At 46.3% G+C, this 70,454-nt stretch overlaps 3 protein-coding genes across 9 annotated transcripts; all 3 read right to left on the reverse strand.

The window, feature by feature from the left end:
* Window positions 1-1,307: 1,307 nt before the first annotated feature.
* Window positions 1,308-10,694, reverse strand: GOT1L1 (glutamic-oxaloacetic transaminase 1 like 1). Its single transcript, XM_077305397.1, has 9 exons — window positions 10,520-10,694; window positions 9,692-9,873; window positions 8,871-8,991; window positions 8,089-8,201; window positions 6,974-7,066; window positions 5,555-5,705; window positions 4,468-4,633; window positions 3,353-3,495; window positions 1,308-1,521 (listed from the first exon to the last, which is right to left on the reverse strand). The coding sequence occupies exons 1-9, from the start codon at window positions 10,629-10,631 to the stop codon at window positions 1,367-1,369; spliced, it is 1,236 nt and encodes a 411-aa protein (XP_077161512.1). The 5' UTR covers window positions 10,632-10,694; the 3' UTR covers window positions 1,308-1,366.
* A 2,183-nt stretch (window positions 10,695-12,877) lies between these two features.
* On the reverse strand, window positions 12,878-26,265 carry LOC143821526 (nucleoplasmin-like). Of its 5 annotated transcripts, none has more exons than XM_077305610.1 (7): window positions 26,237-26,265; window positions 21,539-21,633; window positions 19,909-19,991; window positions 18,823-18,942; window positions 18,492-18,585; window positions 16,921-17,147; window positions 12,878-12,998 (listed from the first exon to the last, which is right to left on the reverse strand). In XM_077305610.1, the coding sequence occupies exons 1-7, from the start codon at window positions 26,248-26,250 to the stop codon at window positions 12,981-12,983; spliced, it is 651 nt and encodes a 216-aa protein (XP_077161725.1). In that variant the 5' UTR covers window positions 26,251-26,265; the 3' UTR covers window positions 12,878-12,980. The 5 variants fall into 5 exon arrangements, with proteins under 5 accessions (XP_077161725.1, XP_077161730.1, XP_077161728.1 ...); XM_077305615.1 differs by lacking the exon at window positions 26,237-26,265 and adding an exon at window positions 25,337-25,466; XM_077305613.1 differs by lacking the exon at window positions 26,237-26,265 and adding an exon at window positions 25,328-25,349.
* A 3,957-nt stretch (window positions 26,266-30,222) lies between these two features.
* ADRB3 (adrenoceptor beta 3) lies at window positions 30,223-45,609 on the reverse strand. Of its 3 annotated transcripts, XR_013225825.1 has the most exons (4): window positions 44,112-45,609; window positions 38,152-38,216; window positions 34,204-34,515; window positions 30,223-32,720 (listed from the first exon to the last, which is right to left on the reverse strand). XR_013225825.1 is itself a non-coding variant. In XM_077305571.1 (3 exons), exons 1-2 carry the CDS (start codon window positions 45,389-45,391, stop codon window positions 38,177-38,179), a joined length of 1,320 nt encoding a protein of 439 aa, XP_077161686.1. In that variant the 5' UTR covers window positions 45,392-45,609; the 3' UTR covers window positions 30,223-34,515; window positions 38,152-38,176. The 3 variants fall into 3 exon arrangements, 1 of the variants encoding a protein (XP_077161686.1); XR_013225826.1 differs by having other exon boundaries at window positions 30,223-34,515; window positions 43,636-45,609; XM_077305571.1 differs by having other exon boundaries at window positions 30,223-34,515.
* Between the last annotated feature and the right edge of the window lie 24,845 nt (window positions 45,610-70,454).

Below are 70,454 nucleotides of genomic sequence, written 5' to 3' on the forward strand. Positions count from 1 at the left end.
AGAACTTTTGTTAAGTCAGCTAAGAAGTTTCCTAACTTTTCAGTCCCAGTCCCAGCTCCTAGCTAATACTAATATATTATTGAGCAAACTAGTACAATCATGCCTCAGTGATAACCCCAGCTGGGCCCTGTTGGCTTTCATTTACAGTTTATCACTGAAGCACAGTCACCTCTGAAATATCAAGCCAGGCAGAAAGCTCTTCATTGGTCTTGCAGAATGATTAACTTCTCTTGCAATTTTGATGTTGCAGCACCCCACACCAATTTCCTATCCCCTTGCTGTGGCCTTCGCTCCTTCATCATCCACTCCCTCATCTTCAGATGCTGGAAAGACTGCTGACCCCCTCCACTGACCCCCTCCTTTCTCCTTACTGCACTTCTGCTTGGAAATATCTCAACATGATGCTCACTCCCTCCCTCTGCCTCCCACCGAAATCCTACCTCCCATTCCTGTGATGTCTTCAGCACAACACTTTTTGTCCTCATCCTCTCCTGAAACTAAGCCTGCATAATTGGCATGATTCAGAGATTCAGAGTACCTTTATTGGCATAAAACATAATTGGCATGAACACCTGGTCTTCCTCTTGTTTGTCCATATCTCTTTTATCCCCCTTGTGCCTAAATTCAGACTCTGAGCTCCTACAGGTGGCTCCTGCCTTCTTGTACTCTGTATAAAAGGGCTGTATTGACAATGATAACTAAGAAGAAGAGCTGTTTTTTATACCCTGCTTTGCCCTACTCAACTTACAAAATGGCTTACAAACACCTTCCCCTTCCTTTCACCTCCCTGTGAGGTCGGTGGGTCTGAGAGAGCTCTAAGAGAACTGCTTTGCAAGAACAGCTCAAAGAGAACTGTGACAAGCTCAAGGTCACCCATCTAGCTGCATGTGGAGTGGGGAATCGAACCCGGTTTCCAAGTCAGAGTCTTTAACCCCTAAATTTCACTGGCACATGTGAGATCTGTTGACTCTTTAATAACTATGGGGCCAGTGGATATCATAGGCAAATCCTAAAGAAGCAACAGTGTTAGAACATTCTGACACGAGCATCATTGCTCCTTTCTGACAGTATTTTGGTGCATATGTGAATGTCATTAAGATGGGATATGGAATGGATATTCTAGCTCGCTCAGCTTCACCTGCTGTACTTAGCAAGAAACCAGGCTGGGAAAAGTTCCCACTTACTTCTGGCCTTCTTGGAGGAAAGGGTCTTGGAGGAAAGGGTGGCAGGAAAAGCCAGGATCTCTCAAGCAGTGTCAGACAGAAGAGTTCAAAACCAATGTTTATTATAATTGCAAGCCTTCCTAAAGACACTGCCTGCATTCACCGGACTTCTCAGCTCAGCTTCAGTCCACATCTTCCAAGTCCTAGAAGTAGTCCCCAAAAGAGGTGGCGACCACCGCCTCGTGGATGCTCTGGGCAACGTAGTCCAGATTCTTGGAGTTAATGCTGCTGATGTTGATCTGCTGGTTTTCAAAGAGGTAGATGTGTTTCTCCTTTCTTAGGAACTCCCCCTGGGAAACTGGCAGGACATAAGTCACGTTATTCATTCTCTCCGTACAACTAGCCAAGAACAGCAATGTATGTCTCTCCTTACCAGAGGTAGGACCAAGTCCACTCCCCTGCCCGAATGGTCCTGGATGAATAACTGCCTCCTAATTTGTCCCTATTTTGGCTTTTGGGGGATGCCGAATTAAAACTTTGGTATTTTGTTAAAGTGTTTTTCAGGGTTGAGCTCTACTGCACAAATCTATGGAAGATAAATCTCTGAGTGGGGTGGCGATGAATGCATCTTTTCTTCAGGGCGCATGCATGTAAATGCTGTGTGCATGAACGCTAAGGTACTAAGCAGCCAATTTCATTCACTGATGTGTTTGCTTTTTTGCTTTATAGTCTGCCTTTCTCCCCAGTTGGAAGCCAATGTGGCTTACATGGTTCTGCTCTGTTTTATCTACACAATAGCCCTGTGGGGTAGCTGCGTGTCTGTGACTGGCCCAAGGTCATTCAGCCACCTTCCATGGCAGAGCAGGGATTTGAACCTGGGTTTTCCAAATCCTAGTCCGACACTTTAACCACCATGCCACACTGGCTGTCATTCTGAACTGTTGATAGACAGTATCATCTGTAGAAATGATCTTTTCATAACATAAAGGTAAAGGCAAAGGTATCCCCTGTGCAAGCACCGAGTCATGTCTGACCCTTGGGGTGACGCCCTCCAGCGTTTTCATGGAAGACTCAATACGGGGTGGTTTGCCAGTGCCTTCCCCAGTCATTAGCGTTTAACCCCCAGCAAGCTGGGTACTCATTTTACAGACCTCAGAAGGACAGAAGGCTGAGTCGACCTCAAGCCGGCTGCTGGGATCGAACTCCCAGCCTCATGGGCAGAGCTTTCAGACTGCACATCTGCTGCCTTACCACTCTGCGCCACAAGAGGCTCTTAATTCATAACATATCTTCAGGCAAAATAATAAATATCCATTTTGATTTCAGATGAGCGCTGGGCAGGCCGTAACAGAGCAAATGAATATATCAGCGCTGTACCATAGAAATGTTGTGAATCCTACCTAATTTAAGATGCATGAGATGGTAGCACTGCATACATAAGATGCCATCCTTTTTGAAAAAAATGCCGCCTGCCACAGGGTCCTCTCTCCCATTTTACCCTCACAATATCCTTGAGAGTGAGGTTAGCCATTCAGAGACAGCAATGGCCCCAAGATGGCCTAGCAAGCTGAAGAGAGATTTTCATCCTGGGCCCATTCTGCACACACTGGATAATGCACTTTCAATATGCTTTGGCAGCTGGATTTTCCTGTGCAGAACAGGAAAATCTACTTCTAAAGTGCATTGAAAGTGCATTATCTATTGTGTGCAGAATAGGCCCTGGTCTGCCTAATCCGAGACTTCACTATGGCTCATTGATTACTCAATAAGAAGACAGACACTGCAAAATTGCTAATGAAAGATGGCTCAAGACTATTCTTCATTCTCAAACAGATGCATGGATGCGCTCCATCCTGATGTTTCATTTTCACACACTGTGACACAGACTCGATTCCAAGAATGTCCTCTCATCCTTTTTTTTGCAGAAAGCAGCAGTAGAGAGTCTATGAGCCATTCACAGCCTGTGCTCCCTCCCCCTCTGGATACATGCAGTGACTGGATTCTCTTCTTGTAGGGCTACTTCAAAAGAACATCGGAAGGGATGAAGCCTTGCATTGGCTTCAGAGGCCGTCATGCCAAGAAAGGGCTGTATGGGGATCATGACTGGCAGGGGTGGATCTTAGTGCTTTTGGGAGAGATGCTGTCCAGATGCAGCCTTAGCAGCAAAGGGGCATTGATTGGATACCTACAGCGGAGCCCAATGAAGCTACATATTCCCGACTGGTCTGTGAGATGCTCCCAGGAGCCAGGTGTCCCCAAAATCCGCAGCTTCTCTTTTAGCTTCTCTCTGATCAGCATAAGCCTCTTTACTACCATCTGCAGACTCAGTTTCCTGAGGATGAGAGCTGGAGTTAAGGTTTCTGCTCTCGGGTTCCTAGTTCTCCAAACATTTCCTCTACTCACCTGAAAATGAAGATTTCTCACCCCCCTCTTCCCATTTACTTCATGTATACCCTGTCGATCTCCTCAGTGGAGACCCATAGAGGCTTCCAAGTATTTCCCCTCCTCCATTTTATCCTCACGACAACTCTGGGAGGGAAGGTAGGTTGAAAGGGTGTCACCTGGTATATTTCAATGACAGAACAGAAATTCAAACAGGAGTCTCCCAGATCCAGGTTCAATGCAGGAATCATTGGCTCTCGAAGGCAGCTTGGTACAGGCTGATCTTGCCAAATCTCAGAAGCTAAGCAGGGTCCGTACTTGGAAGGGACACCACCAAAGAAGACGCTTTGGAGGAAGGCAAGAGCAAACCACCTCTGCTTTCAAGGCAGAAAGCCCCTTTGCTGGGGGCACCATAAGTTGGCTGTGATTGGACAACACTTTACACACACCCAAAGCACTGGGAAGAATCACCTCCTCTTACCTTGGCTGTATGAGAGTGTTTGGAGGAGAGGGAAACACGTGCCTCACACCCTCCATGATACTATCAGTTAGAGATAAGCAGGCCAATTTCCCCTTCTCCCCCAGCCTTCAACTGACACTGAACTGCCATCAACATTTCATGTCTCCTGGAGGACGATCAACATGCTCAGTCCTAACATGGCTACCGCTCTGGAACACACCTTAGCAGATCATTTGAGGAGGTGGTCATTCTGCCTTTTCTTTTTACATTTGTAAAGTAAACCTAGGTTTGCATCCTGAACAGGGGCAAACCTTTCCATGGACTTTGGCAGTCTCATTTTGTTCCACCATTGATAAGTGGAGCAAAGATTACATGTTGTCAAGGAGGTAGGTACCCCCCCAAAGAACCCCAATCGAAGCAAACACCCACTCCAATGATGAAGTTACCTGCTTTCCTCCTTACCACTCGTACAGCAGAGCGGGGCTATTCAGCACCATTCCAATGACCCGAGCCCCCAAGCTTGGGGGGGACCACCATGTTGTGGCTATTTGCCTGCCCAGTTGGGAGTGGATTTTGATAAGCGTCTCACTGTTTTTGGTGACCACAATAAGATTCCCCACCAGCTCATCTGCATGAAGGAGAAGAATGGAACATGGATTGTAGTACATAACCCAGCTATGGCATTTGTATCTGAATTAACACAGTTTTTGCACACCGATCTCCTGCCCCAGCTAATTATTTATGCAATATAATTCCTATCCTGTCAACCAACCCCATGCCTACAACCTGTAGCTTAGACTAATCAAGAAGAGAAAAGGTTCTTTAAATACAGGGAGGAAAGTTTTAAATCAATACATGTACTTAACACAAGGACTCCCCAGTTGAGGAAAAGAAGAATGTCCTTAAGAGCACCAACATAGTAGAGACTGGTGATATCAGAAGAGAAACCCCACAATTTCTCTCACTAAAAGAAAAGTGGAAAATAAACCAGAGTAAAGCATCTGCTCATCCCTCTTTATAATTCCTGAAAGCTCTTCTCTTTGTCTGCAGAGACCTCTAGTGTTTCCATCCAGCTATAATAACCTCCTTTTAAGCTAAGGTGGGCCTCCAGCACTACCCAGCTAGTGAAGTTATGGATCACAGGGATGTGCAATTTTTTCTGATCCATGTCTTGCCATGGCTCTGAGCTGCAGGGACCACAGAGATGTCAAGCCCTGATTGTAATCCTGACTCAATGCATCCTCTGCCCCCTTTCCTTGAGGGCGATGTCTCGTTAAAACTTTGTCGGAGTTGTTCAAGTAGTCAACTGTGGTGGGAGTTGCTCAAGGGGTCCTTCAGCAGGGATCAGCCATTTTTGATGCCACTCTTCCATTTTCTCAAGGGTAGGAGAATGGATGCGAGGGCAGGGGGTTTAACTGTTGCACCTGGGCAAATGACAAGCCTACTAAATGTGTGGTTAATGTTCTTTCAGGCTTAGCTTCTTAGAAAGTTAAAACCCTTGCATGCCTCCTTTCGTGAAACACAGCTGTCTGTGAACTCGGAGACTCACCATATAAGCCAAATGTTTTGGAAAAGGACTGGGCACACAGGAGTTCAAAGCCTTGCCCCACAAAGTGCCGCAAGGCCCAGGCATCTTTGTCCAGATTTCCAGAAGCCAGGCCTTGATTTTCAATGTTGAAAAAGGGGAAGAGCTGTTTTTTCTGAAGAAACAAAGAGGAAAGGGGGAGGGGAGGAACAAATGCATAATTGGTTGATGGCTGCTTGATTACTGAGAGTGAAATTCAAGTTGGGTTGCCCAACCTGGAGATTTGGGGTGATGTGGGGCCTGAGAAGGGGAGTGTTTGGGAAAGGGAGGGACTATATGGGAGTATATAGAGACTACCTTCCAAAGCAGCCATTTTATCCGGGTGAATTGAGTTCAGTCACCTGAAGACCAGTTGTAATCCCAGGAGATGACTTTAGAGTCCAGCTGTGATTTTCCTCTGAAGTGTTACCTGTCCAGAGGAAGGATTTAGACAAAAGACCCCGAGGATGTTCAGCTAATGCTTGAATGGGTAATTTATTTCATAGGGTGCAGAGGGAGAAGCAGATCTTGACAGCTTCTGAAGGGTGAGAGGTTGTGCAACTCATCTTCACAGAGAGTTCCTAATTGCAGTTGGGCTCCAAGCAGGGTGGGTTCTACAGAGTTCTGTTCATTTATTTAGAAATGCATTCACTGCTTTTAAACTTCTGTTCAGAAAGTGGTGTACAGAAGAAATATGAAACAATTTAATAAAATACCAATTTCGGAAGGGCAGTCTGCTCTAGCAGGACTGGTGACACCTTAAAGACCAACAGAATTTTGGCATGGACCCACTGGAAATTTCCGTGGATGGGAGGGACTGCTGCTGGTGGGACATCTTTAGGTATTTGTGACCAATGTCTGCCAATACTTGCCTGATTGGTGGACAGAAACAGGGGACAAATGCAGGGGGTGGGATGATCATCCTGGGGAAGAAATAGTAAAAAGAAAAACAAGGGCTTATCTGCTTACAGGGTGCTCTGACCATAGAGTTCCTAGTGATTCCTACAGGTGCCTGGAAGTGCTAAACCTTTGTTCTTAAAGCTTGAAGAAGGAAGGCCAGGGAGCAGCATGAGGACCCAAATGGCAATCCCTTCCCCTCTCAGCTTAAGTCTGCTAGGGATGCCAGTCCCAGGTGGGACCGGAGGATCCCCTGGAATTATAGCTCATCTCCAGCTAACAGAGATCAGCTCCTTTGGAGAAAACGGCTGCTTTGGAGGGTGGACTCCATAGCATTAGACTCAACAGAGCATGATACTCCACCCCCAATCCCATCCACTCCCGGCTGCACCCCCAAAGTCCTCAGGTATTTCCCAACCCTGACAGCCATAGTCTGGGACTCCATGGAGCATGGTGCGAAACTCATTCACTGAACAGCCTTTCTTTCTGGCTGCTTCTTTGGCTTACCTCCATGACTGCTGCAACGGCCTCCCACTCCTTGGGCTTCAGGCCAATTTCTTCTGGAGCATGCAGGAAGACAATGGAACCTGTCGGTGCCCTCTGGAAGCAAAGCACTGGCTCAGCAATGGCCTCATACACACTAAAAATGTGAGTGAAGAATAAATTGGATGCCTCAAAGGCAACACACATCTGATGGTTAAGAGGTTTTGGATTAGGAGCTCAGTGGTTCACTGTTTCTCTCACTTCTGTGTGTGTCCTGCAACAAATTGTGGATGTTCATCGACATTGCCTCCCTCCCAAATCTTCCTTTCTCAAATCCTGGGTGGTGTTTGGGATTGGGGTTGTTATGGGTACTTTCAACCTTGCCTTCCAGAATGTGTCCATAGAGCCTTATGTGGTCTTGGGAGTCAATGTGGTCGTCCAGTCACTTTCCCGCCACAGTCTAACCCACCTCACAAGATGGGAGCAGTTCTACCAGCCTGCGGGGATTTATGCCCACATTCACTTAAGCATGCTTTTCTTGTCGCAAATTCAGAATCAATCAGGATTCTGAAGAGGCAGCATGTTTAATTGAATGTGGGCATAAAGAGTCTGTTAGTTGTGCTACCATACATTTTTTGAAAAGGCAATTCCTTGTGGTGGTGGAAGGCTCTGTCAAATCGCTGCCAACTTATGGTGTCCCTTGTGCTGATAACTGGACTTTTGGAGGTAGGGTTTTTAAGGCGAGAGACATTCAGAAGGGCTTTGCCGCTGCCTGTCTCTGTATCATGACCATGGTCTTCATTGGTGGTCTCCCATCCCTATACTGACCAGAGTCAACCCTGCTTAGCTTTTGAGATCTGATGAAATCAGGCTAGTTGGGGCTATCCTTGTGACTGTTCTGTTTTCTTCCAATCAACTTCATGGGAATGTTATGAAGGAGAGAGAGAGAAAGAAAGAATTCTGTCTCCACATCATTTTCAATTTTACAATCCACTATCAAGTCCTTCCGTAGTCATCCATTTTAACATTCCCACACCCATCCAATTCCAGGCAGGTCACTGGTTTTGGTACACCATATTGGACTGTATGGACCTTTGGCCTTCCGTTATATGGAAGATTGTCCAGTCTCACAACCTTACCTGCATTGTTTTCAAGAACGCTTCAATATCAATTGTCAAATTGATGGGGTTCCAATAGCGGTAAGGACGAATGTCTTTAAAGCCAGCAACTTGGAACATACATCCGTGACTATCTGAAAAGCCAAGAAAAGCTGGTAAAGTATTGTAGGGCTGAATGTATTGGGTCCTCCCTTAAGTTCCTTTTGCCCCTTTTATCTCCATCAAAATGCAAAGCAAAGTCCATTTAAGCCAACAAAATAATCCCATTGTAGCAGAGAGCTACTAACAATGATGCCCCGGCACTAATAGGAAGCATGAACATATCTATTCTTTTATAAAAATGTATATATTGTGGATTGCCAAAAAGACAAACCAGTGCATTCTAAGCCTGAAAGCTCCCTAGAAGCTAAAATGACCCAACTGTGGCTACTGTACTTTGGTATCATTATGAGAAGAGAAGACATAAATGACTAGAGAAACTGAAGAAAGAGGAAGACTCAACAAGAGATGCATTGACTTAATAAAGAGAGTCAGTTTTCAAGACCTGAGCGAGGCTGTTAACCATTGGACTTTTGGAGGTCATTAATTCATAGGGTGGCCTTGAATTGGAAGCATCTTGATGACCCTTAATACATACACAATTGCATATTCTGCTTCTCCAGCTTAAAGCAGTTTCATAATGGAAATGACTGAATTATGCAAGTCAATAATACACAACCTCAAAGCAGAGAACTGTCTTTTCATACTCTGCAAAGCAACTATATCCACTGATTATGTGTATAAATTCTTATTTACAAAATTACCCCATTGTGGCTCGGCAATATAGAGAACAGTTGGTGAGAATCTGGGCTTGTACCAACGAAACAGGAATTCAGCTCCAATCCAAAGAGCCCCTGTTCCGCCAATTGTGTGAACACCCCCAGCCTGTTGAGAAGGGAAAGGAAAGGTCATCATCTTTTTTTATCTAGCAGTCATCTCCTTATCAGCTTTCCAGCCTGTTTTTTTTCTTCTTCTCATCTTGTTGAAGCTACTGATAGCCAGCTGCTTTCACTGGAGCCAGCCAGAGCTGCTCAGGCAGGTAAGGGCCACTGCTGATGCTGAGCTTTCTCTAGGGAGAATGGGTGCAAAGTATTAGCAAGCAGTGCCTTTCTTAGCTGGCCATTATTATTGAACTAGCAAGTTAAAAGACTTGCATTTTGTGATTCTGCTCACCAACTTCTGCCAGAATTCCCAGTGTGACCACAGGCTGAGAAAGCTTCAAGGTCTACTTTGTTTCTCTGCTCTGGCCTTGTAGTTTTATCTTGGTGGCTGCAGGCCTGGTCAGAAGTTGCATTCCTACTTTTAACCTCATCTTTTGGTCTCCAGTAAAGTTAGCTTGACTCTTGTTGTTTTTGAGTGAATTAGGGATGGGATATTCCTGGAGATTTTGGGAGTGGAACCTCAGGTAAGTAGGCTTTGTGAATGAGGCAGACCTGAGTCTAGTACAATTCCACATGGTCCATGCTCAAAAGCAGTCATTTTCTCCAGGGGGACTTATCTCTGTTGTCTGGAGATCCACTGCAATTCTGGAAGATGTCCAGACTCTACCTGGGAGTTGGTAACCCTGAATGCTTAACACTCGTACCCTGTTTTCCAAGAGAGCACGGCTCTCCTTGCCGATTGCCAGCTCCGTGGCTGCTCTAGTGTACTCATAAATCCCAAGCTCTGGGAGGTATTCGTGATTCAATGTTGGATCCCGGGAGATTTGGAGCAAAATCCGTTGCACCACAGGTGGGAGCCAAGCTTCACCGGCATCTGTCTGGCAACCTGTGAGAAATAGACAGGTAAAGGTAAAGGCATCCCCTGTGCAAGCACTTAGTCATGTCTGACCCTTGGGGAGACGCCCTCTAGCGTTTTCATGGCAGACTCAATACGGGGTGGTTTGCCAGTGCCTTCCCCAGTCATTACCGTTTACCCCCCAACAAGCTGGGTACTCATTTTACTGACCTCGGAAGGATGGAAGGCTGAGTCAACCTTGAGCCGGCTGCTGGGATCGAACTCCCAGCCTCATGGGCAAAGCTTTCAGACAGCTGCTTTACCACTCTGCGCCACAAGAGGCTCTAATAGACAGGCTCTAATAGAAATAGACAGGAGCTGACCCCAAATACACCTGCACCATTTCATCAATAAAAACAGGGACACCCTTGTGTACTACTAACATCCCGATGCCGATGATCACCGCTTAAGAGCTAACCTGGACAGTTACACATTGACAAAAGCTCTTGCGGATGTTAGCATGATTGTGGCTTTGATGGATTTAAAATAGAGTTGGACAGATTTACGAAGGATAGATCTTTTACCAGCAACTATTTAGCCTAGGCTCGCCTGATGCCATCAGATCTTGGATGCGAATCAGGATCCTACCTAGGGATCATACCCAGGTAGGAAATGGCATTGTTTGAGGCAGCCATACCTTCATGGCCAAGCAACACCTTCTGGGGGTGCAGATCATCTTTATAGTAGTCCAGGGGGTTGCCAGACTCTTTAGTAAAGGGAACATCCAGGAAGACGGAAAGTGTCCCCATTGTCCAGCCTTCATGCAGGTCTTCTGCAAAAGGGGAATGGCTAAATATCCACTCTGAGTTCTTTAGAAGGGCCTGCACGTGGAACTATGGGGCAAACCACGGAACTCCAAGACAATGGTTGCTGAGGGCCCCATGTGTATTTGCTTTCAAACATTCTGACTTTACGTGATGCTGGGAAATGAGACCTGTAGCTTTGCATGTGGGCAGCATCTTGTTTGAACTGGTACCCACTGACTCCTTCCCCAAAGCAAAGAAGCTAAAGAAGACATATCTGGGATTATCATCACAGAAGGAGGCTCAGCTTGGAACTTCCAAACAAACATTTTGTGCAACTTGGGCTCTGCCCTTGTGGCAGACATTTTGTTGCATTTCCAGAAGCGCCCACAAAGCTGAGGATCCCTGAGCAATTCTGTATGTCCACCCACACTGCACGTGCCCCCCCCCCCCGAGCTAGTAGCAGCTAGGGAAGGGGGGATATGGATCCATAAAAATGACACACAGAAACCAGCCTTCATTCGCTATGTTTCATAAGAAAGCGAAAGAATTGCTCTCAAAAACAAGCTAGAAGTTTGTGCCTGGACTCAATCCTTTCTCTGAGGGTGTGAGAGTTGCAAACAAGGCTGACCATATATATTTGAACCACAAGTACTCAAAGTGCCCCCTTGATGGATCTCGTGATTTGTAATCATGTTGAAACAAAGCTGCAAATAAGGCCAGTGAGATCGGAAGGTTCAGAACAGAGGGTCTCTCTGAAGCATGGATTCGTTCACCTCTTTCTTTCTTTTCCTTTTTTTACACCCAAGATTGTATGTGACACTGCATTTTCGATTTAATGAACCAGAACTTAAAAAAAAAAAGAATAAGAAAAGCTGTTTGTTTTTAAAATCTCCTTTAATTGCTGCTGAAGTGTTGCAGCCATGAAAATGTTTCCCAAATGGTGCGGAAAGCACTACCTACCTCTAGCCTTGGAAATTCAGATCATCTTTTGAGTCCTAAGCAATGGCTGTAACTAGGGTTGCCAGCTCTTGCTTGGAAAATAATTGGAGACTTTGAGGGTAGAGCTGGGAGAGGATGGGATTTGGGATGGGGAAGCATCTCATCAGGATATGATGCCATAGTGTGGGGTTGGCCAAATTGTGACTCTCCAGATGTCCATGGACTACAGTTCACATGAGCCATAAGAATTGTTGTCCATGGACATCTGGACAGCCACAGGTTGTGGTCACCCCTTCCATAGAGTCCACTGTCCAAAGCAGCCATTTCCTCCAGGAGAACTGACCTTGTTTCTCTAGGGATCAGGTATAATAGTGGGAGATCCCCAGGTGCCACTTAGAGATTGGCAACCTCAACCAATGCCACCCTTTGCTGTGCTGTCCATGAATTGAGAGTAAGAGCTCAGGCCCCCCTTGCTGAACCCTGGAGAATGGTGGCTCTCTCTCATCCATTTAGCTTCCCCTCGCTATGAAGCAGTATCTCTGTCATGACAAAGGGAACGTTAATATTCCTTCAGAATCATTGCAACCAGAAAAGATGGCACCCCTGGATGAAAGGGGGAGGGCAGGTGGGTCAGAGTCCCTGGAAAAGCCAGGACACTGTGTTAGGTTTAAATAGGAAGAACAGAATAGGAGGGGGAGGAGCAGGAACAGTTGCGGGAAGCTTTGACGGAAGCACCTAAAAGATCCTCCAGGGGGGATCCCTCTCTAGGGGGTGTGTACTGGGTCATGTGGAGTGGGTGGGTTGATCTGTTACCCAGCAAGCAGGCAAGCCTCTGAGTGTCCATTTGTAAATAAAGCAAAATGCTACAAGAACACTATGAAGCCTCCATTGCTGTCTCCCAAGGGAGCCAAAGAGGGGCACTACATGACAATTCCATGGGAAAATAAGGGGTGGGGTGGGGGAAAACACCTCTACTTCCCAGTAACATTGAACCCAGGGCTAGTGACCTATGCAGAAATGGCCAACAGTCTGGACCTCTCTGTGTTGCATTATCTCCAGGGACATGCACACTGCTGGGAACTCAGGTGCCGGTCATGCAGGGCCTGCTTTGGATCCTTTTACTGGAGATGAAGCTGGAACCTACTGCATGCCAAGAAGATGCTCTATCCCTGAGACATGGCCCCTCCCTGTATCTAATAAATAAAAATTATTATTATTATTAATTATTATTAATAATAATAATGAAATAATATCCCAATTGGTCAAACCAAGCCGAAAGGCATAATAAATGTGCCAAACAAACCAGCAGGTTTCTACAACAAATGTTTAATTGTTCATCAGCAGCACGTGGGACAATCGGAGGTATGGAAGACGTCCTCCGCAGGATATGCACTCCAGCCAGGAATCCGGACATCATCGATGGCTCATGTCCTGAAAGGGTGAGGGGAAGGATCCATTTTATTCTTAAACAGAACATTGGTACAACAGCTAGCCTGAAAGGGTTACTGTCCTACAGAAACTACAGGACTCTGCTCTGCCCAGGAACCCTATTCTGGGTTAAGGCCTGCATCTGTAGGAGCCCTTTTGGAAAAGGGCAAAATGAGCACGTCATTTCTCTCCAGTTTACTCGCATGCAAATTCCAACTGCTACTGTGCATTTCATTTGCAGAAGAACCCCATTCTGCCACGAAAGGTGATTGGGGTATTCTTAGGCCAGGCACCTCTTCAGCCTAACCTCCCTTGTCAGGTTTTGAAGATCAAAAGCAAGAGGGGAGAATGATAGTGTAAGCCTCTTTGGGTCCCCATTTGGGGAGACACGTGGGATATAAATAAAAATTGCAATCATTTCGTGAACTGGCCTTCAAGTTCAGTATTGGGCATCCAGATGTTTTATAGCAAGTTATAACGGACTCTTAACAGGTGACATGCCATGGAATACTCTTTTACCCTGTACATATTGACACACAGGGTCAAGGTCCACAGAAGAAGAAGAGTTGGTTCTTATATGCCACTTTTCTCTACCAGAGTCTCAACGCAGATTATATTCGCCTTCCCTTCCCTTTACCAACACATGCGCCAGAGCTGCCACACATGCGTGTTTGTGCCTGCTGGCGTGCCGGTAGCCACGCCTGTTCTCGTGGCCTGGCAAGCTTCTCACTGCGGGGGGGGGGGAGGCAGGCACAGTTGCCGGTGGCCTGGTACTGAGGCCTTCGCGGACCGGTACCAGGCCGCAGACCGGGGGTTGACGACCCCCACACTACACCACACCATGCCAGCTCTATGCTGTGTATTTCATGAAGTTGCTTGAATACCTTCTTAAGACTAGAGGACCCTTGCTGGATCAGACCAGGATCTGGTCCAGGATCCCAATTCCCATAGTGGCCCATCAGGAGACTCTAGGAAGCCCATAATCGGGGCATGGAGGCCAAAGGTTTCCTCTGTCATTGCGCTTCCCCCTAGGGTTGACTACCTCCATGTGGAGGTCTCCCAGAATTACTGATCTCCAGACTACAGAGATTGTTTCCTTGCAGAAAACGGCTCTTTGGAGAGTAGATTCCCTCCTTCCCTCTCCTATATTCCTTCTCCTATAACCACCAGAGGCTTCTCTCCCACCCACTAACACTGGAGAAACTGCAAAATCACCAACAAGACCATGGTGGTTCATGAATGGATGGAATGGTGGAGCCCTTGATACATTTTAGGAATTTTTATAGTATTTTAAAATGTTTTATTGACTTATGATCTTAACTGTGTAATTCACTGTTGTCAACTGCCCCAACCCCCACTTGTGGAGACGGGCAGTCTAGAAATATAATAATAATAATAATAATAATAATAATAATAATAATAATAATAATAATAATAATAATAATTCGATGGCATGATTCCCCCCACTGAGATCCCTTCCCCAGGCTCCATCTCAAGATCTCCAGGAATTTCCAAATATGGAGTTGGCAACCCTACAGCCCTAGCAACTGGTACCCTGCTTCTGAGCATGGAGGTTTCATATGGCCATCACAATTTTCAGCAAACGTTTCCTTCAAGATTTGGTCAACTTCCCTTTTAAAGCTGACCAATGTAGTGGTCCTTACCAATGGCCAACAACAGTTTGGGAAATTCCTGGAGATTTGGGGCCCCGGGGATGGTGGAGTTTGGGGAAGGAGCTCAGCGGAATGGAGTCATAGGCTCTGCCCTCCAAAGTGGCCATCTCCTCAAGAGGAATTCTCCTCTCTCATCTAGAAATCAGATGTAATTCCAGGATAACTCATCTGGAATCTTGTCACCCACCTAGATCCGTGCCTTTTTTAGTACAGATATGAGGCCATTGTCCCTTTCCCTGCTCATGAACAGTGGCCCAAACTACAAATGATGTTCAACACGTAGTCCTAATAGAGACCTGCAGGAGAGCACCAGATGCAAGTTCCTCATGGTAAGTAATTTTAGAAACACCACAAGTACCTGAATCTGGTCAGGTCCACATTGCAGGTGGGTCCTGCCCTCTTCATGCCTTTTTCTGATTTGCAAGAGCCCTGAAGGCTCTTTGGCCCATCAGAAAAGTTGTGCGTGCATGCATGCATGCATTCACTGTGCCCTTCTTGCTGCAAATCTCCATGGCAATTGAATGAGAAAAGTAGTGTGTCATTGGGTGCTTACAAGCTCAAGTCACATAACGTTTTTTGTGTTTCAGCTCCACAAGGGCATGAGGCATAAAACCCACCCAAACATACAATCCTCAAGCAAATTTTAAAAACAAACAAACATTAGATTACAGCAACACGCTCAAAATGACATTAGGCACAATATCTCCTAAAGGCAGGAAGGGACCTTTTTCACCTCTCCTGGCCAAGCGTTACAAAGAAGAGAGTTGCCACTCAAAAGGCCTTCCTACATGCTCCCACAAACCATGCCAAACAGGAGCCGGGGTAGGGTGGACAACATGCAGTTGCAGCCTGAGGTTCTGGAATTATAATTGAGCTACAGATGACAAAGATCAGATTAATGGCTTTGGATGGGGGACTCTATGGATCAACACCTCTGCTGAGTTCCTGCCAACTGTACCCCTGCCAAGTTCTACCCCCAAATCTGCAAGCCAGAGAGCACAGACTTTGTGTCCCTCACAATCTGAATGCTGTGGAGAACCTGGGATGGGATACTCCAGCTGTCCCCAGAGTGACCAAGTCAATTTAGTCCTGAGAGAAGCTAACCACCAAGGCTCAAAAGCCTGTGATCCTGGTTGACCTGTACAGTTACCAAATCCTGGATATTTGGGGGGGAATTGGGTTGGGGGATGCTCAACAGGGATATGATCCCATGGGGTCCACTCTCAGAAGCTGCCTTTCCTCCAGGGGGACTGATATCTGTCTTCTGGAGATCTGTCATCTCTGGGAGAACTCTGGAGGCTGGCAGTGCTGTTGACCTCTCCTGCACTCTTCTCCTCCCTTCAGTTTTTCAGTAAGCAGACAATGGGGAAGCCCTGGGCTGGTTTTCACTCCATCTAGGTGGATCCTGCCTTCTGCCAGACGCTCAAGATTTCAAGATGTGGCAGACATACTAAGTGATTCCCATATACTATATTTCTACACTGCTTTTTAGGGTTACTTGCTCTGGGCTGGTAAAATCAGGGATCCTGGGGGGGGGTGGGACCTCAATGGGATATAATGTGCCCAGGGTACACCTCTCTGAAGCAACCATTTTCTCCAGGTGAACTGACCTTTCTAGTCTAGGGATCATTTGCAATCCCAGGAGATCTCCAGGCTCCACCTTGAAATTGGCAACCCTACTGTTTCCCTTTTTGGCTCGAAGCAGTTTGGAACACAACAAGCAAATTAAAGCTGACATTTAATATTGAAACAGTAACTCGTTTAAGCACCATGGCAACAAAGTCAGGGAGAAGCCCACCTAAACGGTACAGGCTTATGCTGTCCTCTGACATAGAACGGCAGCTTTTTCCATAAAGACGATGCCCCCACTGAAAGCAATCTTGACCTGTGAGTTATAGAGATCATCTCCATTGAGAAGAAGGTGAGGATCTTAAGGTCCATCCAAGCTCACATGCAGTGAAGCGGTCTTTTGGGAATGAGGGCTCCCAACTGCAAAGGTAGAGCTATGAGAAGCTACAAAGGAGAGGAAATATGTCTATAGGTGGCTTGTAAAATCTGCCTCCCACTCTTTCCTATGTCCTGATAAAATCTAGAACAGGTCTGGGTGGGATCCTTATAGGCAGGAGGTTTGGCAGTTCAGATAGGAAGCGTGCTCTGGGTCCATGGCTGATCTTCCTCTGATTATGGATTCCTGCATCTCCCTTCAGGAATATGGAATGTAAATGTAGGAGGAAAAACACACACACACTTACTCCTTCTGGCGTGCCACCAGGATAATAGTCAGTATCAGAATTGCTCCCACCATAATCTGCGTTCATCTGGGTATCATCTATATTGGTCGGGGTGTTATTCATCTGGGAATCTACAGCTTCCTGGGTACCATCCATCTGGGAATCTCCATCCGTCTGACTCTCATCCGTCTGGGTCTCATCCGTGGGAGCATCGTATTGTGGTGTCTCATAATCAGAGTCGCCTTCCACTTGAGAAGGAGAGTTAGAAGGCAGCACTAAATAAAGAGTCCACCACCACCACCAAAACGGGGCTGCTTTGAAGGGCATCCCCTCCCCTTATCATCAAAGAGACAGTGGGCCGTTGGGAAGAGGGACACCAGTTGCACAGGTTGGGAAGGGCCCGTCTCCTGTTACCAGGTCAGCCTAACCAGCTACATAAAAGAGTTCTGGGCCATCTGGATGGTCAATGAAAGGACAACAGAAGGGTGAGCAGGATCTGATGTCACAATGGGAACAAAGGCAGAGATGAAGACCTGATGCGGAGAACAGACACATCTGTGGTTATCTAGTCTTTTGATATATGTTTTAAGGCTTCTGGGCTTTGGGAAGTTAAAAGATATCCTCTTAGAAATAACCAAATGGTACTAGCTGTAAAATAATGTGGAAGTGTTGTCTGATCTTGGCAACTAAGCAGGGTCAGGACCAGGATGGAGGTCCACCAAGAAAGGCTCTGCATGGGAAGACCACCTCTGCTTTTCACTTGCCTTGAAAAGCCCCTTGTTGGGGTTCACATTAAGTCAGTTGTGACCTGACTACACTGACCTACATATAAAACTATTGGGATGATTCAAGGTGCCTGACAAATGTTTCTGCTGGGTGTTTGATTTGGGAAAACTAATGTTCCAGCAAAAGCCTGTTTTCAGTTTGGGTCTTTCTCATTGTAACCAATGATAAAGCCTATTGTCCAGGAGGAACACAACAGAGAGATCATGTATTGTGAGTGCTAGTTACTGGTCAAGCCGTTTCCACAGCACCCACAAATAGCTTGCAAAATTTCTAAGTGTGCAGCTTGATAATGTAGATGTATGGTAGATGATGTCACCCAGGTGAAAATCTGTAGCCTCCATCATGGTACTTTAGTCTGTGAATCCACTTAGCAAGAACCTCTCTCCTGAACCTTTGGTCAGGGATTCCCAACCAGGGTTCCAGAGACCCCTGGGATTATGCAAGACCTCCCCAGGGGTTATGTAGCCTTTCCCAGAAATTTAGATGGGCTCTGAAATCACTAGATGTTCCTGGAATCCATTTCTCCTGTTGCTCTACAAGTCTAGCCTCTTTCTCTACAATGGAAACGGTAAATGATCCATCGATAGATTGATTGGCTGGCTCCCATATCTAACTTCCATGCCCACTGCTCTGAAGGGGCATGCTACAACTTCCAGGGGTTCTTGAATCCTGAAAAATATTCCAGGGGTCCTCCATGGGCAAAGGGTTGAAAAGGGCTGCACTAGGCAATCACACAGTTTCCTATTTAAGTTTCCTACATCCAAGCACTCCCTTAGCCCACATAATAATTTGGGGGTTATACTCACAGATCAAGTGTTGACCAACAAGATAGACAGGACCAGTTCCACACTGTAGCACAAAGGCTACAGGAGGGGTAAATTCAAAGCTGCCCAGGCTGACCTGAAAGAAGAGAGAAGACACAGTTTTTAAAATGTGTTTATTCTAAACATTATGCACCAAAACTGGAATAGTAACTATATGCAGCAGTGCCGGATAGAGTGGTCCAAAGGAAGATCTCAGATGTGGCGTGATTTCTACTTTGTCTCCAGGTTGGAAAAGATGGCTTTTCATTGTTCCTTTAAAGGAGATGAAGCTAGCCATGTCCGTCACTGTATGTTCACTGTCCCGGGGAGTTACCATTGGTAGGACAGAGCGCTGCAGTGATGCAATGGGCACAGGTTTCGAGACACTTGTCATGTTTTTGGACTCGACGGCCACCACGTGCACCTCATCCTCCGCTGCCTCTCCCAGAGACACCTGCAGGAGTACAACAGAGAACAAAATCAGAACAATGTCTATGTGTTTGGATATGCCAGAAGATGTGCATTGCATACATGTGTCAATCCAAATACACTCAGAGGAGGCAAAAGCAGTGCAAAACAAGGGGTTGGTTCTGCATCAAAGCACCTTGCTTCCAGACATCCCTCACATAAGGGGACCTCTGTCCATCCTTGCCTGTATATTCCCTGGATCCAAAGCAAGATCCTGAGACATAGGTAAACACCTAGCGGGCATTCCACCCCTGCTCTTCTTTCCCTTTGTCATTCCCATAGCAAGCAGGAGAAAAATAATCTTAAAGAAAAAAAAATTGGAGATGGCATAACATCAATTTCTGGGGAAGCCAGAAGTGACATCAGTCTGCTCTAGGACATGATTTTACTATTGAGCATCTGGTAATTCCTCGAGAGTTTGTTGGCATTTCCCACTGTCAATGCAAACAAGGCTCCCGAAGCTTCAGAAAATTGCTTAACAAGCCAAAAAAACAGCTAATCACAGCTGATTTATGGTGACCTCAAGGAGTTTCCAAGGCAAGAGACATTCAGAGGTGGTTTGCTATTGCTTGGCTCCAAGTCACGGCCCAGGTATTCCCTGGAGGTCTCCCATTCAAATACTAGTCGGAGAGTTGGTTCTTATATGCCACTTTTCTCTACCAGAAGGAGTCTCAAAGCGGCTTACAATCGCCTTCCATTTCCTCTCCCCACAACGGACACCCTGTGAGGGAGGTGAGGCTGAGGGAGCCCTGATATCACTGCTCGGCCAGAACAGCTTTATCTGTGCTGTGGTAACCCAGCTGGCTGCATGTAGGGGAGCGGGGAATCAAACTCAGCTCGCCAGATTAGAAGTCCATGCTCCTAACCACTACACCAAGCTGGACTGACCCTGCTTAGCTTCTGAGATCTGAAAAGATCAGGCTCACTTGGGCTATTCAAGTTGGAAACTTACTGATTTCGGAAGCACTATTTGTTCCAATAAATTGTCTTCCACCTTCACTTCACTCTTCCTCATAGTGCTGTTCAGCTCACAGCCTATGGAGACATTGGGGAAAAAAATACTGATGTAACATCCCAGTTTAAAAGCGATGGACTCCAACTGTGGTTTGCAAGGGACATTCCTGGTTAGAAAACCCATGGACACATGTGCCAGAAATTTCACAGATTGCAAAAGATTTAATCTCACCTCTGGTATCTTTAAGGAGGCCAATAAACACCAAGATGATGTTTCTCATTTGTATTTTTATCCCAACTCCTTTGGTTGCTTTTCCCACAGAGTCCAAATTGTGTACATAGTTCTCTTCAATTTTGTCCTCACAACAATCCTGGAAGGTAGGTGCGCTGGGATCAAATGTCGGGGGGGAACGTCAAACTGGCCTAAACCAAGGCTGGGGCTTTTTGGCACTGGACCCAGCCTGGTGGAATGCTTGGCCAAATGGGATCAGGACCCTACAGGACCTTAAATAGTTCCACAGGGCCTGGGAACAGAGCTGTACTGCCGGGCCTATGGCTGAGACCAAGAAATAACATAAAATTTCTGGCTTCCCTACTTAAAATGCCCAACTTATACCTTAACATCTACTGAAACGCGTTTGGTCTTATGTACAGTTAGTTCTGTATAGTTTTTATGTAGTTTTTATTCTGTTTTTAAATTGTGCACCACAATAAATAATTAACGTTTTTATATTATTTTACTGTGCAGCTCAACTTCTGAGACCAAGAAATAACTTCAAAATTCTGGCTTCCCTACTTTAAATGCCCAACTTATAACTTAACATCTACCGCCAACAAAATGGATGCAATTTACAGGCCCCTCAAAAGAGAAAGAGGCTGCTCATCTGAAATTTTGAGTTTCGCTTTTAATGTTAGTCATTTTTTTAATGATTATTTTATTGATTTTTATGTGATTTTTTTTGTAATTTATGACTGTTGCGAGCTGCCCCGAGCCCTCTGGTGGAGAGCAGCATACAAGTGGGAAAAGAGAAAGAAAGAAAGAAAGAAAGAAAGAAAGAAAGAAAGAAAGAAAGAAAGAAAGAAAGAAAGAAAGAAAGAAAGAAAGAAAGAAAGAAAGAAAGAAAGAAAGAAAGAAAGAAAGAAAGCAAACATGTGTGGGGAGGGGGGGGGGAACAATGCCATACAGGGACACAAGTGATGAAATAATATTTATTCATTTATTTATTGGATTTATCCCCACCACCCCCAAAACCATTCTGGCTCGTGGCGGTTTGCAATAATGTAATGCCCTGAATTTGTGCCTGGCAGAAATAAGTTGTTTCACCAGAGAGAGTCTGCACAAGTCCTTGACCACTGTCGTGACCCCTTGGCAGGCCACGGTGCGACACCCCTTGTGAAGCTGGCCTCGAGCAACCCATGAGAGAATGAGAGGGGCTGGATTTTATCGGAGGTGGTGGCAGCAACAGTGACGAGGTTGGGGAACAGTGGCTAATTTTGCCTGCCCCATGACGGAGATTGTGTCTGGCATTTAGGCTGAGCAAGAGTCATTGGGCCAAGTAGACTTCACAGCTGAGAGGGATTGGGAACTCAGACAATTAGCCCAGTTCTTTGAACTGGCACACCCTTACCCCAAAGGACTTCCACAGGCTCCTCTTCTGAAGACAGTGTTCTTGACGTAGAGAAACGGGTGCTCCTCTTCCTTGGCAGCATCCTGAAGCTGGTTCTAGGATAGAGAGAGGCAAGGAAAGCAGGTTGTGGGTGATTTCCATGAAGTAGAATTCTCTGGATCAGGGGTAGTCAACCTGTGGTCCTCCAGATGTTCATGGACTACAATTCCCATGAGCCCCTGCTGGCAGGGGCTCATGGGAGTTGTAGTCCATGGACATCTGGAGGACCACAGGTTGACTACCCCTGCTCTGGATACAAGAGGGTGGGGATCTCAGCCCCTGCTCTGCCAGAGTCATATCTGATGTGTGTGTCCTCCTCGCCTCTTGAGAATTCTGTTTCCCCCTCCAGATTGGACCATCATATACATTCAGAGGGCACTTCACCATCCCCTCTTGTGTTGTTACCCCCAAACAGTCCCAGATTGTTTCTCTCTGGGCTAAGAGAATGGGGAAGGCCAAGGCTCCTTCTACACAGGTGCCAGGTTCCAATTTGAAGCCAAACCAGCCCAGACAGGAAGAGTGGAGAACATGCAAGCTATGTGATTTTGAGGAAGTTCATCGACAGGATCCGGGGATCTTTGCTAATTCCATCTTCCTGCCCCACAGATTTCCACAAAATACAGCTGCCAACAAAGTTTTAAACAGAATCATTAGAATGTTTGGGTGCCCGAGGGATATAACCGAGCATCCCTCTGCTGAGTCCGGACATAGCACAGACCCATCACACACGTGACTAAAAAAAAAAAAAATCTGCACATTTGTGTGGAAATAGTACACCACAGGGAAAATAGGCTCACTGGATAATAAAGCCTGTGCACTTATCAAGTCCAGCGATAAAATTAATTACTTTGTCTCCTAATCACTCTGAGAATGCAGCGCACGTATTTCACCTTTGCGTAATCACAGGCTGGCGCTGTGCAGGCCATCTGCTTTATCTGTTTTCTTGAGCCATCCGCCTACCCAGATCCAGGGTCAGCCTTGGTGAGTGCTTGGAAGGGAAACGGCCAAAGAAATCTCAGGTTGCTGCACAGAGGCAGGCAATGGCAGACCACTTCTGTCAGCCTCTTGCCTTGCAAGCCTTACAAGAGAGCCAGCCTGGTGTGGTGGTTAGGAGTGTGGACTTCTAATCTGGCATGCCAGGTTTGATTCTGCACTCCCCCACATGCAGCCAGCTGGGTGGCCTTGGGCCAGTCACAGCACTGATAAAGCTGTTCTGACCGAGCAGGAATATCAGGGCTCTCTCAGCCTCAGCCACCTCACAGGGTATCTGTTAAGGGGAGAGGAAAGGGAACGAAACTGTAAGTTGTGTTGAGACTCCTTCTGGTAGAGAAAAGCAGCATATAAGAACAAACTCTTCTTCTGTTTCAGTCTCACCCACCTCACAGGGTGTCTGTTAGGGGGAGAGGAAAGGGAAGGCGGTTGTAAGCCACTTTGAGACACCTTTGGGGAAAGAAAAGCAGAGTATAATATCCTTCTTCAATTTGACACCATGGTTAGCAACAGCCTGGGGATAAAAAATATCCTGCCCCTTTAATAAAGGCCAGCCAGTTTGTTCTCCCCCAGGTGATCATGTTTCCTTTTGTTCCATGAACAGCTGTCAGCTGCCTATTTGCACACGTAAGCTACTTTTAGAAAGCCAGGACTTCTCCAGGCTGTTGGCAACCCTGACTACAGGAGGGAGGCCTGCAGAATAAGCAGGGGCTGACAGCATCACTAAAGCTGGCTTGTTGAATGATTTAATAACAGGAGAGAGCAATTCTACTGCATAGACAGGTTGCAGGGGCTGGGAGGGAGGGCAAAAGGACAGAAACCCCCTCCTCCCCATCCCTTCCAAGGTTACTCCCAGGCTTGAGAAAACTTTTCTCCTTTAGCTGACTCTCAGCTGTTCTCAACTTCCTATCATTGTTGAGGATACCCAAGATTCCATCAGACTAAGATTGGTGGTGCTTTTCCGTGATGGGGCGGGGCAGGAGAGATGACGTTTTTACAAAGTCATCATTTGCAACACACCCCAAGCAGGAAGAGACACCTATCTTATCTGTGGCTGACCTGATTTTCACAACCGAAATGGGGGCTGACTCTTAGACGGAGCACTGACTGCAATAAATTGTGCAAAGGAAAATCACAGAGTCCCTAACCTGAAAACATTTTTAAAAAAATCAGCATATACAAGTCCAGCTCCCTTATACACCATTCCCCTAAACAATCAGCCACACAACTACACTTGAGAGCATTGCAAATTAAGGCTGCTTACCCCAACTACCAAGAAGATCACCGAAAAACTCCTCCAAATAGCTTTGAAACCCTTCCCTGTGTGCTTTGTGAAACCAGGAACCTACATTTCCACCCACCACCAACCTCACCCTCCTTAAAGGCTTTTTCCTTTGTGAAGCTTCAATTGCTTTAGCGTGACATCTGCAGCACAAACATAACATCCTGCTTGATTATTTTAAAATGGGTTTCCTTCTACTTACACCACCACCCCGCCCCATAACAGTCAGCAGAAGCTGCAGGAGGTATGCCTTCTACAGGCTGATAATCAGCACATTTACTCAGAAGTCAACCCTACTGAGTTCATTGGAACTGATGATCAACAAAGCATTAGATTAATACATTACAACTAGAAATTTTACATAGGTGGTTTTTTTTTTTAAAAAAAGGAAAGCTTTGAGCCTGCATCTCCCTATCTGGCCCCCTTGTAAAGTTCCCCAGGTAGCTTTGGACCAGTCACTCTCTCTCAGCCTCATCTACCTCACAGGGTTGTTGTGAGAATAAAATCTGGGGTAATCTGGAAGGGTGGGATAAAAGTTTTACTCCATCAACAAAAACAGGAATCTGTGTGGAATGGCCAGAACCTTAAAGAAGGCAGCCTGTGTTATTTGTGCTGAAGATTCAATTAAGTGAATTTATGATGAAACTGAAAATGTAAGTGCCTTAAGATTGTCATTCCCTCTAGTTGACTGTTTAGAGGGTAACTGGGTAGTTACTTCTGCTTGTATGATATTCCCTGCATCTCCCAAACAAATGACTGCAAAAGGGAGGCCAGGTTAGCTTCCCATAACAAAATAAGCCAAAAGTTCAATGGCATCATAAAATTGAACATTAAGACACCAAGCCAGTGTGGTGTGGTGGCTTCTAATCTGGAGACCTGGGTTGGATTCCCTACTCCTCCTCCTCCTCCACATGCAGTCAGCTGAGTCAACTTGGGCCAGTCACCGTCCTGTTAGAACTGTTCCAACAGAGCAGTTCTGCCAGGGCTCTCTCAGCCACACCTACCTCACAGGGTACCTGTGGTGATGAGAGGAGGGGAAGGTGATTGTAAGCCGCTTTGAGACTCCTTGGAGTAGTGAAAAGTGGGGTATAAAATAATGCTGCTTCTTTTAAGTGCAGTTGGTTTTGAGGATGCCACTGGGCTTCTGCCCCTCCCCCCCCCATGCCCAGTTAGAGCCAGGTCTGACTTCCCACTCTGCCATTGAAGCTCATTTGGTGACTTTGGCCCACCCTAACCTCCCTCACAAGGATAATATGGCAGGGAGAAGAACCATGTTGTAACCCAATCTGGGTCCCTGTCTGGGAGATGTATAAAGATAAAGAAAGCTGAACATGCCGGAAATGAATCCTGAAGATTCCCATGGGGCGGGTGGCCGATCTATCAACGATTACAGCCCCGACTGTTGCTGATGAGAGACGAGAATAGAAATTGGTTATGCCCAAGCAGTCACATTAATGGCTTACGTGTACATGACTTACGCTGGTTACCTGTGCTGTGCATGACCCCTGGCAGAGGCAGCTGATAAGATTTCCCCTCTGGCTGTCCTTATTCCCCACTGGCTTCTCCAAGGCGTGAACCAATCTCTGACTTATTTGTAGGTGACAGCAAGGATATATTTTCATTTGGGCTCACGTCTGCTCTTTTTGGTGTATAATGAACTCTTCCCCCTCCTCCCATTGATTTGTTTTTTAATCCACCACTGCTGGAGAAACACAGTCAAGAGCAGGGGTAGTCAAAGTGCGGCCCTCCAGATGTCCATGGATTACAATTCCCAGAAGCCCCTGCCAGCGAATGCTGGCAGGGGCTTCTGGGAATTGTAGTCCATGGACATCTGGAGGGCTGCACTTTGACTACCCCTGGTCAAGAGAATCCCTGCACTTGCCTTCCGTGGAGTAAAAGGAGCATCCGCCAGATGGCAGCAGGAGATAATCCTCCAGCTAAGGTCTCCGCTTCCTCAGGTGCTTATGCCAAAGTTTCCATTGTGCTTTTTTATATCAGGTTTTTTGACATCTGCAACAGGATACTCAGATTCTGCTCTAGCTGCACGTTAAAGGCCAGCAAAAGTTTCAAGGCATAAGCTTTGGAGAATCACAACTCCCTTCATCAGACACAAAATTAAACTGTGTCTGATGAAGAGATTTTTCAATCTCAAAAATTTTAAATCCTGAAACTCTTGTTGGTCTCCAAGGTACTGCTGGACTCAAATCGAATGTTTTTTTTAATTAATTGATAGGCATACAGGCAAATGGACTTAGAATTGCATTTCAGCCTGCCCTGATGTTTTTGTGATCTTGTTTAGATCACTGCCACTTAGAACTGGCTTCCCTGCACCCTTTTGGGATTGGATTATTGAAATACTTTATCCTTGCTTCCATGAGCAGCCTTACCCGGGGATGACCATATGGGATTCCTCATCCCCTCCTGTGATATTGACCTCTACCAAAAAGCCTCTTTCTTCCTGGTGGTGAACCGGCTAAGGATGGGGGAAAGCCTTTTCTGTTCCTCCAATACTCATTTCCTTCGTTTACCACACCCCAAGGGCAGGAGGAAGCCTTGTCAATTTCATGGAGGACACACAGTCTACTTTAAAAAATACACTTTAAATGCTATGTGCCTTGCCCTTGGGTGTTAATTTCAAATAAAAAACAGATGAAATTGATAAGACTTTCCTCTCATCTTGACCATTTCACCTGAGGCTGGAAGCTTGCGGGTGACAGAAAGGCGGGGTCGGAAATGCAGAAGGAGAGGTTGCAAACTAACTGTCTCCAGTGATATCATGGTGGGATTCTAATACGGGGAATTTAATTTGAGTTTTTGCTGTCAAGTTGCGGTCAAATTACAGGGGGCCCACAAGGTTTTAAGGCAAGATACGTTCAGAAGCGGTTTCCTCTGTGGTCTCCCATTCAAGCACTAACCAGGGCCAAAAATTGGGCTCTTTCGGTGTTAAGAAATATGGGAATATTCTCCTGCATCAGCTGGGGGGGGGGAGCATATTTAAAGTAAACATGAATATGAACAGCAGTAATGAACATTAACTAGAGTACGGGAGTGGCCAGTACAGTGCTTGAAAATGCCCCTGAGGTTTAGGGTTGTCCTGTCCCTTTGACAGAGGTTTAATATGTGGAAATGGGCAACTCAGACTTTTGCAGGTAAATAACAATCTGGCAAATAACATGCCATTAATCCTGTTTTAAAGAGACAGGATGTTTTTCCTGTGGTCAGTTGGCAGCCTATGGGTTTTTTAGCCTCAGGAGTGGCAGCCTGTTTTTGGGAAAAAACACTTGCCTATACAACCACTTTCCTTAACTGTGAACTCCTTGCAGATTTAGGGTAGAACTGTCCCTTTTATGGAATGCACCTTTTAGCAGAATGCAGGGATGGGGATGAGGCAGTGGGAGAAAAGCATGGAGCTATTTAACAACTGTCCCCTGCAGAGTCATGCCCAGCTTTTGAATAAATTATTGCTTTAAAACATTTGTCTCTGGTTCTGTTTCTCTGGTTCTGTTTCTATCCAATCAGAGCTATCAAGGCAGTGATCCATTAACAAGACACTAAAAACCAGCCTTTAACACTGCATATCTATAACACCAGAACTCTAAAATATAAAGGAGGATCAATGAGGGTACACTAGATTAAATAGAGGTCTTCACCCACCAGTGGAAGACAGTGATCAAGGGGGAAAGATGAATCTCCCTAGAAAGGGAGTTTCATGGTTTTGGTGCCATAACTGAGAAGGCCCTTTTGAAGAGCTGCCACTGATCCAACTTAAGATGATGGGGGCTTACAAGCGGACCTCTGAAGATGATGGTAATAGTTGGGCCAGTTCATATGAAAGCAGATGGACCTTAAATGAGTTACAGTCAGAAAAGATCAGGCTGGAATACAGTATTTAAGATGCAACAAGACTAGTCCCATTCATAAACTATAGTGAACACACATATAATCCGCATGGAGTTTATGCTTGATTTTTCTTTATAAATGCATTCAGTGATCCCAGTGTTAACATTCTATGTATGTACAAAGTGTCTCATTTAAACTCCCCATTTATCTAGGTACTACCAGTCCCGAGTTTCATTCGTAAAGTGAATGAATTCGTTGACTCTTGTACCAATAGACATACTGTAACACGGGAACAGGGTGACTATCTTTGCTGATGCAGATGAATGAAACTGGAATTATTATATTCGGTAAGTCAGAACAGGTGAACAGGTGAACTTTGTGTTTGGAAGCCTTGAAATGAATGTTACCGTATACTCCCATTAATTTAGTCTGGCTTCTGGATGAGGACGTGGCAGTCCCTGTACAATTCCTATATTGCTGAGACAATGTAAGGATCTGTTTTTCAGCTTGAATCCTAGATGTGCTTTGGTTATATAAAGCTGCTCTGGAACTTTTATAGAGTTTAAGGACCCTTCCCCCAATGAAAGAGCAACTACAATTGGTGCAGTGATTAGTGTCAGATGAGAAACTGGAAGACCCAGGTTTGAACCCTCCCTCTGCCATGGAATTTTGTTGAAGCAGAGATGACCTGTCAGCTAAAGATAAGTAGACAAGAAAAGGTAATTTGGAATCTTGTTGAGCAACTTGGGTCCAGTCACATATTCTCATCCTAACCTACCTTTCAGGGTTGTTGTGAAGATAAAACGAAGGAGGGGATAACAATGTAAGTTGCTTCGGGGGCCATTGGGGAGAAAGGAGGGTATGAGTGAAGGAAATCAAACCGTTTTTAGCAGAGTGATTGAACGCAGCCCAATGGGTGTAAGTGCCACTGGTTTAAATGGGACATTTCCAAATATATTTCTATAGTCTTAAATTGTAATGATCAGTTAATTTTGGGTCCAGCAGAAGGGCTGGTACGGATGGATATGCCCCAAATATTTCATTAAATAACTTCAAATACCCTTCTAAATGCCCCATCTTTGATTCAAGAAGCATTTCTCGCAAATTTTTCCTTTGGCTTGTTGCATCCCCCCCCCACCACCACCCAAAGTGCCCAGTGGCCCTTTCAAAAGTGAACCTTGAAACATGAGGGTCCTGTCTGGGACTTTCAAGAAAGGATTTCTCAACACACAAGATTCTTGTCGGCATTTTTATTTACATTCACTGACAGCTAAAGACTTCTTTGAAGGGGAGCCTTTCACATCACAAGAGAAAGGAGGACAACAGCCAAAAGACACACTGTTACAATCGATTCGCAAATGCTTTTGTACAAGATAATCAGACACAAGATGATAGGACAGGAGTGACAGTATTTTAGTAGTGAGGACCAGGGAATTCTGGGCAGGACCACTTGATCAGGTGCATGTTTTGCAATTGTGAGAAGCTGCCCTTGATTTAAAACAAAAACAAAACACCCTATCTCTTCTGCATGCCTGTTAGGAGCCCTGTCCTCTAGTTGGAGGAAACACTCACATGCTTAGGCAAGCCCCAGACATGCTGCTTCAGTGTGTGAGAACTCCTCCAATAAAATGCAGAGAGCCACATGGTGGTCTCCTCTGGATACAGGTGCAATCACAGTTCCCCATCCCCTCTCACTGTGAGCCCATCAGGTACGTACATGAAAAGCTGCAGCTTATATTATACAATCACTATGGTTGCCACCAGGCCTGGGGGAAAAATGGCCTGCCCTTTTAATAGGGGCTTAATAGGTTGCTATTTACCAGGTGATGTCATTTACCTCCGTGCTAGGACAACTTCAGCTGCCCTTTTCCGCACATTCAGCCTCTGCTAAAGGGACAGGATGTTTTTTCTTTCTCCAGGCCTCTTAGCAACCCTCACAGTCACTGAACAACAGTCTGGGTGCTTCGCCAATGTGTGGCTGATGCCAGACACATCCTTCAACATTGGGAGAGGCAGCCTGGTGGGCCCCAGAATTGCAGAGTACAAACCAAATGCATCAACATCCGGCATTTTGAGGTGCAGGCACTCTCACGCCGAATGTTGATCCAAGACTTTAGCCAAGGTTGCAGTGACCAAACACCCTTATGCCGGATCCAGTTCTCCCATTTGCGACAGGGAAATTTCTCACGTTTGGGTGTTCCTCCCTGCCCCAGTCCCATCTTCTCATGCCCTGGTTTAATTTCCCTACCTGCTGTGGTGCATGCAAGTGCCTTATACAAGCAGGAGAGATGGTCGGGCAGGGGAATAAATTGACTGGGAGCTCAGCCTCTCACCACTGAAAGAGAGAGGCTTTCTCTTCCTGCCTAGGATGACTCTCCCCACCCCATGTGCTTAGAACAGGGGTAGTCAAACTGCGGCCCTCCAGATGTCCATGGACTACAATTCCCAGGAGCCCCTGCCAGCATTCGCTGGCAGGGGCTCCTGGGAATTGTAGTCCATGGACATCTGGAGGGCCGCAGTTTGACTACCCCTGGCTTAGAAGCATGGTGACTGGTTCTAAAGCAAGAAATAGTCTCTGCCCATGCTCAAAAAGCATTCTCCTCTTCCATTATCTCACGGACAACAGATGGCAACCGCATCGGGCATTGTGCAATAAGGAACAGGAGCCAGGCCCGAGAACTTTACGAAAAGTTCTGAAACATTTTGACATGCATGGAACTCGATGGCCTGAACTGCGCGTTGCATCTTATACAGCCTGAAGTGGGCGGATTGCAGGCTTAGGTCTCTGAATCATCCACGCAGAAGAAGAAAATAGGTCACGATTCCCTCTGGTTGTTCTGCCCCCGAATACCCAGGTCATGGCACTCTTTTAAAGCTGCAGACCAAGACACACTGGCCTATCTAGGATAAAGGCCCACCGAACACAGGGAAGCTTACTTCTGAGTAAACGTACTCATTCGTTTCACCATAGAGCTTCCCCGTCAGGTTTCCAACTGACTAGACAAAACCCCAGAAATTTTGGGTGGCCTGGATCCAACCCTCCACTGGCTAGTTGGCTACCAAAGGGACAGTGGCCCAGGTCCACCAAGAGACACTCCTATATTCTAGCAAGACATTCTCACAAATGAATAAAGTATGAACATTCAGAAGGTAAGAAAAATCGGATGTGAAGCTCTGCCCTGGCAGAGTGCCAAAGCATGGCTTCTGAGGTAGATAATTCCTACGAAGACTCTTCTCTTGTTCGCTGTTTGGGGGATTATGCAGAAGGCTTTCTGTCTTTCCCGGTGCTGAAAGTCAAGGGGCTCAATATCTGGAAAGACTAAATTGGAATATTCCAGATGTATAGGATATAGGTTTCAAATGCAGACTGGCGTGTCTGTGAATTGAATTAATTTTGCTTGTTTGGATTCATTTCGTTGGAGCTGAAATCAAGACAATTTCATGCCACTTCCCAAGCCCTACGTTGTCAATTGAATTAACACCGCATTTCAGATTGCTTTGCTGCTGTGGCATTAAAAGCAGCAGTAAAATAATTACTATTACAAATAGGATGGCTGGGGAAATAAAGGTATGTCACACTTTCCATCTTTTGAAATTCAAATTTCGAGTCAGCAGCGAAGCAAAGCCATTACTGAGGGTTTTTTTTAACCTCCTAATTTGAAACGATGACTTGAATTGGTCAGACATATGCGATGCTATGGTTCATGTCATAAACCTCCCTTCGGGATCCTTATTTATACCAATTTTGAAATGCTCCTGAGTGGCTTCCTCAGAAAACAGTCCCTAGGTGGACTAAAACTGTAGAAAGACAACAGGAAATTAAAGAAGTTGGGTATATACCTTTCTTTTCTCTATCTTAAGGAGTCTCAATGCATCTTACATTTGCCTTCCCTCCCTCTCCTCACAACAAGCACCTTGTGAGGTAGGTGGGGCTGAGTTCTGAAAGAACTGCTGCTGACCCAAGGTCATCCAATGGGCTTCATGTGGAGGAGCGAGGAACAAACCCTTGTTCTCTGGATTTGAGTCCCTCACTCTTAACAACTTATATGTTGGTTCTTTCATTTGATCTCTGCTTTCCCTCACCCCAACCACATATAGAAGTCAAACTAGGCTCATTCTTGCTAACTTCCTTGCCTGCTGAAAGTAGGAATAGGATGAGGGCAGATATAGTTTATAAAGGGGTTTTCCCCTATAGGCCGGGCCTGGCAGCGACCCACCCCCAACGTGGTCTTAAACAGCCTAAGGGGCTGACTTTGACTAGGAGTCTTTCTGCATTCACAGCTCAATATCCATTCTTTACTGACTTTTTTCTTCCTCTTTTTGTGTATGTGTGCTGTTGATTGTGTGTCTGCTGATTGGTTTCCTGCAGGAGTGGATGTTTTCACTTCCATTTTAACAATTTAGTACTGTTTTAATTTTGTCTCAGCTTCTGTGCTACAAACCCATTTTTTCTGCTTTATAAGTGTTGTGAGAAGGACAGTGCTGCATTAATGTCAGAAGTACAGATTAGCCTTTATCACCTACTGCCACTTCCACCACTATGCTCCCTCCTGACATGTGTTTTACATTGGGTGTGTGTGTGTGGGGGGGATACTCGCCAGGACTGCCCTCACTGCTCTTTTCCCCTTCCCTTTCCCTCCAATCTTGGCAATTACTTATTTTTAAAGAGAAGGGGACATATTACACTTGGATTCCTTTCTTTAAAAAACAATTATAAGGAGCCATTGCATTTCTATCTTTAAAGGTAAAGGTATCCCCTGTGCAAGCATCGGGTCATGTCTGACCCTTGGGGTGATGCCCTCCAGCGTTTTCATGGCAGACTCAATATGGGGTGGCTTGTCATTCCCTTCCCCAGTCATTACCATTTACCTCCAAGCAAGCTGGGTACTCATTTTACCGACCTCGGAAGGATGGAAGGCTGAGTCAACCTTGAGCCGGCTGCTGGGATCGAACTCCCAGCCTCATGGGCAGAGCTTCAAACTGCATGACTGCTGCCTTACCACTCTGCGCCACAAGAGGCTCTTTTTCTTCCTTTAAGAAAAAAGAAAAACACAAGAGAACATTCTGTATAGGAACTCATAAGCTTTAAACTACAACATGGCTGAGATGGCTCAGTCAGTAAGGTGCTTGTTCTTAGGGGTCACAGCTTTGTGAGTTTGACCCTAGCTGTGGGACTTAATTTTTTCCCACACAGGGTTTTTTAAAAAAAACTCTTGAGAAGCTTGTGTTTTCAAAATGGTCCACTTTTAACTTTTGACCATTTTTTCCTTTGAAAAGCTTGTTTTAAAAATGGGCCGTCGACTCACAGAACAGCATGCACATCTCAGATTAAGCAGAGAAAATCCACTCTCGGATATGCTGGGGGGGGGATTAAGTTCTATCCTGCGGAGTGCAAATTGGGGGGGGGATGAGCAGCATCTGAGTGGACACTCAATTGAGGTGCAGATTAAAATTTTTAAACCTGACCCAAGTTAGCCCAGTGTATAATCAACCAAGGTTCTGACAGTGGGGGTTGGGGGGATGGATAGTGGAAGCAGACAAACTTCCAGAAAGGGCTGGGTAAAATGAAAGAGTAAGATTAAGTTAGGAATTCAGGACGGGGTATGTGCATTCACTTTACCCGAGTTGGAAAAAAATACTGAAAAAAATATTTACCGGTATTTTCTCTGTATTTTAAAACCGAATCCAGATTAGCGAATCTGTTTCCACTACTGTTTTAGCTGCCCAAAATAAATGCCAATTTTTTCCAATAAAGCTGATGGGCAGTAGGTCCAGGATGGACAAAAGGAAATGCTTTACACAGAGAGTGATTAAAATGTGGAATTCTCTGCCAGAGGATGTAGTGATGGCCACAGGAACAAACAGCTTTAACTGATAGATTCATGAAGAATAAGTCTATCAATGTTGACTGAGTAGAACCTCCACATTCAGAGGCACTAAACCTCTGAATCCCAGAGTGAAGAGGCAACACCAGGGGAAGGCTTCAGCCTCTATGACCTGTTGTTAGCCCTCCAGAAGAACTGGTTGGCCGCTGTGTAAAACAGGATGCTGGACTAGAAGGACCCCCATTGGTCTGATCCAGCAGGGCTCTTCTGATGTTCCTAGCACATGCCAGGTAAAGTCTACCATGACACATTCCTTGCAACTTCAGAAGCTGTGCTTTACACCCACAACAAAAATAAAAACATTTGCCTTGTCACTGAGGCTGTATCCGGGTGCAGCTGCATTCAAAAACAGCCTCCATTGACTGCGAATAGTTACAGTTTTGGTTCGGCCATCATTCAAAAGGAAACAAGAGAGTGTGCATTTCAAGATACCTGAGTCAGCTTCGAAAACGGTACATATTCCTTGCTGTCGAGTGTCCCTCCATTTTAGAGCTTAACTGCTGAGCTGCCAAACAGCAGGTCATCCCTTAGGTGCAAGTTCAATGTCACATCGGAGTCGGCAGTAGATTCCAGGAGGGAGGGAAAGGGACAGAATCAGGTCTGTGACCCGTACAGTGCCAAATACCCACCTGGCTTTGCATAAATGATAAATCTGCGCTGATGACTGTGAGGCACCAAGTAGCAACTTCTGGAATTCTTCACCCAAAACTGCCACCCGTAGAGTAAGGCATTAGCACCTCCAAACCTGGCGAGGAAGAACAGTCAGTCCTCATTTGCTATTCCCTCTCGGCGACGGGGGTGGGGTGGGGAGTGATTTCTTCCCCGGAGTCAACGGCTGGAACTCTGATGTTAAATTGGGGTCATTCTTCGGAGGGCCTTGGACTAGCTCTCATAAGAAACGGGAGCCGCAGTCTCCTCAGATCTCGACAGCCCTTGCATCTCTGAAAAGGAAGGGGGGGGGGGAGGAAAGTACACCGAAAAGGAAATAGCCATTAAGTTCAGAGCAGCAGCTTCCATCAGCCAGCAGGCATTCGTCCAGCAAGCCCACTTAGCCTGCCAGCCACTGGTCAGTCCAGACTCACCTTTCATTGAAAGGCAAATAAACACAGCGAGAGGAATCAATAAGCGCGGGTGGGTGAATGTACTGCATAACTGGCTCACTCCTAAGTGGATTTTCCTACTGTGGAAAACAAACTAGTTTTCTTTCCCCCCAGATCATAATCCAAGACGAGCAGCCAAGAAAAGCCAAATGAGTCTAAGAAACCGTTGGCGCTTCCCTTTAGCAAATGCCAACCAAGGCACTGGGCTACCTGAGTGTCTCCAAACATTGATGTAGCATTAAGGTAAAAGACAGAGCTATGGGTCAGGGCACACACATACATTCCCCCCCCTGCAGATCTTAACAGCCATGAACTACCAGGAAGCCTAAGAACTGGTCTCTTTGGGCCAGTTTCACATTCAGGTTTCTAACGAGCCAAGTCCAGCTTTGCGAGATCCACAATATTACAGAAGCTGCGGGAAATGGCTTAAAAAATAAATAAAGGTGAGCTCTTCCTCTCCCTGCAGTGGCATTCCCAGCCTGTTTGGGCTCTCCCGTATTGTTTCAAAGCCATTCCCTGCAACTTCTGTCTTGGGTTTTGGGAAACCCAGATCTAATTCATTAAAAACATGAATGTGCCAGTAAACTGCAGCCAAAGTACATGTCCTTCAAAATGTTGGGAGGGTGTGTGTTTCTCTTACATGACCATTCATTCATTCATTCATTCATTCATTCATTCATTCATTCATTCATTCATTCATTCAAGGAAGTCTTCACAGCAACATAGGATTTCAGAGTCTTCCGCATGTGATGTATTTATTGCTGCAATCATCGGAGTGGTGGCATAAAGTGTGACTCAGATCTCAAGATCACAAGCCCATGTTTATTTCTGAGGAATGCAGAGTTGTACGCAGCACTGCGTTTGCAAACACTTGCAGGGATGCAGTGCCAAGCTGGATGATGCTTGGGGAACACTCTGATGACCAAAAAAGATCCCTTGGAGATCACAGGGCCTGCACAGACAAAATCGCTGTGGGATGCAGATTGTAGCCAAGAGGGGAATGAAGTAAGAATGAGTGGAAAATCTGGACGGATTCAAACCAGAGACTCTTGGGTTGTTGGAGACTGTCAAGAGCCAGAAGTATGGGGTAGAAAGGCGGTTCAAACCTTCCTCTTTCTGCTAATTCCCTACTGAGAATTATTCCTCCCTGCCCAGACCACCAAAGCTTTGCCATTCATGAAGGCAAACGGGGACCCTGTTATTGTTTTTGTCTGGGGAGAGACAAACAGATTGGAGAGGGATATTTTGAGTGACCAAACACCAGGAAAGGAGCCGATGAAGGGCCTCCTTGTTCACTCCTAAGGTCTTTTCAGGGCTAATTTGAATGAAGTCTGAAGTCTTTTGTTTTAATTTTTGAAGACCCATGCAAATCTGACCTGGACTGGGACCACAGTGTGAGGGGATGGTGTTATTTTTTTTTAAACAGCTTTTCCACTCCTGAAATCCTCGCTGGAGATATACTTGCTCCCTTAAAGGCAAACATACAAGTCATGTGCAGGACTTGTGTAAGGACCTATTTGACAGTCGGAGCAGTTTCTCAGTGGAACAGGCTTCCTTGGGAGGGGATAGGTTCTCCATCTTTGGAAATTTTTAAACAGAGGCTGGATAGCCATATGACAGAGGCGCTGATCCTGTGAAGGCTCAAGGGGGTGGCAGGTTACAGTGGATGAGCAACAGGGTTGTGAGTGTCCTGCATAGTGCAGGGGGTTGGACTAGATGACCCATGAGGTCCCTTCCAACTCTGTTATTCTATTCTATGATTCTATGACTGCAACGGGACAAACTATAGGGCCATTTCAGGTCAAGAAAATGGTAACGAAACCCATTGGCCCCACTCTCACAGTTTTAATCTGAATCTGGGCCCCAGGTGCCTGCATTTTAAAGGTGGATGGAAGACTTCCTGGGAGTTCATCTGTGGAGCTCCCAGCATCCTACTGGAAGGCTTAACTATATTACCCTACCTTTGTGGTGCGTCCCCTGCCATATCCACCCTTATGCTGTCCAATAGACATGTCCTGGGTGTTCAGTGCTCAGAACTGAATCCTCTAGTCTAGTGCCCATGATTTCAATTCTGACCATAGTGCAAGGGGAGAGTGACTTAAGCCTCCCCCCCACACACACACACCATTTTCCTGAACTGAAATGGCCCCAGCCAGCTGCACTGTGCCCAGGGGAAGAAACTCACATGTGCTGATGGGCTACCCTGTTGTAAACAGTAAACTGCAAGCTGGGCAGGACAGACCAAAGACTCCTCAGTGCTGCAAAGCTTTGCCCTTCAAAGGCTGGGCTTTTCTCCCTTCCAAACACCATATATGGCTTCTGGATCCTGGGAGAACGAGACACATTACCAAGATAAGCATTTGCGATCAAATTCTTCGCATGCGTTCAGCGACAGATAGCCCTTCAGAGGCTTCCCACACATCCAGTGCATAGAATTCTGGAAGAAAAGCTCTCAGCCTCAGTCTTCCAGTTTATGGAACGTCCAATCAGGTTCTCAGACCACATTTTTATGTGCCGACATGGTCTAGTCCTTACCATGTATTATCTGGGAGGCCCGAGTTCAGATCCCTGGTCTGCTATGGAAAGTCACTGGAAACTTTGGGCCAGTTAGCCTCTTAGTCTAACCTACCTCACAGGATTGCTGTTGTGGGGAACTAGAGGAAAACAGTGTTGGAAGCAGCCTCGAGTCTCCATTGGGGAGAAAACTGGGATCGAAATATGGAAACGCATTAACCACAGCCTAAACGATGCTTTCACACGACACACGGATGTCTCAGCTTCCTCCTGGATTGGTCCCTAGTGCAGCCCCTCTTGTAATGAGTCACCAGCAGCCAGGGCTTGGCAGGGGAGAAAAGACAAAGCTGATATGTCGGTCAAGGAAAATGATGATCTGTGAGCCAAATTCTGGTTTCGCAAACTCTCCATCAACCAGGAGTAGTCAAACTGCGGCCCTCCAGATGTCCATGGACTACAATTCCCATGAGCCCCTGCCAGCATTCGCTGGCAGGGGCTCATGGGAATTGTAGTCCATGGACATCTGGAGGGCCGCAGTTTGACTACCCCTGCCACAAACCATTGTTTCATGTTATAGTTGGACCAGTCTGTAGAGTAATGCATTCCTTTCCCTGCTTCTCCCTGCCTCCTGTTCCTAACTTTCCCTTTGTCATCTCCCCTGCATCAGATTTGTAGACTGTAAACTCCTTGGGGCAGGGACTGCTGAAACAAATGCCAACCCTGTCCACTAAGCTAAGCTGCTTAGCTGCTCTCTGTGGGTCTTCAAGGCAGTCGGCATGCTCACCCAGCTACGGTCTTTTCTCTTTACTTTGTGCCCCACAGATGAAGTCTGGCACTGAAAACAAATTCCAGAGCCGATCCTTTACACAGGTTGATTCCTCAGCTGGAATTCTGAGCCGTTTGTCTATCAGACGGCTTCTACCTTTCACGACCATGATTAGAGTTTCAAAAGGATATACTCACATTCTTTGCTTTGTTCCTTCCTCCGTCAGATTCCATGGCCTTCCCTTGTTTCTTTGATGGGAAATCTTTTAAAAAAGGAAAGACCAGTCAGGTTTTCACTGGAGCCTCCCAACCTCTGACTTGCAGGGGGGTTATTTTGTCTCCCCCCCCCCAAGCCCTTGAATTACATCCGGTTACAACAGATTGCTGTGTAGCGAAGGCAGGCGGTCTCTTTCTTTCCCAGCTTCCATTTAAACGGCCACTGCCCCATTTCCTCGGCTCCCAGCAAAAAGCTTTCTGGAGCTTTTCAGGCCAGTCCTTTGCAAGGACATGGACCAAGTAGCTGGATTTGCTCCCTGGTATTCATCCTGGCCCGGAACAACATTTGGACTGTGTTTGCCTGGAGAATGCCGTTTCTGTGACTTAGTACGTGTTTATCCCACCCGTTCTCCACAGAGCTCAAGGCTATGCACATCATTCTCACCTCCTCTGTTTTATCCACACTACAGCCCTGTAAGGCGGGCTAGGCTGAGGGAGGGTGACTGGCCCGCAGTTATCCGCTAACTTGCATGGTAGAGGGGAGGTTTTAACCTGAGCCGCCCAGATCCTAATCTGACCCCTGCACCACGACACCACACTGGATTTTACACAGAAGCCCTCTTTAAGACGGATTCATGCAAGAGAAGCATTTGTGCAACTGATCTCCCTCAGTCTGTCTTCCTGACCTCCCATTACTTGGCCATTATTCTTAAAACAGGATAATACACGCATGCCATTCACCTAGGCACCACTGAATTCCAGCTCCTCATTCTTTGTAAGCAAGCAACACCTGCGGATGTCATGGTCCCATTTGAAAGTCTCTTTGTTACCACAGAATCATAGGGTTGGAAGGGACCCTCCAGGGTCATCTAGTCCAACCCCCTGCACAATGCAGGAACTCAGAACTACCTGCCTACCCACAGTGACTCCAATTTCATGCTCAATTGATCCCCCCTCCCCCCCAAAAATCTCCAGAATCCAGTTTGGCCTGGAGGATATTCTCCTGCCATCCCATAATAGTTATCAGCAATTCCATGGGGATTCAAGGAAGAGCCACAAGAGGAAACCCCTGGCACATCCCTTCCTGCCCACCCACTTACAAGCTGCCTAACCTCATAAAATCAGCTGAATTAAACTTGGTGGTGGTGGGTGCCTCTTTGGCAACTAGCATGGCATAGTGGTCTGAGTGTCGGGCAAGGATCTGGGAGGCCGGGGCTGAAACCTCCACTCTGATACAAGGCTTATTAGGAGGCCTTGGGCCAGTCACACCCTTGCAGCCCAACTTATCTCACAAGGTTGTTGCAAAAATAAAAGAAGTGGGGAGGACAACGTATGCCATCTTCAGCTCCTTGGAGGAAGGGTACCCAATAAATAAAAGCTCCAAATGAAACTCCTCATATCACACTTCCAGATATAGGCACAGAGGAAGTAAGAGACAAAACTGAAAGCAAATTCAGGAGCCAGCCTGGTATAGTGGCCAAAGTGTCAGACTAGGATCTGAGAAATCCAGGTTCAAATCTCCACTCATGCTACTGCGGCCTTCTGGGTGACCTTGGGCAAGTCTTACACTCTTAGCCTACCTAACTCACAGGGTTGTTGTGAAGATAAAATGGAGGAGAGGAGAAAGACGTAGGCAGGGTTTTCCTGCAAAAAGCAGCAAAGAACGGAAAGTTGGAGATTCCATGGTTTCACAAACTGCCTTTAAATTTGTGAAAATTAATTCCGGCTCTCCAAAACATGAACCGGCCACCATTTGTCACCCACCTTTCATTCATGAGCTGGTTCACGCCCATTCCTACTAGTGATAGCACTCAACCCTGGGCTAAGTTGATCAATGGTCTCGGTTAGTTGAAGCCAAGCTACACCTTATGCATGGAAATAGTTCATTTATGACCCACGATGAAGGACCTCTTTTGTGGGAGAAGGTCCTTAGGGTAAGGTGTGACTTAGCAGGGAAACTGAATTGCCGGATGCTAGGGGGCATTCATTATGCTCAAGGAGCAGGACTTAACTCATCTCCAGTTTCTCAATCTCAAATGACCCTATAGCAACTCTTTGTTGGGTGGGGTGTGGTGGGGATGCTGTATGCTTTTCTCAATGAGGAAAGCCACAGCTCATGGGAAACCATGAGGACAGGGAACAGTTAAACACCCAACCCCACCACCTCATGTATTTAGAATTACACACATGGACCCACAAACAAACACTCTGAAGAACTGCTAATGGCTCTTGGAGTGTCTAGATCTGCCTTGTCCCTCACATTCATGTCAGCGCGTTGGCCGGGCAACATGTTAATAAACACATATGCGTAAAATGTGAATCAGTCCTCCAGAACGGCAGCCTTGTGGGAATCAGACGGATTCCACCCCTTCCGACTATAACAAAGCTCCCTGTATATTTGATTACCGCTAGCAGGCATAACAAAGTGGGCAGAAACCAGAAGAATCATTGGGTCTTTTGTGTAAGCACTAGAGAGTGAAGGTTCCTCAGGCGAAGAAGGCCGCATCAACTTGACCTGTTGTGAGGGCAAACTGCCTGGGATGTAGGACCCCCCCCCTCCACTACCTTGAGCTTCTTGGAAGAAGGGAAGAAAGAAACCTCCAGAGGGATGGTTGTACTCGTTTGGGGTGGTCAAATTAAACAGAAGCTCAGTGGCTTCCTAAACACCACTTCGAGGACAAGCTTGTGTGAATCAGAATTATGCATATAAGAACTTTTTAGCGTGCCACGGGTTTAGAAACTGAGGTAGACAGCATGGCATCGGGGCCAAATGATCTTCTGGCCCAATTCTGTCCAGAAGGGAGGGTGGGGAGCGAGGTGGATCAGCAAAGGAGATCCGATAAAATAAACTTGGCCCGGTCATCTGCCCCAGAAATTCTCTGTGATACTTCTGGTTGGCTATGAGCCCCCACATTTCTCCTGATCGTCTTTTGAGAGTGATCCACCCGCAGGATCCAAGTGAGGGAGAGAGAAATAGTCTAACTTGCCAGAACCTGGGGATCTACCAGGGTCCAGCCGAGATCTGCAAGCCCGTTATGAGGCCCTTTCAAACTTAGACTCCTACGAACATAAGACAGAAATTGAGTTTTCAAGATTCCTGAGATTGCACACAGCAGGGCCCATGCTCTGGACAAGTTTATGGCAGGGCTGCAGAAACAATGCTTGGGGCCCTGCATACCAGCTGATCCCGTATTACAACAAGAAGACAACTGTGTTCATAATATGGCATGGCTAAAAAACCCAAATATCAGATGGGAAACCGGGGGGATGGGGCTCCTGTTTCAAAGAAACAAAAAGAAGTCTTCATAGGGCAAACCTCTAGAAAGAACTCGCTGCTGTGTCCCTATTCAGAACCAACACTGTGCCCGGTACTACACAAAACAGAGATATTTACAAAACAGGGCAGGGGTAGGGGGAGAAATCAGGAACTGAAAGATAATTGAGAGGGGGTGATTATAGGGAGGGGGCGCTAAGGAGATTCAAGAGCAACCTCAACTATATATATTCCCTGTCATGTAAGAAGTTCATAGTCTGACGAAGGGTGCTTGCACTCGAAAGCTCATGCCTTGAATACATCTTTGTTGGTCTTAAAAGTGCTACTGGACTCTGATTTTATTGCTAACTATTAAAGACACTGAGTATTTCAGGAATACTCCAGCAGTATTTTTTTCCCTTTAAAAATTAGGTCTGATTAGGTCTAATCAGGGAATGAGCTTTTCCCATGTATTATCTGCCTGATCTGAAATGATCAGTCGTGCAAGGAATGGAAGATGAGCTAGATTTGAGGAGCATGATTTTAGGGGAGGGAGAGGAGTCAAAGGAGAAAGGATTAAGAACCTCCCCCCTCTGCCCAGGGTCTCCTGCTCCAAATGACAGCCTCCAGGTCTGTATTTTGCAAAAAAAGAAACTTCAAGGGCAAACTGCCAGTCTGTGCTGCATGTATTTTGCGCCTCCCCCCTTCCTCCCAAAGGATGGAGAAATCAAGGATGGGAATAAAGAAAGATGAAAAATGACGGGCACCGATGATGCAGAGTGGCGCAGAGTTTATAAGGGAGAGCTAGCACCTTGAAATTGATGGAGAAAGCACCTAGGAGCAAGTATGTATTTCATGGAGAGGCAAGGAATAATCTGCAGTTTTGTTCCGACTCCTGTTTTCAAAGGGAGGGAACTGTCCGTGGAGCAGTTTCTGAGCTGAATGAAAGGTCAACTAACATCAAAAAAGAAAATCAGAGTCCAGTAGCACCTTTAAGACCAACAAAGATTTATTGTTGGTCTTAAAGGTGCTACTGGACTCTGATTTTATTGTGCTATTTCAGACCAACACGGCTACTCATTTGAATCTATCAAAAAAGAAAGTTATCATGGAGGATATTTGTAAAGATCAAACAGAAATATCAACCTTCTCAAGTTTTAATGTTTCACCAATAAGAGTAGAATTACACACAAGTTAATCCCTGATCATTTCAAAATACTTTTTTCCTTGGTCTGTAATGTCTTGTAGGGTAGCGGGGATAAGGGATGCGGAAAAAAGAATTTTTGATTTATCTTCTTTGTACCATTTTCCTGGCAAAAAACAAATCTTTCTACACTATTTTTTAAAACTTCCAGGGGTGGAGGCGAATCACAGGTACGACATTCACACAAGCACACACAGCAATCTGCATTTTTTAAGAAAAGTATCTTAACTTATGACACAGGTATTTTTTTTTTACAGGTGAGGCTTCTATAGGTTTGGGCTGAAACGGGTATATAAATACGAAATCAGCACAGACGTGCGTTTGATTCCTTTCCCCCTGTCAATCCCATGTCAACCAAGTTCCCACAGTTTTGCCAGGAGCACAGCAGAGAAAGCCAAAAATCCTTGTTAGAATCAAGGGCAGGAATCAGCCATAGCGGCCCTTGCAATTTGCCACTGGCTTACGCTGAGCTGCTTTTGTCCCCATGGAGAAGCAACGTTTCAGGAAGCAGCCAGCGATGCAGCGTTTGTGCACGAGCTTCTGATCTCGTGCAGTGCTATTCTGACACAGAAAGAGATTAAGAACTGAGATGGGCAGCTGCTGTAGATCCCCTTCCTCAATTCCAGGAGGGCATAAGCCATTGTCTCTTCTCTATTTCAGACACTTTAAGACACAAGCGCCTGGAGCTCAATCTCCCAAAAGATAAATTATTTGAGAGCAACATCTCAGTGCACCAGCACTGAGTGACCCTTCAGACAAAAAGACCTGCTTTTTATACCCTGCTTTCCACTACCCAAGGGAGGCTCAAAGTGTCTTACAATCGCCTTTCCCTTCCTCTCCCCTTGACAGAGACCCTGTGAGGTAGGTGAGGCTGAAGAGGACTGGCGTTTGGGAGCTGGCTTGTTCTGTGCTAAAGATCGGTTCTGTACAATTAAGCCATCACACCCCCAGGATGGAACTCCCCTTCCCTTATATACCAGGTATACTGATACTGATGGATGACACTCACAGAAAAGACTGGGACAGATCCAGCCTGCTTTTCCACTTAGTTCCTCCTAACTCTCCTCCGTATTACAGTCTCCTTCCTAATAAGCTTTGGCACACGGAGGTCTCACGATTCTCAGCCTAGTCCTTCCGGATGGACACGGAGGATGCCAATGCCATGTAGTGGTTAGGGAACTGGTCTAGGATCTGAGAGATCCAGGTTCGAATCCTCGCCCTGCCTTAGAAGCTTCCTAGGTGACCGTGGGGGATATAGTGGAGGTGAGAAGAAAGATGTCAGCTGTTTTGGCTCCCCACTGGGGAGAAAGGTGGGATAAAAATCAAGCCAACAATAGATAAATAAATAAAACGCCTCCTTCCTTTTTGATCAGCAGGAAAGGCTTGATCCCACCCAGCATCTGAAGACCCCCTCCCACCCCCAATCCTGGTGTACCCCATTAGCCAATGCTCCCGCCAACAGCCTCTCTCCGCCGGAGGACCTACTCTTCCAGCTGCAGGCACAACGTGATCTGGGTGCCTTGCAGTTGGGCTTCCCCGAGAGGCCGCTGGGAGCAGACGTGCCCATTGCCGAGGGGGTACAATAGATTAGTTTCCGCTGTCCTGCTGCTGGAGCGGCTGCTGTTGCTGCTGGAGCCCCCGTCCTCCTCTTCCTCCTCTCCGGCCCCCGCTGGGGGCGTGCTCTCCTTCTCCAGCAGCACGCGGGGGCTGAAGGGGCAGGGGCACCGGCTCAGGTCCTTGGAGACGGCATGGAGGTGGCAGTCGGCACTGCGCAGGCAACACAGGAGCTTCTTGAAGGCGGACCAGAAATCAGGGCTGCGGCAGTAAATGACGGGGTTGAAGGCCGAGTTGACGTAGCCAAGCCAGTTGAAGAAGAGGAAGAGCTGGTCCGGGACGAGGGGCCTGGCGAACACCTTGATGATGTTGGCCACGAAGAAGGGCAGCCAGCAGAGGGTGAAGACGCCCATGATGATGCCCAGGGTCTTGAGGGCTTTGTGCTCCTTGATGGCCAGCAGGAGCCGGGAGGGTCTCCTCCGCCGAGAGCCTTTGGCAGCGTCTTGGACGAACCTGCCCTTGTCCTTCTCGATGAGCTGGAGCTGGCGGGTGGCCACCGCAAACACCCGGGCGTAGACAAAGATCATGACCAAGAGGGGCACGTAGAAGGAGATGATGGAGGAGAGGATGGCATAGGGCATGTTGGTGACGAAGTCGCAGCAGTAGGGGTCCTCGTAGCAGCGCAGGGCCTCCTCGTCGGCCCCGTCGCGCCACCAGTGGTTCATGATGGGCAGGAAGGAGATGAAGGCGGAGATGGCCCACACCAGGCACACCACGCTGCGGGCCCGGCCCTTGGTGACCAAGGCCTCGTACTGGAGGGGCGCCGTGATGGCCAGGTAGCGGTCGACGGCGATGGCGCACAAGGTCTCGATGCTGGCCGTGACGCACAGCACGTCCAGGGAGGTCCACAGCTCGCACACCACGGTGCCGTAGGGCCAGTGGCCGCTCATGACCAGCGTGGCCCCCGGGGGCACCACCAGCAGGCCCATGATGAGGTCGGCGCACGCCAGCGAGGTGATGAAGACGTTGGTCATGGTCTGCAGGCGCGGCGTCTTGGCGATGGCCGCGATCACCAGCAGGTTGCCGCCCACCGTCGCCAGCACGGCCAGGCTGAACGCCGCCCCCAACGCCCACTGCGCGCCCACGCTCCCGTTGCCCCACGCCGCCGGCGGCCCCCACGACGTCCCGTTGGGCGGCCACGGAGGCGCCATCGCAGCCCGGCCGGGAGGGGACGCCCCCGCCTTCGACGCGCCTCGCCCGCCCGCTCGCTCGCTCTTCCCGGCGGCCCCTCGACGGCTTCAGGCAGGCGCGCCCAGCGCGGGCTCCAGGTGCGGCGGACGCCCAGCCGCTTCTGCCTCGCCAGCCCGGCCCATGCTCCGCAAGCTCTGGAGCGGCTGCGGCGGGGACGCCTGCCCGCCCCTTCGGTGGGCACCGCGAGGAGGAGGAGGAGGAGGAGCCTTAAAGGCGCAGGGAGCCCGAGCAGGGAGGGAGGGAGGGAGGGAGGCGGCACACGCCCCGGGCATCGCCCTCTTGGAGCCCCGCCCTTCCCGGGAACAGACGGCGCGCAGAACCGGGGCTCGAAGGGGAGGCCCGGCTGTCTAGGGGGGTGCCCCGGAGACCCTACCCGATCTCTCCCCCCCCCCCCCGATCGCATTCCCTACCGCTCCCCAGTCTTGCCGCCCCGCTCCTGCCGAAGTCTTCCCAGTTACTTTGCCCGCCGTGAACTTGAGTTGAGAAGCGCCTCCCTTGCCGAGTTGTTGTCAGACGTCCTAATAATAGGGGGACAGCCTCCTATTGGCCGCAAAATCGCACCGAAAAGTAGAAACCTGGCAGGGCAGGTAAGTCGTTCTTCTGCCAGGAGTTTTCCTTTTATGCTGCGATGTACATATGGGCCGCTCCAGGTCTTCTGCATACCCGGTCTAGTTGTGATGCTCACAATAACCCTGTAAGGTTGGCCGGTGTTATGATTTTTGTAGTGGGGGGAGTGACATGGACTGATCAGCTATTAGTGGAAGGCTACGGGATTGCGTATGATCGCCTACCCTGCTTCTAGTGTGGACAAAACTGGAACTGGCGATTTCCTTATCACCGATCTCCTGCAACCACAGCTTTCCCGTTCCATGGTCTCCCGTTCCTTTTAAGCTGCTTTATGAGAATCTTGCCTTCCAGCTTGGACAAATTCTTTCCCCTCCCTGTCATGCCCCTAATAACATTATTTGTGGGTGGGGGGGAACACTTTTACTCCCTCTTCCCAAATAGTGGAACTCTGGTGCCAAGTTGGCTGACTTCATCTACACCCCACTTTTCTTCCTAGGGGGGGGACCCTGAGTGATTTATAGCATTCAGCCCTCCGCTATTTTATCCTCACGACAGCCCTGTGGGGTAGGGTAGGCTGAGACATGTGACTGGCCTGAGCTTCCATTGCGGAGTGGGGATTTGAACCTGGGTCTGCAGGATCCTACACCAACACTAGAATTGTTCAGGACAAACAAAAGGAAGTACCTAGATGGCCCTGGAAGGGTTTCCCAAATGGATGATATTAAATCACAGGGTTCAGAGCTACACACGGACGCTGGTAGTGATTTGAGCTCCTTATTGTGACCCCAGCATGGTACAACGAAGCACTAAACTGAGCCCCCACCCCTCTGAAAACCCCAACACAGGCAAACCATGAATTTCCCACCAGCTTGTGCCATTGGTCAGTTTCAGGATCCAGCAAATGGGATCTAGCCACATATTGGTCAATTACACTGTAAGCCCCTCAGACCTCAAGCTTGGTCCTTAGCAGGTCTACAGACACAACAGGTGCCAGTTAATATATGCTCATGTTGACCCACCCACCTCCTTCCCCAATGGCCAGTGATGGATCTGGAGGGGATAGGGAGGGGAGGGGCCCCAGGTGGGCATGTACACAGCTATGCCTCCTGCATAATCGCACCACTTCTGGGATTTCTCAAAGCCTGAAGAATGTTTCGGGGGTTTCTCAATGGTAAAAAAGTTGAGAAAGGCTGACAGAGACACACAAGGCAAGGGGGATTAGACAAAGTCCTGGATTATAGACCCAGCAGTATCTATTAGCCTTGGTGGTTAAATTCAGCCCCACTATTTGTGGCAGTATACTTCTGAATACCGGTTACAAGGGGGAGGGGTCAGCAGCAGTGCTGTGGTTTGGGCATTTCAGAGCACCTGGCTGAGTACTATGAGAAAAAGGATAGGGAAGGGGACAGCTAAGTGGACCAGTCTGTTTTTCTGATCTGGCAGGACTCTTATGTTGCTCCTAAGTTATCTTCCCTTGGATGGATCTTGTACTCTTATGGCAAAACAAGGTAATAGGACACAAAAATTTAGAATAGATACAGGTGTGTCACTGTTAGTCTGAAGCAACAGAATGAAATTTGTGTCCAGTGGCACTCCAGGTATAAGCTTTCACAGGCATGGAACCTGACAAAGTGTGCATACATATGAAAACTTGGTCTTAAAGGTGCCACTGGAAGGTTTAGAATAGAATGCACAATGTCCTTTAGCATGTGGGGTATATTATTTGGGATTTTCTTTAAGCAATAGTTTACTCAGTTCTCACATCTGTTTGTTAAGTCTTTTTCAGACGTTGTTCTTCTACTGCATGAGTCGATTGTGCTTGAGATGTCTCAAAGGGGGATCAGACAGGTAAAACAGGCTGCTATCCCGAACCTTCTCCTTCTCCTTTCAAAATACAGTGGTCTGCCTGTTTCCCCATTAATTGTCACACTCACAGGGTGTGCCTTGAGGTGGGTCTGCTCGTCCAGGATCCCCCCCCCCCTGCATAGCCCACCTTCCATTTCAAGGTATTTCACCACCTAGTTTGCTCTCTGAACCCATCTCCTGCTTGGGGTTCCAGTCTCCATGAACGGAACTGGACATTTCAGCGGAGGAACAGATTAGATCCCTCCACCTGCACGCATTGACTTCCTTTTGGCCACCAAACAGGGTCGCCAAGGCAGGGCCATAATGAGCCCACAGCTCTCAGGCAGTGAATGAGGTGCCTCCCAGAGGCCATACACAGGATAGCACCGCTTCAAAGGAAAACCTAACAGTGCAGTTAATAACCAGGCTCAAATTTGTTTTGCATTCATACTTGTATCCTGCCTTGTCACCTAGGAGACCTGGCCAGCATTCATGCTCTTCCCTTCGTTTATATGCTATTTACAATCCCAAGAGGCAGAGCAGGGGGAGAAATGGGGGACCCAAAGCCATTTACATTATCCAGTCCTCCCTGTTGTATTATCACAATAACAACCCTGTGAAGTGGGTTTGTCTGAGAAAGAGAGGCTGTGCCTGGCCGAAGGTCACTCAAGAAGCCTCTATCACACAGTGGGGATTTGAATCCAGGTCTCCTAGATCCTAGTCAGACCTCTAATCCCTACACCATGCATGCTCAGAGGTCTTTGTGTCGAAGCAGGGATTTGAACCCAAGCCTCCCCAGGTTTGGGACAGGACTAAATCTACTGCACAACACTGTGTAGCAATTTGCAGTATTGTCCCTTACAAGTTTGCTTCCTCTTCTCTCTCTTTCTGCATCCATTCCCCATTTCCAATGGCTCCCTGGAGTTTTCAGCCACAGGCCCTCTCTTCCTCTTGCGGCGTCCTTCTATTAGAAAGGAATGAAATGGGGAAATAAATTACTTTGCGTCTGCAAGTGCTTTCAAGTGTTCAAAGGGTTTCACATCCAGATCGGTACTCTCAGTTGTGTGCTAATGAAATCTACGCCAATTGAGAAGTTTTCAAATATCCTGTCTCTGTTGTTTGTTTTCTAAATGCGTTTTTTAATTTCAACTTGGTAGCCGATGTTTATATTCAAGGAAGGACCACAAAAAGATGACCCGACCTCCCAAAGAAGAAAAAGTGCTGCGCTTGGTGCATCTGGCCGATAGTATCCTTTCCATCTTTCTGTTTCCAAGATATAAAATCATATTGTAGAGCTGTCAGAAATGCTCCCAAATGTCAAATGCTTTTGAAAAAAACATTATTTGCATATCTTATATTAAGAAGAAGAGTTGGTTCTTACATGCCTATTTTCTCTACCGGAAGGTCAGAAGCCTCAAAGTGGCTTACAGTCACCTTCCCTTTCCTCTCCCCCAACAGACACCCTGTGAGGGAGGTGAGGCTGAGAGAAGAAGAAGAGTTGGTTCTTATATGCCACTTTTCCCTAGTGGAAGGAGTCTCAATGTGGCCTTTCCTTTCCGCACAACAAGAGCTCTGTGAGGTAAGTCATACTAAGATAAATTGTTGGTCTTAGATCCCTCAGTAAACTTCCATGACAGAGTGGGGATTTAAATCTGAGTCTTCCAGATCCTAGTCCGGCCCTTTAACCTCTGCACTGTAGCACTACAGATTAAGGATTGCATCTTGGAGTGCTTCCCCTACATGAAAACTCCCTGCAAGGAGAAAGCTAGCACAAGTAATGAGAGTGAGGAAGATTCTTTCTCCCTGTCACTTGGCTATTTGTGTGAAGTCATCCATGGAAGGGAAGGGCCCACGGTTCCTCTGTATTCAGAGGGAGGGGGGGAGTGACTCGCTTGGGAACCCCTCCAATCCTGGAGCAGCACTAAACATGCTGCAGGGTTAAGAACAAGGGCTGCCAATTGTTCTTCAGCTCCTATTACAGTTTAACAAGCACTCCTGGACACAGCGAGCCCATCCAGTTCTGAAACGGAACCCAAGAAAACAACCTTGAAGCGCAATAGAGTGTAAACCAGGAGACAAAAATAGAGGCAGACGTTCATTCTGAGGGACTTGGTCCATTCCATGGAAATGAAATCCAGCCTCCCTGGACATGGAGATGGAACAAGCGTCATGAACTTAAGAACAGCTGAATTTTAGCATCTGGCTGTTTTTGACATGCTCGGCTCAAATCTTTCGTGATTATTAAGGCACCAAACTGGATCTCACCCTGCAGATCTTTGATTTAGATCTCTGGCTGCTATTTTAAAAGGCTAAAAGCAGCCGAGGGGAGGTTGGAGATTGGAAATGGAGCTGCAACCCTGGGGAAGGACTGGCTAACCCTTTCCTCTGGCATTTTCCAACATGCAAGTTAGGACAGCTGTGGCCCCATGGGTGGGGGGGGTGTATATTTCTCCTTTCTACTGGGGAGGGGGGAATACTAACCACAAAGAAGCAATTTGTATCAGGATAATGGTAGGGAGGTGGATTACGTTCTCCTACCTCTGTGGCCCCGATTCACCTCCTTTCCATTACCCATGACTGCTTTAAGCTTTTTTTAAAAAGGCAGGTAAACCTAATTGTGGGTCACTCAGGTCCCACCTAGTTGGGCTAATTTTCACCGCAAAGAGGGCCTACTTAATATATAAATACAGGGGCTGTGGGAAAGGTAAGAAATGCCTGTTTTAATTTTAAAATACTTAAGCATAGAAGAACAGGAATAATGAAATTCACTGCAAACGGATGTTCTAATTACTGCTGATAAAATGTGTCCTGGCAAATGCCAGTTTCTAATGGAGATAAACCCCCCATTCCATAAGGCCTTACAGCAGCCTTTCTTAACCAGGGTTTTGTAAAACCCTGATGTTTTTTGACGGCCCTGGGAGGATTTCCTGAATGGGTGGGAGTTGATTAATTTTATATAAAGGTAAAGGTAAAGGTATCCCCTGTGCAAGCACCGAGTCATGTCTGACTCTTGGGGTGACGCCCTCTAGCATTTTCATGGCAGACTCAATATGGGGTGGTTTGCCAGTGCCTTCCCCAGTCATTACCGTTTACCCCCCAGCAAGCTGGGTACTCATTTGACCGACCTCGGAAGGATGGAAGGCTGAGTCAACCTTGAGCCGGCTGCTGGGATTGAACTCCCAGCCTTATGGGCAAAGCTTTCAGACGGCTGCCTTACCACTCTGCGCCACAATGGTCATGTCAACCTGCCCACCCACCCCTCATGGGCATTGACAAACCTGGAGGAAGTGAGAGGGGAGGGACCCATGGTGGGCATGCACACAGCTATACTTCCCAACCATATTATGCACCATTGCGCCACTTCTGGGGTTTCTCAAAGCCTGAAGAATATTCCAGGAGTTTCTCAACAGTAAAAAAGTTGAGAAAGGCTGACTTACAGTGTATGTATAAAGTGCTGTCAAGTCTCATATAATTTATGGTGACCCCAGCAAGAGATTTTCAAGGAAAGTGAGAAGCAAGGGTGGCCTGCCATTGCCTTTATCTGCAGAGACTTCCTTGGTGGTTCCTCATCCAATTACCAACCCCACTTAGCTTCCAAGATCTGAAGCCATACCATACTGTTACAATCCCTATTGTGTGTGTGTGTAAACATTCTGTCAAGTTGTGGCTGACTTACGGCCATCCTGCAGGGGACTTTCACACCAAGTGATACAGAAGTGGTTTGCCATTGCTTTCCTCTGCAGAGTCTTCCTTGGTGGTCTCTCATCCTAGTGCCAACCTTGCTTAGCTTCCATGACCTGATGAGATCAGGCTATATGATACCATTTCACATCCCAAGTACTTACAATAGGACTAGAAAAATTACCTCAACTCCATTTTGTAAGGTAGGTTAGGCAAGGAGGGCTAAGGCTGTCCAAGCTCACTCAGGGAGCTAGCTCTTCTAATTTATTAAATCTTGTTTTCTTTAGAACAATAGATCACAAGTAGTTGTACAGCTTTTTTTTTAAATCTCCAAAACTAAATGCTATATTATGCCTTTCATTAGGACCAAACAAAATGTTTAGGTTAATCACCTTGATCAAAGTGATTAGCCTTAATATTTTGTTTGGTCCTAGTCAAAGGTATAATATAGCATTTAGTTCTGGAGACCGAGTTCCATTTGGTGCTCGAAAATCATGTGGTCACTGCCTGACCCAACTCCTGTCCACTGGTTTTGTAATCAGTCATCCAAACAAACTACAAGTTCTGACAGCAAATTGTGGGGAAATTGGGACCACGTAAGAGTGTTTGGAAGAACTCTGATGAAGCGTACTGAAGCCCTGGATCATAGCAATTCCTTTGGCTCTGGCTATAGAACAGGGTGTATTCTTTATTTCTTAATGTCTGCATGAACAGGTTTTTGTAGATGTGGTTTCCGTACAGGCAACCTTGCGCTGAAAGGTTTGCAGCTGCAGGAATCCCTAGCAAGTTGGGCTGCTGGCCAGTCGCACAGCTGGCCACAAGCTGGCCACAAGACCAGGAGGAATAAGCCAAAGGAAGAGTCCCAGTTCTGAAAAAGGGAACAAACTGTGTGACCCTAAGCAGAGTTAGATCTTTCTAAACCCATTGCTTTCAATGGACTTGGTTTAGGATCGTACGCAGCTGCCGTGCAGCTCAGAATGAAATTGCAACACAAAATGATGTTTCAAAATAATAAAAGATCAGGATGATGCGATATCTCGGGTTTCATTATGAATGCCTTTCCCAGACAATTTTGGGAGGTATTGTTTACATTACATATAGTTTGCATAGGGCTGTCAATAATGTGGATTTTAAAAATGTCTTGTTCCTTTAATATAGGCATATTGTGTGGAAATAGCCTGGCAGTTTCATGGCATAAAGGTAAGTAATGTCACCTGAAAATTATGTATGTGTTGTCAAATTGCAGCTGACTTGTGATGACCCCAGCAGGAGGCCTTCAAGGCAAGTGAGAAGCAGAGGGGAGTTGCCATGACTTTCCTTGGCAGAGACTTCTTTGGTGTCTCCCATCCAGATTACAACTCTGATCAGATTCTGAGACAGGATGAGACTAGGCTATATCAGTGGTTCCCCAAATGTTTGGTTTGCTGCTCCCAGGTCACATCCCTAGTATACCCCCCATGCACATATGAGCACACACATATTTCCTGGTGTTAGGTCTATTGCAAATTCACAACACAATGTATTACCTACACTTCGGTGTATGGCCCACTACAATGTATTGCCTACTAAATTTACGAACTCCTCAACCCATGCCTAAGCTAACCCTAACCTGAGAATTTATCCCAATATAAATCTCTGTTTTTTTGACAAACTTTGCCATCATTGCATGAGTGTCTATTCAGTATGTGCAAGAGTTTACACAAGAACGTACAAGGGAACCTTGACAATTTCCCCCTTTCCTCTACAGGCTCTCTCCACTGCACAACGTGCTGTTCCCGAGGGTCTCCCAATTCTGAGGACCATCTTTTCAGCATGTGCAGAAAGAAGGGAAAGGCAGCAAAGACCCCCGGGTTCTGTTTCAATTCTTTGCATCCAGCCCTTTGTCATTAAATATCTTACATTCAGGATAATTTAAAAAGTCAGTACTCAGTTTAAACAAACAAAACAAACAACCCAGCCAGAATCCATGAAGATAAGGGGATTGTTCTTGCACCCTGCCAGATGTCAAATCTATAATACTGAAACTTTTATATTTTGAACATGGGTTGGAGCCAGCCAGCTTTTATGCTGCTGAGAAAGGGAGGAAAGAGTATTCTTTAACCAGTAAGGTTACGTTGGGAATGATGTGACCTCTGTGGACAAAAGCCATGCAGAATTGGGGCTCTTAAAAATACAGAGGAGAATTCTGTGATATACAAAGCAATTATGCATCTTGAATATACTACTAGTCACTTGTAGGGATGCTTCCATGCTTGGGTGGAGACGGATGGGACTAGCAACTAGTCTTTTTAAAATTATTTCTTTTCACAACTGGAAAGTGTCTGCCATTAATTACTAACACCGTTTTATTTCTCCAATATTTTGTAAACTACAACTGAACTCAAAATAACTGATTAGCTGTTTTAGAAAATAATTATCATATAGCATCATAATTTGGATATTATGACACAGTTTACTAATTTGCCACAATTTATTTTGCCTTATATCTCTATACTTACGATGGTAGTTCATTTTGTCTGAGGAACAGTGCGTGCAATAAAAAGGTCATGCCTTGAATCAATCCTTGTTGGTCTTAAAGGTGCTATTGGACTCAATTTTTGTTGTGCTACTTCAGACCAACATGGCTACAGACTTGAATCTACACTACTAGAGTGTTAGACAGATCTGGGAGACATAGGTTCAAATCCCCACTCTGTTATGGCAACTCTCTGGGTGACCTTGGGACAGTCGTGCTCTCTCAGCCTAACCTATCTCACAGGGTTGGTGTGTGGATAAAATGGAGAGAAGAACAATGTAAGCTTCTTTGGGTAGGAAAAAAAGGCAAGGTACAGATGAAGTAAATAAATAAATGTCCTAGATCGCCTTCAAGATTTTCAAAATACGTGACAGATGTATCCTATAGAGATTTTTGTTTATTCTTTCTAATCAGCTATATAGATGTTACCAGCGATCTCCAATTCCCTTGCACTTCAACTCTTACAGGAGCTAATACATTTGATGCACATTCCCTGCACGCTGGGGTCACTATCTCCTTACAACCATCCAAAAGAACAACCTTCAAGTCACAACAGAAATTTAATCTGTAGTCACAGTTGAGATATCCATTAACTTGTTCAACGTATTTCTTATTCCATTTTTCTGGCACTCAGAGTGGCTAACAAAAACTATAAAGCAGTGTTAGAAACCAATCAACAAACTTTAAAAAAAATTACCTATTTGAATGCTGCTTCCATGTGTTCCCTATTCTGCTGTAATTGCTGGTGCAAATTATTAGCATTATTTAACATATTTTGCACTCTCATATGGCTCAGGGCAGTGTACAATATATAACACCTAAGTATTAAAACCTTAAACCAATAAATAAATCAGAATATTAAGTACTGGAGAACCGGGTGGGTGATAGAGTAAGAGGGGGTTATACAACCAGGTGAATGCAAACAGCAGCATTATACCAAGTCAGACCTCCAGACCATGTGATACAAAAACAGCGCAAATCATGTGCTTCTTGCAACAATACTGATCTTGAGAGACCCATGATTGGATTCAGTGGAAGGCAGCCTTATGTATCACATGTCCATGGACAAGGAACCCTGTACATCGTTTCCCTTCCATGCTTTGCATAACTGCCTTTGGAGACAGCAGTCATGAAATTCTAATGAGAAGCAAACCCTTCTAAGTCTGTTGAAGTCAATGGGCCCAGAAGGGTGTCACTCTGTTTAGGACTCATGCCTTGATAGACAAGTGGTACCATTTCCATCTGTGACGTGTTGGAAGGTATGTTCGAATCTCTCCTTTCAACCTTGGTGTTATTGGACTGGTGTGCCATGTTGAACATCCCAAAATCCCAGAAATCCCTCAAGCAGTTCAGTCCTGGGTGTATTAGTTTGGAAGCATGTTCCACAGAGTTCAGAGGGACTAATGGTCAAATAAGTGTGCCTAGGACTGCAGCCGTCACAATATTGGAGGGTCCAAAATAACTCTGTTTATATAAATACTAATAAACAGAGAATGCTGTGCATATTTTCCCATAATGTTAATCAACTGACTAAACAGCCTTTGCCTTGAAGATTATCCACAGAATAGAGGCAGAAGCAAGAATGTGAGAAATGACAGGGCGTTTTCCAGCAGTCAAAAATGCTCAGTGACAAAAAGGCAGCATCTTTGCAGTACAACGCGACAGTCGTGTGACTCTAGAAGCATTGATGTCACAATTATTTGATGTCAGGCCAACCAACTTGTTATGGACAACTTCATCAAATTTGCCACTGGATGGTTTCAGTTTTGTAACACAGCACAAGTGTAAGGGGCTAAAATCCAAGCACTTCCTATGCTTTATGTGCTCACGGTTGTACACAGATAAATACCTCCGCCACAAGCTCTGGGTCTCAGTTTAGGTTCCCTCTGCCAAACTTTTATCCTGGTTGGGAAATTCCTGAAGATTTGGGAGAGGGCAGGATTTGGGAAGTGGAGCAACCTCATGTAGGCTATAATGCCACAGAGTTTGCAATCCAAAGCAGTCATTTGCTCCGGGGAAACTGATCCCTGGAATCTGAAGGTCATCTATCATTTTTTGAGATCTCCAGGCCCTTACTAGAGGTTGACAACCCCTTCACTCATCCCTTTTCAAAACTTCTCTGCAATCATGAGTTCCAGAATAATGGAGAGAGAGAGAGAGAGAGAGAGAAAGAAAGAAAGAAAGAAAGAAAGAAAGAAAGAAAGAAAGAAAGAAAGAAAGAAAGAAAGAAAGAAAGAAAGAAAGAAAGAAAGAAAGAAAGAAAGATTCTGCATAGCAAGAGATGGTTATGAATAACCATCCTCTGATTTTTGGTAACAAAGTGGACCTGACACAGATGTTGTGTGATATTGAGTGACCCTTAGGCGAATCAGGCTTGTTTGCTTTATGAAGCCTTGTGCCAAACACAATTTTCTAACTTCTGCCTTATTTTACACACTTGATAGGACTTTCTCCCCCTACAATGGATTCACATTCCTTTCCGCAGTATCTAATCTTCCTCCACTAGCAGAATCCCTGGCGTACCAGTTTGAAAACAGACCCTTCGGCCCTCTTCTCATCTTCCCTCCAACAACACTCCGTCATCCTGTCCCTTGACTTTTACCCTCCACCTCCTCCAGCCTTTTGCATAGCCTGTTCTCCATCTGTTTGAGCCCCTTGCCATAGAAGCTTCCTGTCTTCTAGTCCCCCCTGAAGCACACAATTGTGCTCCAGTTCACAACCTACCACCTGTGTGAAGTTTTCCCACCTTTCTATCCATTCTCCCAGCATGCCACAGTTGTGCTCAGGACAAGCCTTGTAGTCACATGGGACTTAGGGTTCCCAGACTCCAAGTGGGGCCTACGTAAACATACACCCCCCCCCCTTTATCCCGCCCGACAGAAACATGGAGCCTTCAGTCATCAAGTCCACAGAGAAATGCTACTGTGTGATGTGGTTCATTCTCCCCTCACATGTGCACATCTACACCAGCCATAAAGCTCACTGGGTAATACTGGGCCACTCACTCTCAGGCTAACCTGTCTTGTTGTGAGGGTAAGACAAGACAGGAATAACTCTGCACACTGCCTCAGGCTCTTTGGAGGAAGGAAGGGACAACAAACAGATACTGAGGGGGGAAAGAGGGCTTTCTTGGTGGTTCGAAGGAAGGAATGTGGATCAAGAATAACACAGCTTTTGGAATTCTACTATAATAATGTTATTATTAACAATAATAATATTTATATAGCACATTAAAAAGTAAATTATCTTGATAAAGCCTTGCAAGACTTTTGTTATGACTGTTGGCTGAGCATCCTTTTATGAGGTAGAATGCCAGCTAACAGTCCAAGATGGTTAATCAGGCCAAGCTGAGGGAGATGACCTCATAACGGAGAACCTCTCTCTTGAGTTTTTTTTTAAAAATAAGATGGCTAACTTAGTCATTTGGAAAAGGTAATACATTTCCAGATGGCTGGAGGTGGCAGATAAGTGTGTGTATGAGAGACAGACAGACAGGCCGGCAGACAGGCGGAAACTAATTGTCAGGGGAGATGGAATGGATCCTTATAGGTCATTGTAGCCAACTCATCACTATGCATCTCCAGCTCTTTCCACATGCTCAGAAATCAGCCATGTATATCAGCATGCTTTTTGCATACATTCAAATGAATGTGTGCAGAGACATCTCCCATCCATGTGTACTGAGAACCTGACAACTGCATATATCAGGAATACACACTATCCACAACACTTTCAATATGCTCTTACTTTCTGTTTAGCCTTGCAAAAAGAGTGGCAGAGGAGGAAAATGAGGGAGAAATGGAACTTATATACCAATGAAGGGATGGTGGGAGGTGCAGCATGGACAGATGACCTTGATGTGGGTAGAGGAGTGACCTTCGAGGGGCATCAAAACGGTGTGGGGGGAATCTGAGGATATCTGTATGCTTTTGAATTACCTTTGGCATGAAAGCAAAAATAAGTGGGAAAAGCACTCTCAGAAAATCCAGGGAAACAGTGACCAGAAAGCAAACTGAGTGCTGAAAGAAGGAAAATCAGTGCAGAACGACAAGGAAAATCCAGTGGACAGGCACAGTGAAAGTGAGGGAAAGCACCCATGCATAGCAGACTTTACACAGAACTTCGTTTTCAGATTGTTGCTTATCACAGTCTGTCAAGAACAGTATTATCTACTCTGGCTACAGCAGCTCTCCAGGGTCTTAGGGTGAAGTATTCCATATGACATTCTGCCTGATGCTCTTCATAGGAAATGACAGAGATTGAACTTTGGGACCTCTGGCATACAAGGCAGATGCTCTACCGCCAAACCACAGCCCCACTCTCATTCCCCCCCCCCCAAGATAACAGGGCCTGTTATCAGGTTCATAATCTAAGTAGGATAAAACATAGCAGGTGTCCAATCCAAAAGACAATTACATCCCGAGTATAAAATTACCTAAAAGCATCATTTGCCAGTGGAGAAAATATTGGTCCCCTGGGGCCATGTCAGTTCAGGAAAACAGAATGAAGGATTATTTTTTAATCCTCCTCCCCTCACACTGTAGTCCTAATCCAAATTGGGGCCCCACTTGTCAGATTTTAAGGGGAAATTTGGGGATTTAGGTACCTCCAGTGTTATGTTGGTCGGAGGCTCCATTGTGAGACTTTGGATCAGTCACTCACTTAGTCTGTCCTACCTTATAGGGTTGTTGTGAGAATAAAGAGGGTGGGGACCCACCAAAAGTACTTCAGGCTTATAGAACGGAGAATGTGCTAAAAACGCAAATAGATGAGGAAGTTGGCGTTTCCAGTTATATCTGACGGAAAGGAGCAGGCTGCTGCTCTGTACACACAAAGTGACAGCGGAAGAAGGAGAGCGCCCCAAAGAGCAAAACATGAAATCTACGCCTGGCTGGCCTTTTGTAGAGCTAGTTATCTGGCATTTTTATGATGCCATTGTTCTCAAGAGCGGCCCTGTAAATATGTCAGAAGGAATCAGTGAGTGAATGGTTGGAACAGGATGAGAATTCTCTGCTGGCTTTGTGAGAGTTCCTCCAGAAGGCTGTTCCGTTTTTTGACTGATAGATGTGTCGGCACATCAAAACGAAGCCGTTAAAGACAGAGTCTCAAACAAACAGAGATTAGATTGGGTTCTCTGTGTGCAATACGGAGAATGGGACATTGACGTTATTTTTCTTCCTTTGGCATGCGTTTGGAATGCTTCTCGGATATAATAAATAAATAAATAAATATATGCATCCACGATCAGTTAATGTGCATGAGTGTGATGGTGGCGAACATCTGGAGGACCATGAGTTGACTACCCCTGTTATAAACTATGCCCTGTTGTCATTCGGCCCTTGTTCAGTTGTTAGGGCGAGCAGGTACTGTGTGATGTGAAAAGGACAAAGACTGCAATTTTCCGCATGGTACTGGGAACAAAGATTCTTTTGTTTCTTTCCCAGCTTGCTGCTGAAGATCTTTGACTGCATAGCACTTCAGGATTATAGACACCCCCCCCCCAGTTGCAGTAAATCATGGGAATTATAGTCAAAGAGAAATTTTGAATAGACAAATGTGAGCACCATGGGTTGAAGGTATCGGATGAGAATTTGCGAGCACACCTAGAAGCCGTCAAAGTGGTTTGCCAGCCAAACCGGGCTTGCCTTCAGCCTTCTGAAAGACATGGGCACCTAGGGCCCAGCAACCCATCTGCTGTGATCTGTCTCCAAAGTCTTTAAAAAGTGAGTTCAAAACCGCCCCCAGATACCCATCCACTGTATGTGCTGCGCTTATTCATTTGCTGCATCACACAGCGAAGGTGGCTCCTAATAGCTGTGCCGAGCCTGAGGATTAAAGAAATACCGAGGCACTCTCAAACGATGTAGGCAAGCCTGCGCTTCCCCTCCAGCTCTTTGTCATGTGCAACGTGCAGTGCTTCAAAGGCAACTTGAGGCCTGAATGTTTTGTACTCTCTGTAGGATACATACTTTGTTGCTCCAAACAAACAATTCTGGAACAGGGCTGTGAATAAGGAGGGCTTGGGATCCCAGGGGTGCCCCTCTGGCCCTTCCCTATCGATATGGTTACCACCCTCCTACGTTCTCTTCCAATGGAATTGTCTTCCCATGGCAATTCCCGGAGCTGCTGGCCAAGGAATGCATGAATAACAAGCAGCGGTTCCACTCCTCACTGGGAAGCCATAGCAACACCCACCAGGATGTTCTCAATGTTCCGAACGTGAAGAGCTCATAGAAGAATAATCTTGCAATATCTTCTGCTCTAGGAAAGCTCCAAGGATTTCCACATCAACCACGGATTCACGTTCAGCGAGAAGGGAAAGGCCAGCTGCCCTTTCCTGTCCAAGCTGAAAACAGGAAATCTATCCATCACATTTATCTAGCTTTTCCTCCAAAGGAGCTCAGGAAAACATACATGATGGCTCTTCCCTCCTTCGAGAAACCTGTGAAGTCGGTTGGGCTGAGAAGGAGCGACTGGTGTAAGCCTTCCAGGGGACTTCAAGGTTATGCACACTCAGGTCTCCCCAGTCAGAAATGTATTCACACGCTGTGGAGCGTACAGGTTGTGATTGGGCTCCCCGCCTTACCTGGGCTTTTCTGCATCAGAGTTTTGCTCAGGTTTGGCTTGGTTTTTTCTCCTTATACAAAGTGTCCCTGTTGGCAGCAGGAGATAGGACCCACAGTAATGGATTTAAACTACATGTAGAGCAGTACCAGCTAGATATCATGAAAAAATTGCTCATTCTGAGTAGTTCAGTAGTGGAATTGGCAGCCTAAGGAGTTGGTGAGCTCCCCCTCAATGACAGTCTTCAGGTAGTGGCTAGGCAGATACTTATCTAGGATGCTTTAGGCTGATCCTGCATTGAGCAGGGGGTTGGACTAGATGGCCTGTAGGACCCTTTACAACTCTGATTCTATGCTGCTCTCACAGGTATGTTTCTGCCTTTTCAGACCACCCTGTCAGATAGGGGCTGAGAGAGCTCTGACAGGACTGCTCAGAGACAAGGACACTATCAGTGTTGTGACAAGGTCAAGGTCACCCATCTGGCTACATGTGGAGGTGCAGGGAATCAAACCCAGTTCATCAGATTAGAAGCTTCCACTCTTAACCACTACACCTCACTGGCTCTTTATAAATATATATAAATATAAATATATATAAATACTCAGGCACATTCTACAGTTTATCCTGGTTTCCAGGGTTGCCTCTGGGACCCATTGAAGCATATCCCCACAGACCTGGTGACCATGCATCAGTGTACTCCTAAACAGAGTTACACCTTCCTCTGCCCATCATTTCCAATTGACTTCGAAAGATATAACTTGGATAAGGATAGCACTCGTTGTCTGTGGATGCATAAATACTTCTGTCTCTCTGCCTATCCAAGGCATCTTGTCCTGAGGGACTTGGAAGAAGGGCAGCTCCACTTCAGGAAGAGTTGCCAACTCTGCCTTTCTGCCTGTTTAATGCATCATGGCCTGAGGACCTTGGATCTTTTTCTTTGTATACTAGGTTCAGTCATTTTCTTTTGCCCTGCCCTCTCCCACCGACCCACCGACCCACCCACCTCCAGCCCACTTTTCAAGTATTGGACTGTCCGTATCCTCAATCCATTCATTCATTCATTCATTCATTCATTCATTCATTCATTCATTCATTCATTCATTCATTCATTACATTTATATACCGCCCTCCCAATCCACTCCCTCTACCCTCCTTCCCCACCTGAAGATGGGTAGTTTCATTTGTAATGTTTTAAATCAGGGGGAGTCAACCTGTGGTCCTCCAGATGTCCATGGACTACAATTCCCATGAGCCCCTGCCAGCGTTTGCTGGCAGGGGCTCATGGGAATTGTAGTCCATGAACATCTGGAGGACCACAGGTTGACTCCCCCTGCTTTAAATGATACTAAAAATATGGCTATATCAATAGATATATTTGCTTCCTCACATGCCTTAAATAATCAGGATCTTCGAGGGAGGGTGCTGCTGTCCTTGGTAGGGGTGGGCACAAACTGGCAGACGAATTAAAGTGTGTCACAAGTTATGAACGGCTCCTGGTTTGCAAAGCAATGTTCACAAACTGGAGAGCTGCCATGAACTTTCCTAAATTTTAATGCAGTTTGTGGTGTTACATAAAGAGCAGAAACCAGGGTTGATATATTAATTCCACTACAAAAATGCAGAGGGAGGGGCAGAAATGCAGAAAAACCAGGCCTAAACCAATTCCAGCACTTTTGGATGACTGCTAAGAAATTAAGGGGGGAGTTGAGTATGTGTAAAAGCCCCTAGTTAGCCTACAGAAGGCATACGGCAGGCACCCCAGTTGCATACTCTGTATTCTATAAGTAAGGAGATCAAATATGAACTAAAATTGGTCAAGAGATCATTTTCATTGGACCCAGGGGAGTAAATCCATGAGCATCCAGGGGCCTAATTAGTGTGAAAATTCTAGAAGATCCATGGTAACATCTTCCCACTGCTTTTGAAAGGGCAATAGTGGCTACAAAGGGTTTGTGTCATTTGGATTGTGTGAGGAGTAAAGAAGGAGTTTAATTAATCCTTCAGCCTGGCCTGGGTTCCCCAACTGAAGACATCCCACATTTCAGCTGCTAGGAGACCAGGGTGTAGTCTTCACAGGGCTTTTTACCTACTCCCAGATCGACTAAATCCCTGCAGTCTACACTGAATTCGATTTCCATTTTGATTCAGACATTTGGAAAGGGTGGAATGAAAGCAAGTACAGGGTGTACGAGAGATTTTGGTAGCTAACTCTACTTACCATCTAAACCCTACCAAGAGTGCTCCATGCTTAGGGAGAAGAAGAGTATTAAATCCATGGGTTCAATAAGACACAGACACTCAACTCCAACAACCAAACAACTTTACTGAAACCAGAAATACAGGAAATAGGTAACTAGAACTGGGGGACTTCTAGACACATTCACAACTCCCACCAAGATGTGTGGTTGATCATTAATGATGACCCATGGTTGGACCTTAAGTCTGTTCAGTGATTGGCTGCAGGCTGGGAACCAGCAGATCCTAGACACAAGTTTAGGATCTCAATCTGTTTCTGAGCTCGCCATCTCCAAATGTCCACAGACACAACAAAGAGCTTGCACTTATTTTGCATGTGTGTACAGTTTTGGCACATGTGAACTGACCACTGGATTTTTTAGGGTTTTCATTGCAGTGTACTGAGGCAGTAAACACATGCAAAATACCCATGGCCCCTCGTTCACATTACATGGTAACTGTGCATATTGAGAATATGCCGGGTGTGGGGAAATTGGAGGCCATCTTGCCTAGGACTCACCAAGCCCTGGCTCTGTTCCCAGCTAAAGAGGAAGTTAATGGCTGGGAGGACAGCCTGCCATGTTCCCCATTTACTGAGTAGAATGAAATGACTCATGATACCATTCCTTTGAGCCTTCAGCTAAAGAACTGCGATTGTGTGTCTCTAGAAAAACCATTTCTTTTACTACTTGGAACCAGAAAATCTATTAGCCTTTCTCACCTAGCTATTCAATCTTTTGGACCTATTTTGACTGGGTATAATTGAAATGTCAGTGCAGCCCTTTGGAACCGAGGGATGCAATTTGCTGTATAAAAAGTGTGTTGTGGGAAATAACAGGCAGGTACTTGGCAGGTGCAGCCACGCTCCACCTGTCCATTGACAGAACTGGGTGGGCAAGAACCCTCAAATCAAGGGCCTTACATTCAAGGCTACCTAGAGTTGCAGACCTGCAGGTGAGGCCCGGAGTTCTCTTGGAATTACAACTCATCCCCAGGCTACAGAGCTTCTGGAGAAAAAGGCAGCTTCAGAGGGTGAACCGTATGGCAGCACATAGAAGCAGAAGAAGAAGGTTCTCTTCTTCCTTCTTCCTTCTTCCTTCTTCCTTCTTCCTTCTTCCTTCCTCCTTCCTCCTTCCTCCTTCCTCCTTCCTCCTTCCTCCTTCCTCCTTCCTCCTTCCTCCTTCTTTCTTCTTTCTTCCTTCTTCTATTAACGAAACTGGGAGAGACCACGGCTCAGTTGTAGAGCATCTGCTTCACAGGTAGAAGGTTCAATCCCTGGAGTGTCCCATTTAAAGCATCAGTTAGCAGGTAACTGGAGGACCTCTCCCTGAGATCCTGAGAAGCTGCTGCCACTTTGAATAATTTCTTGATAGACTAATGGTCTGAAACAGTACAAGGCAGCTTCATGTGTTCATTTACACACTGACAATCAGCAGCTGGCTGACCTTGAAAGCAAGGGTGCTTCTTGATACTTTCCAGCACTGCAAAACTGCCATGAAGCTGTCATGATACACACTCCGGGAAAATACAATCAGATGAAACCCGTGCACGTGTGACAAAAGAAATGGAGAACACTGTCAGTCCCCCAGCCAGCTGCAACCAGCTCTGACTCTGAGGAAGTGGCAGATCTGAGAGTCTTGCTAGGTCCAGCCCCTAAGCTTCAGGCACCGCCAACAGACTCAGCCTCAGAAGCATCAGAACTGCCTAAGGAACCCAGCCCAGAAACTGAACCACAAAGCACCCCGCCCCTCCCAACCCAGTTTCAGAAGCCCTGGCAGCAGCTGGCTCCCCACCCTCATCTCCTGAGCCTAAAGAGCCATGGCGTAAGAAGCAGCAATTTGTTTTACAGGAGTACGAGATTAGCTGGTCAGGGCAGAACTGGCCGCTCAGAGTCTTTGCAGAATCCACGCTGAATACTGAGGCAGCTCCTCATTATTGGGTGCATGTTGAGCTTTACAAAGAGGTAGGAGGCAGAAGGCCATTGTGCCGGCAACAATATTCTTACCAGACCTGCTCCAGTTTCTGCTGACCAACTTCTTGGACGCTGCTTCTCTGACTGACCTTCAGCTTAATAAAACCAGAGTCCAGTAGCACCTTTAAGACCAACAAAGATTTATTCAAGGCGTGAGCTTTCGAGTGCAAGCACTCTTCCTCAAACTATGAACTGACCATCATGACAGTGTGAATATATAAGCAAAAGTTAATCCTGTAACATTAGTAAACTCTGTCACAACATCCAAATACAGCCATATGATAATTCTTTGCCAAACCAGCCAATTAGACCCCACCAATTTGATTGTATGGTTAGTTCATAGTCTGAGGAAGAGTGCTTGCACTCGAAAGCTCACACCCGGAATAAATCTTTGTTGGTCTTAAAGGTGCTACTGGACTCTGATTTTATTGTGCTACTTCAGACCAACACGGCTACTCGTTTGAATCTGACCTTCAGCTTGCAACTTTTGACCATGGAGTCTCTTCTTTCTATTACTGGACTTGGCTCATGGGAGTGATTGATTTGCGGCTATTGACCCTGGCTTCTGTATTGTGACCACACTTTTGCGTGCTCCCTTTGAGACCATTTGGCAGCTTGTGCCTCGCTCCCTGCCATGCCTTGACAAACACAGATGTTTGAGTCACTGACCTTGATGCCCGAACCACTGTTCCCCTATACCAAAGCATTTCCCCAGAACGGCTGTTCCCATAACCATTGCAGGAATAATAAAGAACTGCCGGATGCGGAATCCTTCTGCAGAAACGGCTGTGACCTTCAAAGAGCAGCGCTTCATCCACACAACAGTGTGGGTGTATGTAAGCACCACCATCACACCAGTGATGTATTCCAAGTTGCTAAGGTACTGCTGCTGGCATTTCCGCCCTAACTAGATGAGAAGAGAGGCATCAATAATCTCCAAAGTGTAAGTCAGGCAGGTTGAATATGTTGAGAAGACGAAAACGGCCTCTTCTAATGAACCTGTCCTCTTCTAATGAACCTGTACGTCATATTTCACTTTCCGCCAAAGAGCACTGTTCCCTCTAGCAAGGTCTTAACCAGAGTCAGGCATCTGTGGAAGCTGAAGACTTCAGGGAAATGAAAAAGGCAGCTGCTTGGTGGTTAACTGGTGTTCCCTGTTGAGAATGATTCACCCCAGTCAAGGCAGGTGCACAGGGTTGCAATTTGTTTCTACGCTCTCCCATTTCATAGCATTTGCAGTGCTAGTATCCACTGACTGATAAAATGCATAATGGCAAAAAGATCAAAAATGACAGTGTTGGTGAATTCCCAGGGCCATTTCGCACGGGGATCTTTGTTGCAAATTGGTTACTGAATGAAAAATCGCCATTTAAAATAGTGGAATTCATCGTTTTGCATACCTGGCTTTGTAGTGGAATCAGTTGCGTTTTTTAGCGTTTCCCACAGGCTTCCAGTCTCGGCAGAAATCGCTAGAAAGGAAGCGCTATTGCCAAGCTCGTCCCGCCCCTGGCCGTCAAGCAGCCAATGGGCAGCCGTTAGCATGCTCCCAAACAGCCCCTTTCCCTTTAAGAAAGGTTTTTAAAAAAAAAAACACACCCATTGTAACGAATCTGAGTAGATTCGTTGCAATGGAGAGACCCATCCAGCTGCCTGGGGTGTTTGAGCTGTAGTTTGATTGTTTGATCGTTAACACGCTGGCTCCGTTTGATTGTTTGATCGTTAACACGCTGGCTCCGAGTGAGAAAAAAAAATCCCCCCCCTCTCACGGCCCGATTTTCGGCTGAATGGAATGTGTGAAACTGAAGGTCACTTAGTGACTGAAGGGGAGGGACTGAAGCCGGGGAAGCCTCTGTTTGAGCTGTCATTTGAACGTGGCCATGCTGCCTCCGAGTGGAAAAAAAAAATCCCCCCTCCCCCCCCCCCCCCCACGGGCGCGATTTTCAGCCAAAACAGTGTGAAAAATAAAGGGAAAATACATCAGCAAACGGGCTTCTGCGGGCTTCTTGTGCTTAGTGACTAAACTGCTCTGAGGAGGGACTGCAGCCTGGGAAGCCTCACTGGCTAAACCGAGGCTGGCCGGTGCGTTTATCCCCGCTCGCTCGGGGAAAAAAAAATGGCGATCGCTTCGCCGGAAGTTTGGAGGAGAGAGCCAGGGGGAGGGACTTTGAAGAACCCACAACAATGGTAACGCACAGGTCTTTAGCGCTACTGTTGCAGATTGGTTGCAGGAGTGTATCGCTATCCGGAGGGTGAATCCACTTTTCTGGATTCCCCTGAAAGCGCCACAACGAAGCGCTTTTGGCGGGTCGGTTTCAGGATTGTTGCAGATTGTCTACGACGTCGTGGGTTAAGGCAAATTAGTAGCGTTTCCAATTAGCAACCATTGTGCTATTTTGAAGCCGTGCGAAATGGCCCCCAGTATTACAAATGATGTCCAGACTACAGAGATTGGTTCCTCTAGAGAAAATGGCTGCTTCGGAGGATGGACTGGATGGTGTTAAGCCCCACTGAGGACCCTCCCCATCTCAAACCCTGTTTTCCTCAAGGTCCACCCCCAAATCTCCAGAAATTTCCCAACCTGGAGTTGGCAACTCTAGTTAGTGTGCATATGGAGTCACAGATTCTCTGTTGGCAGTTGTGCCCTGTGCAATGTCTCTTGTGCAGCTTGCAGGAGAAGATTCCTTACATCAGTGAGATAGAGAGGAACACTGACCACTCACCTTTCTGATCTCTCTGACGTTGCCCTTTTAAGGCTAGACGAGAGGAACAACTTCCTGTATCCTGCCTCTTTCTTCCTCCTTCTACTCTCCATGCTAGCCCATGCCCAGTTAGGAATAAAGCTGTGGCCGAATTCTTGCCAAATATGTTGTGTCTGAGTCCTCATTACGGTGCAGTTAATGCCCCCCCTGCAGAAGCAAATGGTTGTTCTATTAGTTGAAAGGAACAACCAGGTTACGTGCTTCCTTTCTTCGTTGTTTTGGGGCCTATATGCAGCAGCACCATGCTGTGCACACTAACTTAATGAACCACTCTTCTACTTTTCAGTAGCCATCACTCTTTGCAGCAAATCTGCAGACCCCCAGGGGACCCCGTCCCTCCACGCTGGTAACCCTAGTGCCTGAACTAAGGTCATGTGATCTTAGGGCAAGACTTTAAGCTACTAGTTTGCTAATGTAGTTAAAGGCAAGGGGATACCTCTAAATTATACTGTTTTTCACCACAAGATTAAAAGTTAATGCTTACCTGTTGCACAACATCCTACGCTGCCACCAAGCCAGAAAGGAGCCAAATTATTGTGGTTCCATCACCTAAAATAGGCCTGATTCCAATGAGTAGCTGTGTTGGTCTGAAGTAGCACAATAAAATCAGAGTCCAGTAGCACCTTTAAGACCAACAAATATTTATTCAAGGCATGAACTTGCAAGCACTCAAAAGCTCACGCCTTGAATAAATCTACAATAGGCCTGCGACGCATTCTTGACACTTCGCAAAGACAAAAAAAGAAAGCCTGAAAGACTGGCCAAGTCAAAGATGGAGGTTTCTCAGCATCTTACAAAAGCCTGACTCTTTAGCCTTGCTCCCATCATTGAGACATTCTGAGCAGGATCCTGTGTTTGGCAGTCCCCCATCTCCGTCTCCCTGGCCTTTATTTCAGCCTTGTGAAAACAATGACCAAAGTTTCAGACGGTAAAGCGTGGGCAGCCAAGATGAAATCACCGCCAGGAGTCTTTCCAATCTGATAGCCATCAGGCAGCCTATATTCTGGTTACTAAAAATACAAATACGCGATGCCCTCTCCTGGGTAGCCCAAGCTCAAAGACAAACAGTGCTATCCTAAGAGGAGACAGGACCACCCGTTGGTTGTCCTGTGGCTTTAACTCTGCTGCCATTTGTGTGTTCTTTTTTTGTATGGGAGATTTCGGAGGAATGTTTTACTGAACAGGAGTGAGGAGAAGAGATTAGATGGTTGTGCTGCGCTGCTTTCTTCAGCCCTGTGCTTCACAGCAGGATCTTTCTTGGAGTCGTTTTGTAGCACTGTGATTTGGAAACAGGCGCTCAGCTTTCGAACTGCAGCTAGCCACCAATTTAATTTAAAGAGCATTGGGGGAGCTACATCAAAAACTCAAAGAAGAGGACCCATTTTCTGACTGACTACTTCAAATGACTGACTACTTCGCTCTGACAAATTTCCTTTTAAATTCCCCTACTATTCATGCTGTGATCATTACAATTAGCTTGGAGTGTTCCCAGCCTTTCAACCTCAAAAGAGGAAATTTTCATCCATTGTTTAAAAAGAGCCCAAAAGAGGATGGACACCAAAAAAAGAGGATATGTCCTCTAAAAACCAACATGCCATGCATGAATCCAGCTAGCCTTGTTCATAAGACACAGTGAATGCATTTATGAGTTGTGTATGGTGAGCGTTTGATTTTTGTTCATATGCAGGTTGAGTAATTGCCATGTTTTAGTCAACATATGTGCAACTCAGTGTATGAATTTAAATCCCACATTTCTCCAGGTATCAGCCCCTGTGTGTTTTGTTTGGTGTTGTTTTGCAAAGTGAATATGCATTTGATGGCTTCAAGAGATGCAAGTTACAAATATAAATAAATTTAAGTCCTGTTCGCATGTTACAGCAATGCATGTACATCCTGCCTGTATATACATGCATCTGTAAGAAGAGCCAATTTGCGTTCACTTCATGAATGAAATAGCGGACCATCACTTGGATAAACATTCTGCTATCCATGCATTAACTGTGACACGAGAATTACTCAACGTATATACTGACTGTACATGCCTTCCCTGTAATTTACAAACAGAGCTTTACAAACAGATGTACATATGTACAGGGAGGATGAATGTGCGTTGTTCCCTTTAACTTGTGAACAGAGCTAACCCAGAGCACAGATGTGTGAATTCGGACTGAGATTCCCAGGGTCCTGTGCCAGTTATCAGATCTTGCCAAATTCCACACAGACATCAGGCCTGCCAGTAAGTAGTTGCACACTTTATTTTAAAGCCATGCCCGAAGTGATTGTACTGTAACGGTGATGGAAATTCCAACAATCACTACAAATGAAGCACGCTTTTTAAAAACAACATGACATCAGGGTGCGTAAGCACTTGGAAAAACTGACGTCTGTATCCCAGGCAATAAATGATTCTGTGAATGACGTCATTGTCGTAGGGGGAAAAATCCAGTCCAGCAATCCATCCCCCATATATCACTCTGACATTATCACGGAGTGTGGAAGCACCCGGTCGAACATTTTGTCCAGCGCATTGCATTGGCTTTCTTGGAGCCATTAAAGCTCTACATGAGGTCACTGAAACTCCCACACACCAAACAGGAAGGCAGCTTCACTGATGTATCTCTGAGTGATTGGTCATGAAAGGGACTTTCTTCGTGGCGGTTCTGGGGATCTGTTTGCAGCTGCTGGCAAGCCAGAACAAGCAATGGAAAAACATTTCTACTGGGAAAGGAAGGGGGACACGTTAGGCGGTGAGTGACAAGTGATGGGGCATATCAAAAAGCTTGGCAGCTCGTTCCAAGACTTCTCTATGTGCCATTAGTAAGACCACAGGGGGAAAAATTATCTGATTGCCTTCTAATTTTAATGTTTGTGTGTCAGAACTTTGA

Source organism: Paroedura picta, chromosome 12, assembly GCF_049243985.1.
Source record: "Paroedura picta isolate Pp20150507F chromosome 12, Ppicta_v3.0, whole genome shotgun sequence".
Lineage (NCBI taxonomy): Eukaryota > Metazoa > Chordata > Lepidosauria > Squamata > Gekkonidae > Paroedura > Paroedura picta.

What these genes read in the sequence shown, in the direction of transcription:
- ADRB3 (XM_077305571.1), bottom strand. Translation starts at nt 45,391, where the DNA reads ATGGCGCCTCCGTGGCCGCCCAACGGGACGTCGTGGGGGCCGCCGGCG. An exon ending in TTGTGCCTGCAGCTGGAAGA is followed by an intron (nt 38,217 to 44,111) that starts GTAGGTCCTCCG and finishes CTTTTTTAAAAG; the next exon opens with ATTTCCCATCAAAGAAACAA.
- GOT1L1 (XM_077305397.1), bottom strand. Translation starts at nt 10,631, where the DNA reads ATGGGGACACTTTCCGTCTTCCTGGATGTTCCCTTTACTAAAGAGTCT. An exon ending in GGTGTTGCTTGGCCATGAAG is followed by an intron (nt 9,874 to 10,519) that starts GTATGGCTGCCT and finishes TATTTCTCACAG; the next exon opens with GTTGCCAGACAGATGCCGGT. An exon ending in TATTGCCGAGCCACAATGGG is followed by an intron (nt 8,202 to 8,870) that starts GTAATTTTGTAA and finishes TTGGCTTTTCAG; the next exon opens with ATAGTCACGGATGTATGTTC.
- LOC143821526 (XM_077305610.1), bottom strand. An exon ending in GCCTGTGGAAGTCCTTTGGG is followed by an intron (nt 19,992 to 21,538) that starts GTAAGGGTGTGC and finishes ATGTCTCCATAG; the next exon opens with GCTGTGAGCTGAACAGCACT. An exon ending in TGTTGGTCAACACTTGATCT is followed by an intron (nt 17,148 to 18,491) that starts GTGAGTATAACC and finishes CTCCTTCTCAAG; the next exon opens with TGGAAGGCGACTCTGATTAT.